At 44.1% G+C, this 72,089-nt stretch overlaps 1 protein-coding gene across 1 annotated transcript; it reads left to right on the top strand.

Moving 5' to 3' along the window:
- The first annotated feature begins 29,505 nt into the window (after window positions 1-29,505).
- Window positions 29,506-46,841, top strand: SIAH2 (siah E3 ubiquitin protein ligase 2). The gene is made up of 2 exons (XM_082459672.1): window positions 29,506-30,422; window positions 45,267-46,841. The coding sequence occupies exons 1-2, from the start codon at window positions 30,009-30,011 to the stop codon at window positions 45,822-45,824; spliced, it is 972 nt and encodes a 323-aa protein (XP_082315798.1). The 5' UTR covers window positions 29,506-30,008; the 3' UTR covers window positions 45,825-46,841.
- Window positions 46,842-72,089: the final 25,248 nt, after the last annotated feature.

Below are 72,089 nucleotides of genomic sequence, written 5' to 3'. Positions count from 1 at the left end.
TCTGATGGGTTCTTACGGTATGAGGCACAGTTTCAGCGATGAATCACCTATACGGGCAAAACAAGTCGTGTCTGTTATCTGACATCCTATGAGAAACTGAAGTACAGTATGGTCAGAGCTGGCTTGGGGACAGTTCAGCTGGACAACCGCCCAGGACACATCTATGGTGCTAAATATCATGAAGATGCTAAAATGCCACTGGAAATATAACAGGGTGGAAAAAATGGAACTTTCCAGAACTCCTTTTAGGGAGGTCACTGTCCATGGCTGGAAGAAATACAAATACTACTCAGCTCTAAATCTTTCCTAGATACATAGAAACAAAGGAAAGTCACCCCACTGATGGTGGTGTGAGGGCATGTCTAATGAATGCCTAATTGGACTTACACACATGGATTTAGGAACTACCTTTCAAACCTAAACCACTGTAAATAAAGAAGCATCTGCCATGAGATAAGCCACGAGGTTGGAAAGGTGTGGAGCTCCCCCACTCCCTCCCACCCTCAAAATCCACCCCTGATCCCCCATCCCCAGCCAGGCACCAAACTCCAGAGGTGAGCCAGTGAACTGCATCCTCAAGAAGGGTGGGTCCAGTTACCCTGAGGCCTTCAGTTGCACTGAGATGCCTGTGCAGGTTTGGGACTCTGCCCTTCCTGCACACAGAACTCAACCCTTCCTCCAAAAAAACCTGGAATAAATTTCAAACACGTGTAAGTTTGAAGAGTAAACAAATTATTAGCCTGCCAAGGCCTCCGCTAGCCGGATCCAGGGCAGGGAGGGCACCGTATTGAGGGCATAGGGCCCAGGCTTTAAGGATTCTAGGTTTAAATCCTGCCCGGGGCTCTTACAAATTATGGAAGTTTGAGCAGAATCTTGACCTCTGGAGCCCTGGATTTCTCATCTGTAAAATAAGGATAATTTTATGCATTAGATTATTTTCAGTAGTGTTTGTGAAGCACCTGCAATCGTCTGGCTCACCGTGGGGTCTGCATTCCTATTCCCTCCACAGCCTGCGTTACTCAGGGAGAGTGTCCCTACACTCCTCCGCTCTGTGACAGGGTGTCCCCCACCTGCATGCCCCTGCTCTCCGCAGATGGCCTCTCCTTCTCTCACAGAGACAGGAAGTAGCCAGAGAGAGGCAGCTCCCTCGGCCGCAGGTATCCGCACCTGGTCTTCGCCTTCCTTCCTCCTGGACGAGGCCCATCTCTTGACCACTGCAGTGGAGTCCTCAACTCTGACCTGGGAGACTGGGCTCTACTGATTATTCCCTCCCACTTTCTAATCGGCCCCTTTCTAATTGGCTCTTAGGCTTGCTCAAGTATCTCATGTTTTTTGGTTTTGTTTTTTAAAAAAAAAAAAGGATTCTTCATTGACTCCACTCCAGGTTCTGCTTGGGAATATCAGTCTTCCCACCAAGCCAAACTCCTTTTAAGTCATGTCTAGCTCACCATCTTCAGCTTCTCATCTCCTACTCCTCAACCTCCAGAGTCTGCCGTCCTCCCATCACTCCCCTAGAGGGGCCTAGGCACCCCCCTCTCTTCTCTACCCACACACTGTGGGCTACCCCATTCTCTTGGAGCTTCAATTAGTTCAAATGCTGAGGACTTCAAAGCTCTGACTTTAGGCCCTCTCTGCAGACCTTTATATCCAACTATGGGTATCTCCATTTAAAGAGGATTCACTGGAAGGGGAGATAAATTATGAACTTGTCTAAGGCATTGTATTAGTCTGCTCATGGTGTCATAACAAAATTCCACAGACTCGATGGCTTGAACAATGGAAATTTATTTCTCATAGTTCTGGAGGCTGGAAGTCCAAGATCAATGTGTCGGCGGGTTTGGCTTCTTCTGAGGCCTCTCTCTTTGGCTGGCAGACGGTCACCTGCCACTGTGTCCTCACATGGTCTCTCCTGTGTACACACCCCTGGTGTCTCTCCGTGTGTCCAGATTTCCTCTTCTTGTAAGAACACCAGTCTGATTGGATCAGGCCCCACCCCACAACCTCGTTTTAACTTAATCACTGCTTTAAAGGCCCTGTCTTCAAATACAGTAACACCCTGAGGTACTAGAGGTTTAGGGCTTCAACATATGAATTTGAGGAGAATGCAATTCAGCCCCACACAGGCACGTACTTGGTATGTCAACTTAAGTTGCATGAGTGAGTCCAAAAGTCACTTCAGAATCAAAATGTCCACCACTGTCTCTATCTTTACCCCTCAGACCTCATCCTCTGAGCTATGGGCTCTTCCCAGGACATGGCACCCATTTGGCTCACCACCTCCCCTGGTCAACCCATCACAAGCACACCTCTGCAATCTGCTCACTTCTTTCTATCCCCTTAGCAACAAACCTGGTCCAAGCCACCACCCTCTCTCATCTGGGCTATCACAAGGATCTCCTAATTGGTCTCTCACCCACTGGTCTGGCCCATCCACAACCCATTCCCCACGTGGCAGTGAGAATGAGCCTTCTCAAATGCGATTCTGATCACGTTAAAACCTTACTTGGACCTTTCAGCAGATCCCCATTGCCCTCAGAATGAAGTCCGCATTCTTCAGTATGGCCCACAAGGACTTATCTGATCTCGGCCCCTGCTTACCTCCCTCACTCTGAATTTCTTTCAGTTCTTCAAATGCACCACTCTTTTTTGAATGTATTCTTTACTCCTTCTGGGACACCCTCCATGTTTCCTCTAGCAAACTCTTACTTGCTCATCAGTTTTTAGATTAAACATCACTTCCTCCAGAAAGTCCTCCCTGATCTCCCCCACCAAGGGGGTTGGGTACCTCCCTTTGCACTGCATTGCATGGTTAATTAGCTGTCTCCTCTACTAGACATCATAAGAATAGGAAATATGTCTGTGTTGCTCTTCTCCCAATGCCTAGCACCGTGTCTAAAATATAACAGATACTCAATAAATGTTGAATGAAAAATATTAGTGAATGCAAGCATAGAATATGGCAAAAGTAAAGGACACAGTGAGAGAAGACCTGGGTCCTTGTCTCAGCTCTGTCATTAACCAGCTACATCACAGTGTCTGTAGGCCAAATATGATTGGGCTAGAAGCTCATCTCTCAATGTCTCTCTTAATGCTAAACAACTATAATTCTTCATCTCTGATCCCAGGTAGAATAGACTGTGTTGCGTACCCAAGAAAGAGACCTTCTGCCTGCTACTGATTCAGACAGAATGCCAGTAGCTTGATGGAAATATAAGAGGCCCAGGAAAGGCCAGCAGAAGACAGAAGTAATAAAAAAGACTGTTCCCTGACACTGAAAGTCTTCTGAATCAAGATGATTATATAAATCATTCTTGACAACAACCCAAAGAGAAAACAGACACTGAATGCAATGAGTTTTGCCCTCCCCTCCCCATCGTGTTTCTCTCTCTTCCACTGTCACCCTCCCTACACAAACTCACAGATTCTCATTTTTAATAAGATGTGTGTGGGGGGGGGTTGGGGGCTGGCAGTCCTTCAATTAAGATGATTACGGATCAAGTTCCCAAACTTCCTCTTAGCTTGAGGAGATTATTGTCTATTTCCAACAAGGAAAACACAATTTGTTTTAAGTTATAGAGACTCCTTCCTGGTTTGCAAGAACTAGGATTGGGGGAGGCTGGTGAAAAAATTTAATTAAGAAGCCACATCTGGAAGATTTTTAGTCAGTCATGGAAAATAGTGGGTGCATGTGCTGCAGACCTGAAGACAACCTGGCAGCCTGCCTTTCTCTTGTTTTGTTTCTCCTCTTCTATTTGGTTTAGAAGAAGCAACTCCTTCTCCTGTGTGCTTGGTGCCAGCAATACCAAACAATAAATGTGACTAGGGCAGGAATACATGTTCATAACACAAGAAAACTTCAGAGGTCTGACAGTACATTTGCCTTATAGTGAAAACAGGTCTAGCTACAGAGCTGCAAAATTTATGTAGAAATAAAATGAACCCAACATGGAGGAATTCCACTCAACACGAGTGCTGTGATGCAATTTGCCAGAGTGCTGTGGAGACAAAGGTGAATAAAATAGAGCCTTGTCCTTGAGGAGGTCAGTCTATCACGAGGGTCCTCAACCTTGGTTGTCCACTGAAATCACTAAGGAGCTTTAAAAAACACTGATGCACTGTTGATGGGAATGTAAAATGGTGCAACCACTGTGGAAAACCATATGGTGGTTCCTCAAAAAATAAAAAATAGAATTACCATGATCCAGCCATTTCATTTCTGGATATATACCTAAAAGAACTGAAGGCAGGGTCACCCATGTTCATAGTAGCATTATTCACAAAGCCAAAAGGTGGAAGTAAACCAAGTGTCCATCAACAATGAATGGATAAACAAAATGTGGTGTAAAAATACAAGGGGATATTATTTGGTCTGAAAAAGGAAGGAAATTTTGACACATGGTATAACAAGGATGAACCTTGAGGACATTATCCTAAGTCAAATAAGCTAGTCACAAAAAAGACAAACACTATAACTCTAATTATATGAGGTACATAAAGTAGTCAAATTCATAAAGAAAGAAAGTAGAATGACGGTTGCCAGGGGCTGGGGGCAGGAGGTAATGGGGAGTTATTGTTTAATTGGTACAGAATTTCGATTTTGCAAGATGAAAAGTTCTGTGGATGGAACTTCCCTGGCAGTTCAGTGGTTAAGACTCTTAGCTTCCACTGCAGGGGGGCACGGGTTCCATCCCTGGTTGGGGAAATAAGATCCGGGATGCCGCTAGGCGTGGCCAAGAGAAAACATTGTCTAAAAAAAAAAAAAAAAGAAAGAAAAAAAAGAAAAGTTCTGTGGCTATGTAGTGGCGATGGGCGATGGTAGCACAGTAAAGTCAATGTATTTTATGCCACTGAACGTTAGACTTAAAAATGGCCAAGAGGGTGAAGTTTATATTACTGGTATTTTACCACAATTTTAAAATAATTAGTTAATTAATTGATTTAAAAAAATAAAAATAAAAACACTGATGCCAGGGTCCCACCACCAGAGAGCCTGATTTAATTGGTCTGGAGTACAGCCTGGACATGGGGATTTTTTAAAACCTCCCAGGAGATTCTAATGTGCAGCTTCATTTGAGAAGCACTGCTGTGGACCGTAAAAACCACTGTTCTACAGAGAAAGAACTAAACCTGGTGTTAGAACACCTGGGTTCTTCATCATTTGAAGCCACATGAGTGCTTGAAACTTTGCTGAACCTCAGTTTCCCTCTTTATGTGTAAATTTACATGATAACCCACCCCATGGTGGTGTTGTGAGGATTCATTTCAGTTAGACTAGGTGAAAAGATTTTATACTTTAACAATCATAAGACATAACTAAATAAAAGACAAATAAGCACAAACGGAGATAATTTGCTTTTCTCCCTGACATCTAAATGCCTTTATTCAGCCCCCAAAGTGAAATGGATCTCTCCTTCCCTCCTTCAAAAGTCCCAAAAAACCTTGCTAGCATCTTTATTGTAGTAGCAACCCTGCATCCAAGTGACCTAGGTATATGTCTGCTACCCCACAGGTCTTGGTTCCAGAAAGGCAGGCCATGACTGATGCACGGCCACAGGCCTCACCGTGCCCAGCACATAGCAGGCATTCAATAAATATTTGCTAAATCGGGTTGAACTGCATTATTTAACATCATGTAAACCTGAGGTATTCAGTGCATTTCAAGCAATATGTCCCTGTCACCAGCAGATTCATTACTCCAAGGACAAGCTTTACTTCCATAAATAATAAGACACATATGCACAGAGCAGGAATGGTGGTCCAAAAAGCAAAGAGATGTTGTGATACATAGATGGGATCACGAGCCAAACAAAGGTTCTACTATCCCTGACACCCAAGCCACCCAACCATAGTCTTCTACTTTGGTACAAATATTGGTGCTATTATTACAAACTTGAAGGGTTAGCCAATATGAGCCCAAGATGATAACACATTTTTTATAAAATGTAATGGTATTTTTCCTTGAGTCCTTAGAAGATATTAAAGCAGTGAGCTGGGTCAACCCTCCCAACACACAACACCATCCACTGCTGAAATGTAAGGAGAAAGAGACAAAATTTACTGCTCCTACCTATTATTTAGTCATCCCTCTCTTAATCAGGGTATTGGTTCAAAACTATAAGTCGCTCAGAAAGGGCTAATTTGGACATATAATATACAAAGGTATTATGTCATCTCATTTGGCCTTCCATAGACTCTAACTGCGAAAACTAATTTGGGAAGAGATGGGGGGAAAGAAAATTACTATTTTTTGTACATTTGTTATATGCTAGGCCCTTTATTTTCTCACTATATTCTCACAACAACTCTATCAGATAGTAATGTGTTCAGCTGCAAATAACAGAAACACTGATCTAAAGTGACTTAAGCAAATAGGATTTATTTTTCTCACATATAAAAGTTTGGAGATAGGAACTACTGTCACTGGCTCTAGGACTCTCTTGGCCTTTCCTTTATGTCTATTTCCTCTTGGCCACAAAATGGGAGCTCTAGCTCCAGACGTCACAGCCATGTTCAGGGTGAGAAGTGGGAGAGGCCATGCCCACTGCATTTGTTTCTCTTTCTCTTTTTTTAATCTAGAAAGCAAATGCACTCCCACTGACTTCTCCTCATGTCCGTCTTACGCTGGGTTCTCTAAAATTCTTGTGCAAGTGACATATTGAGGGAGTGTTTTCAGAGAAGCTCTTAAGGGAGTAAAGAGAGCAGGCAAAGACGTGGGTTCAGCAGAAATCTCACCTCAGCCTGATCCCACCACAGAGCCATCTCATATTGAGGCTAGGGGTTCTGGCTTTCAAATCCCCGTGTCAGTCAGCCATTAGCTGCAGGCTGCCAAGGGTGTACGGTATAATCCCCTAGTCATTTCCAAGCAAGGACGCTTCCTTTGGCTGAGGGCAATTCACAGCAGGGGGCGACGGGTACATTGTCCCAGTAAAGGAGAGTTGAACAGGCCGCCAAAGCATCTTCTACAATCTTATGGTCTAAAACTAGGTCACATGGCTGCCTCTGAGTACAATGGATATTTGGAAAGTAAATATCTAGTTTTTCAGCCTCTACTGTGAGATATGAATGACTCAGTGGCCAATCAACAATGTCTTCGAAAACATCTCCTGACATAGGACCCTTACTTGTTAAAGAGAGAAATTTTTTTTCCTACTCCTGATATCTCCTTCCATGTGACATGAATTCCACTAAAACAGTTATCTCAAACTTTCTGGCCTCAGGACCCCTTTAAATTCTTAAAAATTATTGAGGATTTTTAAAAGCTTTTATTAATCTAGGTTATATCTATGGTAATTTACCACATTAGAATTTAAAACTGATAAAATTTTAAATATTTATGGGAATTCCCTGGTGGTCCAGTGGTTAGGACTTGGTGCTTTCACTTCCAGGGGCCCGGGTTCTCCAGGAACTAAGATCCTGCAAGCCATGTGGCATGGCCAAAAAAGAAAAAGAAAAATTTTAAATATTTATGTATTAATTCATTTTTAAACAATAATAAATCCATTATTATCATAATAACATTATCAAAAATAATTATATTTTCCAGAAAAAAATTTTTAATTAAGACTATAATCGTTACATATTTTTACGACCTTAATGTCTGGCTTAATAGAAGACAGTTGAATTCTCACAGCAGTTTCTACATTGAGTTTATTTTGCAATATGTTTCGTTTGAAGTACATCAAGAAAATCCAGCCTCACAAGGATTTAGAATTGGAAAAGGGAAGAGTAGTTTAATATTTTCAGATAATTATGGATATTCTGCTTTGATACTACACCAAAACTCAGTAAGTGGTAGTTTCTCAAAGGTTAATTGCAACGTGGAATATAAAACTAAATCAATGTACTTTACAAACCCTGATACGTTAAAATTCTCTGACCTATCTTGCAGTTTGAATGGATGTTTGTAACATTATGCATTGAAAATTTTTAAAGTTTTGTTTCACTGAGTCAATCTGATCTTCCAAATGTTGCCTCATTTCATTATATGGTATCCAAAACCACATTAATTAATATCATCACCAATAACATCAGAAAAGTCTTTATTATTTTTTTGAATTTTATTTTATTTATTGTTTTATACAGCAGGTTCTTATTAGTTATCCATTTTATACACATCAGTGTACACATGTCAATCCCAATCGCCCAATTCATCACACCACCACCACCACACACCCGCCACTTTCCCCCCTTGGTGTCCATTCGTTTGTTCTCTACATCTGTGTCTCAATTTCTGCCCTGCAAATCGGTTCATCTGTACCGTTTTTCCAGGTTCCACATATATGCGTTAATATACGGTATTTGTTTTTCTCTTTCTGACGTACTTCACTCTGTATGACAGTCTCTAGATTCATCCACGTCTCTACAAATGACCCAATTTCGTTCCTTTCTATAGCTGAGTAATATTCCACTGCATATATGTACCACATCTTCTTTATCTTTTCGTCTGTCGATGGGCATTTAGATTGCTTCCATGACCTGGCTATTGTAAATAGTGCTGCAATGAACATTGGGGTGCATGTGCCTTTTTGAATTATGGTTTTCTCTGGGTATATGCCCAGTAGCGGGATTGCTGGGTCATATGATAATTCTATTTTTAGTTTTTTAAGGAACCTCCATACTGTTCTCCATAGTGGCAGTATCAATTTACATTCCCACCAACAGGGCAAGAGGGTTCCCTTTTCTCCACACCCTCTCCAGCATTTGTTGTTTGTAGATTTTCTGATGATGCCCATTCTAACTGGTGTGAGGTGACACCTCATGGTAGTTTTGATGTGTATTTCTCTAACAATTAGTGATGCTGAGCAGCTTTTCATGTGTTTCTTGGCCATCTGTATGTCTTCGTTGGAGAAATGTCTATTTAGGTCTTCTGCCCATTTTTGGATTGGGTTGGTTGTTTTTTTAATATTGAGCTGCATGAGCTGTTTATATATTTTGGAGATTAATCCTTTCTCTGTTGATTCATCTGCAAATATTTTTTCCCATTCTGAGGGTTGTCTTTTCGTCTTGTTTGTAGTTTCCTTTGCTTTGCAAAAGCTTTTAAGTTTCATTAGGTCCCGTTTGTTTACTTTTGTTTTTATTTACATTACTCTAGGAGGTGGATCAAAAAAGATCTTGCTGTGATTTATGTCAAAGAGTGTTCTTCCTATGTTTTCCTCTAAGAGTTTTATAGTGTCTGGTCTTACATTTAGGTCTGTAATCCATTTTGAGTTTATTTTTGTGTATGGTGTTAGGGAGTGTTCTAATTTCATTCTTTTACATGTAGCTGTCCAGTTTTCCCAGCACCACTTACTGAAGAGACTGTCTTTTCTCCATTGTATACCCTTGCCTCCTTTGTCATAGATTAGTTGACCATAGGTGCATGGGTTTATCTCTGGGCTTTCTATCCTGTTCCATTGATCTATATTTCTGTTTTTGTGCCAGTACCATATTGTCGTGATTACTGTAGCTTTGTAGTATACTCTGAAGTCAGGAAGTCTGATTCCTCCAGCTCCGTTTTTTTCCCTCAAGACTGCTTTGGCTATTCAGGGTCTTTTGTGTCTCCATACAAATTTTAAGATTTTATTTTCTAGTTCTGTAAAAAATGCCATTGGTAATTTGATAGGGATTGCATTGAATGTGTAGATTGCTTTGGGTAGTATAGTCATTTTCACAATATTGATTCTTCCAATCCAAAAACATGGTATATCTCTCCATCTGTTGGTATCATCTTTCATTTCTTTCAACAGTGTCTTATATTTTTCTGCATACAGGTCTTTTGTCTCCCTAGGTAGGTTTATTCCTAGGTATTTTATTCTTTCTGTTGCAGTGGTAAATGGGAGTGTTTCCTTCATTTCTCTTTCAGATTTTTCATCATTAGTGTATAGGAATGCAAGAGATTTCTGTGCATTAATTTTGTATCCTGCAACTTTCCCAAATGTATTGATTAGCTCTAGTAGTTTTCTGGTGGCATCTTTAGGATTCTCTATGTATAGTATCATGTCATCTGCAAACAGTGGCAGTTTTACTTCTTCTTTTCCAATTTGTACTCCTTTTATTTCTTTTTCTTCTCTGATTGCCATGGCTAGGACTTCCAAAACTACGTTGAATAATAGTGGTGAGAGTGGACATCCTTGTCTTGTTCCTGATCCTAGAGGAAATGCTTTCAGTTTTTCACCATTGAGAATGATGTTTGCTGTGGGTTTGTCATATATGGCCTTTATTATGTTGAGGTAGGTTTCCTCTATGCCCACTTTCTGGAGAGTTTTTATCATAAATGGGTGTTGAATTTTGTCAAAAGCTTTTTCTGCATCTATTGAGATGATCATATGGTTTTTATTCTTCAATTTGTTAATATGGTGTATCACATTGATTGATTTGCGTATATTGAAAATCCTTGCATCCCTGGGATAAATCCCACTTGATCATGGTGTATGATCCTTTTAATGTGTTCTTGGATTCTGTTTGCTAGTATTTTGTTGAGGATTTTTGCATCTATATTCATCAGTGATATTGGTCTGTAATTTTCTTTTTTTATAGTATCTTTGTCTGGTTTTGGTATCAGGGTGATGGTGGCCTCATAGAACGAGTTTGGGAGTGTTCCTTCCTCTGCAATTTTTTGGAAGAGTTTGAGAAGGATGGGTGTTAGCTCTTCTCTAAATGTTTGATAGAAGTCACCTGTGAAGCCGTCTGGTCCTGGACTTTTGTTTGTTGGAAGATTTTTAATCACAGTTTCAATTTCATTACTTGTGATTGGTCTGTTCATATTTTCTATTTCTTCCTGGTTCAGTCTTGGAAGTTTATACCTTTCTAAGAATCTGTCCATTTCTTCCAGGTTGTCCATTTTATTGGCATAGAGTTGCTTGTAGTAGTCTCTTAGGATGCTTTGTTATTTCTACGGTGTCTGTTGTAACTGCTCCCTTTTCATTTCTAATTTTATTGATTTGAGTCCTCTCTCTCTTTTGCTTGGTGAGTCTGGCTAATGGTTTATCAATTTTGTTTATCTTCTCAAAGAACCAGCTTTTAGTTTTATTGATCTTTGCTACTGTTTTTTTGTTTCTATTTCATTTATTTCTGCTCTGATCTTTATGATTTCTTTCCTTCTGCTAACTTTGGGTTTTGTTTATTCTTCTTTCTCTAGTTCCTTTAGGTGTAAGGTTAGATTGTTTATTTGAGGTTTTTCTTGTTTCTTGAGGTAGGCTTGTATAGCTATAAACTTCCCTCTTAGAACTGCCTTTGCTGCATCTCATAGGTAGAAAAGTCTTTAAGTATTAGAAAGCTGTCAAGCCTATGGTGGCAGATACAAGTTTCCTAAAATTCTAATTTTTGCTTGTAAACACAGTTTTATCATTAGCAACAAATACTGTCAGTTACCTTGAAGTGACTGTCACTTCATAAGAGAAAATGTTTGCCAAATGCCCAAGTCTGAATAATCATAGTTTGTTTGTCAGTAAGGAGTGGCAAGTAAAATGATGTTCTGGAGGGAAAATCTAGTTCAGCTCACAATGCAAACAACAGCACAAATGCTTTTCCTCTAGACAACCATTGTGTTCCCGGATGCAGCAAAAGTACACTCAACCATCGGTGTGAGAAAATTAACAATGTTCATCAAAGTCATTCTTAAATGAAACCCTTTGGGTTTTTTTTTTTTTCTTTTTTTCTGGGCGTGTGGCAGGAAAGAACATAATGACTACTAGGACAGTTTGGTGTCTCTGCCCTGATTCATGCTAAGGCACAAGCAGTTTCACCCACCTTTGTGTTTGCACCATCAGTGCAAATGTCAACACAGTGAAAACGGCAAATAACATCTTAGCACTGTTATGAAAATACATCTGATCTTGCTGACTCCCTGAGAGGGTCTTGGGGACTCCTAGTGTTCTGAGGACTGTACTTTAAGAACCTCTGCACTAGAAAGCAATGCCAGATTCACCTTGGCTTCCTGTCTGCCAACTGGCTTCCAGAGAGAAAGAGGAGGCTGAATTCTGCATCCCCAGCCCCTTCTCAATCTCAACAATCAGAACTCATTTTTCCTCCCCTCCAGGGGAGTGAATTAGAGTTCCTGCCATTACTGAAAATCCTCTCAGTTAATTACCATTTACAAAATCTTGCTCAATGCTTTTAATCACTCAGTTTACCTCTTAAGGTAACAAGCTGCTTACAGCAGAGTCCCTGAACCAAGAGGGGGCATCTGACCCAATCTTAGACAGTTCGATGCTCTTTCCTGGGAATTTGACCCAGGTCTGCTTGAATCCCATCCCCTAAACAGTAGGTATTTGTCTTAGTCATTTAACCAATAGGTCTGGGGAAGTAGTCCCTCCTGGAACAAAGGGAAGATGGCTTCTTGGCATTGTGCCCTCATCTTCTGGAATCAGCATCAGAATTTGATTCTGACTATGCAACCCCATGGCAGGCAGTCACCGAGAGACTGCCAATCAAAGTGCACTTCCTCCCAGGCATGAGTGAGAGACCCGTTAGAAAACCAAACATTCTTCCCTTGAATCCGAACGTTGAGCTGAGTGACTCTGAGGCTGAAGATGAATGATCATTCACCCTAAAAGCAGTCCCAAAGAGACTGTCTGGTAGCTCTTGCCCCCTGTTTCCTAGTTCTATCAAAGACCACAGACCACGCATTTTTATTCCTGCTCTCTAAGCTAACCCATAGCCTCCCAATAAAACCCCTTTTGCTACATCAGCCAAAGTCTGTTTCTGTTGCTTGCACCAAATGACTCTAATTGATTCAGCCCCAAAGACAAACTGCAAACTCTGCCCTAGGAAACATAAACTACTTACAACTCCCCAAACCACAATTTTCCAGGCTTGAAAATGTTAAGATCCACCAGGCGCCCATTATATTTCACTGAGGCCCAGGAGCCGGGACTTGTGCATATTTTCACGGCCGCTGCATTCATTTCCATACCACCTACTGTCAAGCCACATTGGGAAGTCTTTCCACAGCCATTTCCTGGGGAAGCCATGATATTTCCCAAACCCCTGAAACAGAACCTTTTAATTATTATTTGATAGAGGAAACACTATTTGCTGGATTTTTATACCATGCTTTTAGCACGGAATATGCTAGGGAAATAAGCATTTATGCTTTGGTGCCATGGCTGAAACTGAAGCCATATAAAACCACGAGGTTGAGTTTACTATGATCCTGATTGCACTGGCCAGTCTCTGGACAGGTGATGATGTCTCTATTGATTCTCCACAGTCAGTGTTATCAAGCGTCTTATCACTGAACAGTCTGATGCAGAAGGGATTGGAAATATGGCAGTCAGAGTCACTATATGACATTCAGGGTCAGGTGAATATCCTATATGCTGGGGTCACAAACTGAGATGGCTAAGGGATCAGGCATGTACGAAACTGAAAATAGCAGACCGGTGGGAGCAAGGACCAACTGAAGAACTCATGCCTCATGGCAAGGGAGGAGGCTGACATTCCACTCCAGACAGGTGGAGTCTTCCCTAAAAAGAGATTTGTGAGCTGTGTAACCACAGGCAAGCCTAGTTTCTTCACTGCATTTCGCTTTTCACATCATGAAGTGGGGATGGAAATAGGTTGCTTTGAAGTTCCAATGAGATAGGAATATTGAAACGTACTTGTAAAACTTTGAAAAGGATGGGTTACTATAATCTGTCTAGTATTGTGTTTAACAGCAAAGTTTACATGATCTCAATGTCATTATTTAGTAATGTGGAGATGAAAGTTGCCATGGGATTCTGCTCTTTAAACAGAAGACACTCTGACTTTGATGCAACAAAGAATTGAGAAAGTAAAAAGTATTAGCAGTTCCACATGCAGGCACAGAGACAGAGGGCAAAGTCTTCAACATATTGACATCAGGATTAAAAAAATGACCCAATGGCAATGCCTGTCTTTTAGGTGTATCATAGTAGCTGCTTGCAGTTTCGCTAAGTAATCTATTATTATTATTTCACTCAAATGCTACACTACTGGCTAGAGTTAAAATGAATTGATGGGCTTCCCTGGTGGCGCAGTGGTTAAGAATCCGCCTGCCAATGCAGGGGACATGGGTTTGAGCCCTGGCCCGGGAAGATCCCACACGCCGGGGAGCAACTAAGCCCGTGCACCACAACTACTGAGCCTGCGCTCTAGAGCCCGCAAGCCACAACTACTGAGCCCACGTGCCACAACTACGGAAGCCCGCGCGCCTAGAGCCCGTGCTCCGCAACAAGAGAAGCCACGACAATGAGAAGCCTGTACACCGCAACAAAGAGTAGCCCCCGCTTGCCACAACTAGAGAAAGCCCACGCACAGCAACGAAGACCCAACACAGCCAAAAATTAATTAATTAATTAATTATTTTAAAAAAACAACAGTGAATTGACAACCTGAATTGACATGATCACGCCAGATCATGGTGAGCAAAGAAGACTGAAGTCCCTCTGGGCAAACGACTCTGTTTATGCTCAGTCTTGAGAGTAAGCAGAATGGTGGAGGGCATGCTGAACCCCAGGAGAAAAAAAATCACACAAAAAAATTCGTTCAAATATTTGTGTCTTAAAATTTCTCATCGCAAGAAAAATACAAATCTGTAACTACGTGTGGTAATAGATGTTAACTAGGGTTACTGTGGTGATCAGTTCACAAAACATACAAATACCAAATCGTTAGGTTGTATGCCTAAAACTAATACAATGCTATATGTTAATTATATATTAATATTTTAAAAAAGGATTTGTGGGCTGGATTTGACCTATGAGCACCCAGTTTATATCCATTGACCTAAAGGGTGTCTGAAAAGAACAAACACAATCAACTCCTTTATTGAATTAAATGCCAGGTGTATTTGCATTCCTTGTCAAATACCTTCTCTCATTCAACATTCACAATAACCCTACTAAATAGGTAAAGGATCCCTCATCTGTACTTATCAGAAGAATAAGTTTCGTATATCTTAAATACCTACCCTATGTTACGTAGCCAATAAGTGATTTTGCTGAACTTTTTTCCCGGGTGTGTCTAAAACCCTTATTTTTTCCAGGAAAAACCAATGGCTTAAATGTCCGCATTGCACAGATGAATGTTTTGTTCAGCCTATGAAGCTTTAAAAATGTTGAGTTCATTACAAACATTCAACAATCAAGAATTGTCACATAAAAATCTGGATTTCCAGCTTTAGGGAAAGACAAAATATTGTGCCTTCTGGCAACTCTGGACATGCTGGAACATCTGGCAGCCTTGGATGGACAGTTGCCATTGGCACTGCCCACAGGGGCTGGTTGGTAGCCTTACCCCTTTGATGGGGCCAGGTCTGCCCCTTTTTATCCCACTGACTCATATCACCTGGCTACATTTGCTGACTTTAGTTGCCTGGCCTTTTGTGGACACTGCCGTTTGTCCCATCCCCCCTTCTGTTCAGCATGTGTTTTCATCCCAGACAAAGGGAAGCAGCTACCCCCTCCATTACCCTCCCTGGGCAGGAGGTCTGGTAATCGCGATGAAGCACACTCCATCCAATGAAGTACAGCTAATTTGCCTGTGGGCTTCATTTGAATTACCTGCCTATGGCAATGTTTAGGATTTGAATGCTTTAATCAAGGTATTTTCATATGAAATCAGTATGCTCTTCCTTTTCTTACTGACCAGAAAGGAATGTGCATCTTTGTTTAGACTTTAATCGTGTAAATAGCCATTTTACTCCAAGTGGCACTAGAGAAGGTACAGAGCTTAACTGGGAGGACACATGACTTTTTTGAGTTGAAGCCGGCATGCAGATCTGCATGAAAACACTTGTCAACTTCAAGTAAGCAAAAGCAACACTCTGCTTCCTCACCAAGCACAAATTCTAAAAGCTAACAAAGTCACCTTAAATGATATCTAATATCCCAAGTCTGAGTTGTAGAGTACCAAGAATCATTTTGACCTACACAGGTCAATGGGCTTATTATAGGTAAAAAAGAAAAGAAAAGAAAAGAAAAGAAAAGAAAAGAAAAGAAAAGAAAAGAAAAGAAAGAAAGAAAGATAGAAAGAAAGAAAGAAAGAAAGGAAGGAAGGAAGGAAGGAAGGAAGGAAGGAAGGAAGGAAGGGAGGGAGGGAGAGAGAGAGAGAAAGGAAAGAAAGAAAGAAAGAAAGAAAGAAAGAAAGAAAGAAAGAAAGAAAGAAAGAAAGAAAGAAAGAAAGAAAGAAAGAAAGAAAGAAAGAAAGAAAGAAAGAAAGAAAGAAAGAAAGAAAGAAAGAGAAAGAAAGAAAGAAAGAAAGACACACACACGCACACACACTGTCAAATGAAATAATTCACTAGTAACTGGTTTTGCCTTACTTCCCCAAAAAGTCTTCCTTGACTAATCCAATCTCACCTTTATACAATTTCCCCGAGCAGTCGTGTATTCAGTCTACATTATATTATTTTATATTTATTGAATTATTAGTTCTTGGAACTGAAATGTCTAATTTAAGTGCCGAAGGGAACTTAAAGGATCATTTAATCCAGGCCTTTCATTTTATAGATGAAGAGAACTGAAACCCAGCAAATTTAAATGATTCGCTCAAGGTCACAAATATTACTGATCAAGGGCACACTTGACCGAGTTCCATGGTCTTTATACTCCAAGGTGCATTCATTTATTATGCACCTTCCCAAGCACCTTCTGAAAATGGTGTGGCCAGGTTATGATGTCTGTAATTTACCTTAAACACTTCAGCTCAGACTGTGTTTGCTAGTCTCCATGTACACTCTTAGGACAGTTGGTTGCCCTAATCAAGAATTCACAGCCGGCATTCAATCAAAATGCCACACACCAAAGAGGAGTATCACAAGGCTTCAGCTACCTTCAATCAACACCAGAGACGCTGCTGAGCTTAATAAATGTTATTAATAGGCTTTCACTGGTGAAATTAGTGACTCGTTTAGTAACATAATGGATACTATAAATGAACTGCCATTGGTAAAATCGTTGCTGCTCAAGAGAAAATGTCTTAGAGACACTCCTCACCTTTCCACAAGCAAGGTCAACCCCTCACCTTTGCCCATAAGGATGGCGCTCAGAGCTAGAATAAGAAACGGTCCTACATCCAGCTCTGATTTCAGAGGATTCTGGTTGGCTGCTTCCACTATAAGGTTAACTGAATCCTGCCTCTAGCTGGGGCATCTGTCTCAGACGAATCCTTCAAACAAGATGTGGCTAGAGGTCCAAAAAAGAAGAGAACTGGGACTTCCTGAGATTACAGAACAGGTTGTGTGAACTGTTTCTCCTTATTGATACACGGTTTTTTTTTTGTTGTTGTTGTTTTTGTTTTTTTTTTTTTAAATAAATTTATTTATTTATTTATTTATTTTTGGCTGTGTTGGGTCTTCGTTTCTGCACGAGGGCTTTCTCTAGTTGCGGCGAGCGGGGGCCACCCTTCATCACGGTGCACGGGCCTCTATCGCAGCCTCTCTTGTTGCGGAGCACAGGCTCCAGACGCGCAGGCTCAGTAGTTGTGGCTCACGGGCCCAGTTGCTCCGCGGCATGTGGGATCCTCCCAGACCAGGGCCCGAACCCGTGTCCCCTGCATTGGCAGGCGGATTCCCAACCACTGCGCCACCAGGGAAGCCCCCAATACACGTTTTTTAAATAAATGTCCATATGTGTGCAGAATCAGGCTAAAGACTCACTTTGGATATAAACAAGTTATAGTGAGATTGTCAAGAAGCATCCACTGTTTCTGACCTCTAAGATTGGCGGCTACCAGTACCCACCAGAAAGAATTTGATAGTTGTGAATGATTATTATGAGTTGAACTGTATCCTTGAAAAATGCATATGTTGAAGTCCTAACCCTCAGTACCTCAGAATGTGACCTTATTTGGAGACAGGATCTTCACAAAGGTAATCAAGTTAAAATGAAGTCATCAGGATGGGCTCTAATCCAGTATAACTGGTGTCCTTATAAAAAGGGGAGATTTGGAGGTAGATACAGACAACAGAAAGAACCCGTGTGTAATGAAGGCAAAGATCAGGGTAATGTGTCTAAAAGTAAGCAACACAAAGATGGCCATCAAACCACCAGAAGCTAGGGGAGAGGCATGGAACAGATCTGTCTCATAGCCCCCAGAAGGAACCAACCCTGTCAATACCTTGATCTTGGACTTCTACCCTCCAGAACTGCAAGACAATGAGACTGTTATTTAAGCCACCCAGAGTATGGTCCTTTTTTACAGCGGCCCCACCAAACTAACACAATGAGCAGATAGGCTTAGGGCTGTTTGTAAAAAGGCTTCAAAAATTGTTTGGACTGATAAGTCCAGTTTCACAAGGGTTACCAATAGCTACTAACTGTGTAATTCCCAAAACATCTAATCGCATTAAGTTGTACCCCTGCTTAAAAATCTCGTGAACAACCTTAATAATGATAGAAATAATAATGGAAGGATGAGGTTGACACATACCTAAACCCACTGTCGATGCTCTCTAGCCAAAGTCTATTGGAAACACCCCTGCATTCAAACAAAGTTGTGTTTATTGTCTCGTTGTAACAAGGGAGAACACACACCAAAGGGAGCCATGGAGGTCTTAATAAAAGGGTGTCAGAAAGGACTGATAAGATGTGGACTTGATAACTATTTGGGGGATAGTTCAAGGAGACAGGGCTTTGCTCTTAATTGGATGCTGTCAGGAACAGGGTGATTCTGTTATTGGGTATTTTAAATAATTCTCATATAAAAGGCAGAAGGAACAAAGTGAAGCTAAAACCGTAACTGGTAAAGAAGCAGCAGCCACTCCTATGAGCCCAGAGGGGAGGGAGTTTTGTGGTTTGGACAATGCTCTTCTTGTTATACGTGCTCACACATGATGAAGGAGTCCTCGTAGTTTTCTCTCGTTCCATTACCGTCACAGAGTGATCCTGCATGACGTTTGGGTTCTGTGAAATTTTTGATGCTCAACAAAACACCCAAGTTTTAGCCATGAACGCCAGGTCCACTCCTGTCAGGACCTGCTTCTCTCTTTCTCACCACTGATCAATCTTAACATCATTAAAAGTAGGATAGCTGGATAATATGTATCTCCAGGTGTGATGCAAGAAGAAGTATACCACATCACCTCAGAAGTACTCTTGTCAAAAAAGAAAAATAAAAAAGAATCTGAATCTAATTAAGCCTCTAGACCAGCAGTGCCCAATGGAAAGAAAGTACAAGCGACATATGTGATTGAAAATTTTCTAGTAGCCACATTTTAAAACAACAACAATAAAGATGGGAAATTAATTTTTAAGTGTATTTTATTTAGCTAATATATCCTAAATATTATCATTATTTTAATATGTAATCAACATAAAAATATTAATAAATTGTTCTACATTCTTTTTCATAGTCTGTGAAATCTGGTGTGTATTTTACGCTTACAGCACGTTTCAATTCAGATTAACCATAATGAATACGCTTAATAACCACACATGGCTAGTGGTTACCATATGGACAGTGCAGCTCTAGACCCAACTCCCAGTTTAGTGGAAATATGAGAAATAGAGGAATACCTCTCTCCATCGAAGGAAGAATACAATTAACCTAATCTAATTTGTGAAATTCTATGTGAAGGATTCAGTTCCTGCAACAAAAAAATGGTAAGGGAAAATAAAGGTGAGGAGAGATGTTTATAGATTAAAGGATTCTCAAGGGACATATTATCTGTGTAAATGCAATCTGCGGACCCTGTTTGAATTTTGATTTCAAAAATCAAACCATATAAAGATGTTTTTGTAGTCATTTGGGGAAACTGAATACCAGAGATTGTCTTTTGGACGGTATTTAAAACATATTGTTAAGGGACTTCCCTGGTGGCTCAGTGGTTAAGAATCCGCCTGCCGATGCAGGGGACACAGGTTCGATCCCTGGTCCGGGAAGATCCCACAGGCCGTGGAGCAACTAAGCCCGTGCGCCACAACTACTGAGCCTGCGCTCTAGAGCTCGTGCACTGCAACTACTGAGCCCACGTGCTGCAACTACTGAAGCCCGTGCGCCTAGAGCCCGTGATCCGCAACAAGAGAAGCCACCGCAAGAAGCCCGCACACCGCAATGAAGAGTAGCCCCCCCCTTGCCGCAACTAGAGAAAGCCTGCACACAGCAACAAAGACCCAACACAGCCAAAAATAAATAAATAAATACATTTATTTAAAAAGCTATATATTGTTAATTTTGTTGGCTGTGATAATGCTATTGTGGTTATATTAAAGAAAAATGTTATCTGTTAAAGCTATAGGCTGAACTATTTGTGTGTAAAATAGTATCATATGTGGAATTTGTTTGAAAATATTCCAGCAACATTTTTAAAAGTAGGAGGGAGGTAAATGAAACAAAAGTGGCAGAAGGTTGATATGATGTGTGTTAGGTACCTGGGAGTTTATTATACTGTTTTCTCTACTGTTATGTATGTTTTAATATTTCCATAGTAAAAGTGTTAAGAATAAGTGCGATAAGAGGAAAAATCATCTATCTTTAGGTTGCGGTGAAGTTTCCCTGGTGCATACCTAGGTCAAAACGTATCGAATTGTACACTTTAAATATGTGTGGCTTATTGTATGTCAATTAAACTTCAATAAAGTTGTTTAGTAAAACAATCTATCATAGGACTACACATACCTGGGAGCCCAGTATAAATGAAATCTCAATTGAAGTGGGAGACAATTTGTTAGAACTTTTTGTTGCAAGTGACAAAAATCTCCATTTTTTTCTGCCTTAAAAACAAAAATAAGGAGAGGTTTATTGTCAGGTCTAGTATTTAATTTTACCCTACTTACAAGCGAATAAGTTAGAGTGTTACTACTCCAGAGATGCTGGCAGAAGACACAAGACTCCTGGATCAGAGACAAAGGACCTGACTACTCGTGGCACAGCAAGCAGCATGGGCATGAGCATTATTTACTCTGGTTCCCTTGACCCCTGAGTCCTTGGGGGTGACACGATATGGCTCCGATGGGTGCTCTGCGCACAGGAGGTTTGCACCACAGCTGAGGAATACTACGCTTGGGGAATCCATCACTTTTCTAGCAGGCAATAAGAAAGCCTCCTGTTTGTCCCGGAGGCAGACATCACCTCATCCTTCACGGTTATTCGCTGCAAACATAACCGTGAAGAATGGCCCTTGGGTTCTTGGCACACTCAGCCATATATATATATATATAGGAGCGTGAGGGATCCATGGAGAACCATCTCTCTCAACAATTTTTAGATAATGTGACTGATAAATTCTAGTAGTAACTCTATAGCTTCAGGCATAGCTGGATCAAGGAGCACACATGATACATTTATGTCTCTCTCTGTCGCTCAGCTCTTTTCTCTGCTGTGTTGGCATTACTCCCAGGCAGACTCTTTATGTGATACAATTACCTCCCATTGGTTGGGCTTGGGTCACTCCCTTTTCCCTGATCTGTGGCCAGGGGATAGACTGTTTTAGCTGGTCAGGATCAGAGCAACTTTGTGCAGTTAGTCAGGTTATGTAGTACATAAAGCACCACATATAGGTGGCACCATTCATACCAGATATCATAGATCTGTAGTATACGAATTACAATAATTTCCAAAAGATGGAAGTATAGGTGCTACATGGGTAGCCCTGGCCAGAATCATCATCTGTTCATCCCCAAGACGGGAGGTGGGGTCAATCCTATCCAAACCACAGAGTGGTTCCCCGAAGTGACACCAAGGAGCATTTATCAGCAGTGGGAATGGATGCTGGACATACAAAAATAACAGATTCCCACTACAGGCTGGTACAATTATCCCTATTTTCTAGATGAGGATACTGAGATTCTATAGTAAGGAATCTGCCCAAATCACATAAACTACAAGATGAGACAGACTCAAATGCAGAGGTGTCTGATTCCAGAACACACTCAGTTTCCATTTAACCACCCCAATTCACTGTCCTTAATGGGGTAAGTCTGAGCTTATTTATTTGGTGTTCAAAGCCTTCCAGTGAATGTTCCCACCTTACCCACCTAATCTCAACCCTCACCATTCAAAACTGAATCTGCCCTAGGAAGGAGTCTTTACCACCCTCACTCATTCTTGTTAGGAACCCATGATCCTTCTATTCTTCTCATTTGAAATAACCATTCTTTCCAAAACTCAAAGACTTGTACTTCCTTGAAGTCAGCACTTCCACCATAATCTCCAAGTTCTTTCATAAAATCAAATATTCCACATTTGTTTGAAGTAACCCCAACTCACTACTCAATTCCCCCAATGGAGCGTAAGTGCTGAGAAGCTAGAGGTCATGTCCTTCCTTACAGACAATAGACAACTTAACAGACAACTTTAGGAGTATCTAGCCAGTCCCAAACTCCCCTTCTCAGAATTCTTTCCACCCGGACAAAGGTGGACAACCAGTGGCCAAGTTCGCATTGAGCAAGGCCGCCAACCTGGCCTTAGCGATTGGACAGGGAATGGTCAGCTGCCCGACGCTGAGCCAATCAGATTCTCTCCTGAGACCTGGGCTTGAAACTGAGATCTCGCAGTGACTCATCTTCCAGGGGACCATAAACTCCAAATGTGCAGGCTGGCTACATTTGACCCTGTGCTCTGGGAAGCAGTGAGAGCCATTCTGCAGAAAGAGGAAGAAAAACAAACGCTAGACTATGGGGAAAAATTGGAGAGCACAAGTTGCCTCTTCCAGGAGGCTTTCGAGTTTCTGATTCCAATGTCAAGGCCTGCTAGCACTGTCTACCTTTGTTTTCCACGTGAGACCCCTGGATTAGTCTGAAATAAGTTCCATGCAATCGAAAGAGCCCAGGCAGACTTAACCCAAGACAGGGCACACCCCAAGCACTTACTTTTATCCTTGGTGAATACAATGATAAGGTAAATGATTTACATGTTATTACATGGTATCCAGCCATTCATTTACCAGGGTTATTTCTATCTGTGCTTTAGAGGCGGCAAAGAGGTGCTGGAGGAGGGAAGCCAGTGACAGAGCAGCAGGGCGCAGAGTCCCCAGCTGCCTTGTGCAGGGCTGCAGGGATGGCGTGGAGGGCAGACTGTGGGATGCTGAGCAGAGAACCAGGCTGAGCTGGTAGGAGGGAGAAGTGAGGACAACTCGGCGAGTCCCAGGCAGGCAAATAGACGCAATAATGGGGCAGCGCACCAAGTCCAAGAAAACAGAAGCGGAAGGACGGTGTGTCGGGGGGAAGTCAGGAGAACTGGGGAGAAAGATACATGCACAGGCTTTTCTGCCTTTTCTGAATTTGTATAGCACAGACGGCTGGAGAAACTAATTTTAAAAATCACCTGCTTTCCATTACGGAATCAGATTCTCCTTTTCATTACCATCTCTTTTCTCAGACTCAGTGACAGCCTGTTATTGGATTTTTAATCTGATGAAATTGATGTTGAAGGAGAGGAATGTATTATTTGAGGACTCAAGGTTATGTCAATTTTGCTGGTTCTCAATGATTCATGTTCTGTGTTGGGCCCTACATGGAAGAGCCTCTCCGGGGAATCCTAGATCAAGCCTAGGGATGCAGGGAGAAGGCGGGCAGTACTGGGGACCCTTTCCGCTCTGCCTTTCTTCACTTCTAAGGACTAAATGTTGTTTGTCTCATGAAGGGAGAGACCTAGGAGTAAACAGTCCTGGGAGAGCTGCCTGGTGTGTAACCTGCCTCATCAGCTAGTTCAGAAAAAGGAGGAAAGCAGGGGTCTGATTAGGGTGTACACAAAGGAGAGCGGACAGGAGACTCCCAGGGAAAGTAAAAGTTTTAAGAGCTCCACACCTTCATGTATACTGTTCCTTCTCTATGGGCTGCATTCTTTACCGCCTTCTTTGCTTGTCACGCTCTTACTTCAAGACCCAAACGATGTCCTTTCTTCTTAATATCGTCTTCATACTTGTCCAGGAAGCACCAGTTTCACCCTCCTCTCTTTTCCCAACTCTATTATGGCATTTACCACACTGTACTAGAGTTTCCAAAGAATTTCTGGAAGGATAGCCGAGTAGTTCAGAGCACAGATACTGGAGTTACAACCACCTGCCAAATCCAGGTTCTGCCACATACCAGCTGTATGACTAAGACAAAATATTAAACCTCCGAGATCCTTACTGTCTTCATCTATGAAATAGGATCATAGCACATGCCTCATAGGGTTCTTATGAGGATTAAACATTATGTGCTTAAAAGGGTGTCAGATGTATAGCGGCACTGTGTAAGAGTGAGCTCTCACTAATATTATTCCCCTCTGGGCTACTAACTCCCCAAGCAGTCAAGCCTGGGTTTGATTTTATCCTTGGCCTCCAAACGTGACACTATCGACTTAAATAAATCTTTGCACTTGGTCAGCTGACCGATGGCCACAACTGCTTGGCTTACAGCTCCACCCTCACCTCTGCCCAGGACTGAATTTCTGCTTGTCCCAGGAAGCCTCCCTTGGAGCACCAGGGCCCCCAGCCTGTCTATTTCTTCCTCTCCCGGGTCTCCAAGTTCTATGCACACACTGCCTTTGAGTTCCTCTTATTAAAACACCAAAATTTCAGCAAGTCATCTCCCAGACCCAAAGCCCTGAGCAAAGCTCCTGGTCCTTCCCATGGCAGCACAGGGACCACCTCTTCTGGCTGGCTGACTGATCTTTTATGTATCACTCATTTTGGCACCAACCCTACAGCTAAATAAATTCTACACTAAAATAACCTTAGAAGGCAAAGACAACACCTTTTTTTTTTTTAATTACACATGAAACTCATGAATAAATCCTCATTGCAAAAAAAAAGGGGGGGAAGAATAGAGAAAGATAAAAAAGATGAAAAGAAAAAAAGAAACTACAGAAATATAGAAAATACAAAGCAAAGCTCCTCCACATCCATTCACACTCTTTCCCCAGAACCCATCACTGTCGTCAGTTCACTGTCTCCTTCCAAACCTTTCTATGCCCTTTTGCACATGTAAAGAAACAGTAGCTTTGTTTTGCTTGGTTCTATTCACATAAATGGGATCATCTGGGGGCTTCTTGGCTGCAGCTTGCTTTTTTCATATAGAAATCTCCCTTAGAGATCTTTTCCAAATTTCAGAGGATTCTGTAGGATGTCTTTACACAGGCTATTCTCCTGTTGATGGGTACTGAAGTTGTTCCAAACTAAATGACTTCATTTTAGCACATCTTCCATCACATGAAGTTATCATTTTAAAAATATAAATTTAAATCAAAATAAAAACGACTTCTAGATTTTTTTAGTATTCCATTTTTTAAATTTCTATAGCTGTATATAAAAATAATCATAAAAATCTTATTCCTAGGTTTGTTTCTATATACCTAAGTAGCATTATGATAAAGACAATGTAAGACAAAGTAGAGGATCTATACCTTGCATTTCTTTTGACACACAAGCTTTTGACGTTGGACAAGAGGATTAGTTATATATTGCTGATGTATAACAAACTGCCCCAAACTCAGTGACTTAAAACAACAGGCATTTATTGTCTCACAGTTTCTGTGCATTAGCTCAGCTGGATCCTCTGGTTCAGGCTCTCACAAGTGCAATCAAACTGTCAGCCAGGCCTGGAGTCTTTGCTGGCTGTTGCCCAGAGACATCAGTTCCTTGTGGTGTGAGGCTTTTCATAGGGCTGCTCGTATGTGGCAGCTGGCTTCACCCACAGAGAGGGCTCGGAGGGAGAAAGACAGAGAGAGAGAGCGCTAAACAGAAATCTTAGTCTTTTGTAACCTAATCTCAGAAGTGCCATTCTATCACGTTGGCCATATCTATTCATTTAAAGGGTGGGTGGGGGGAATAAATTAGGAGATTGAGATTAACAGATACACATTACTATATATAAAACAGATAAACAACAAGGTCCTATTGTATAGCACAGGGAACTATAGTCAACACCTTGTAATAACCAATAATGGAAAAGAACCTGAAAAAGAATATATATATATATATATATATATATACACACACACATACGTATGTACAACTGAATTACTTTGCTGTACACCTGAAACTAACAGAACATTGTAAATCAACTATATTTCAATTAAAAATAAATAAATAAAGTGAGTCAGCGCCTCTGGCTCTCACTTGAAGGGAGGGGATGACACCGAGGGCAGACACCAGGAAGAGGGATCATTGGAACCATCTTAAAGGCTACTTACTACAAGTAACTTGGCTTCTCTGTACTTCAGTTTTGTCCTCTGTAAACATCTACCTTATAGGAGACATTATGAGAATTAAGAGAATTAAAACATGTAAAGTGCTGAGAACAGTACCCGGCACACGATGAACACCAGAGAAATATTAGCTAAGTATGGATACAGAAATAATGCAAATGCATATACCTGCTTTGTACAATGCACAGTACTAAGTCCACGGTGGTTGTTCAAGAAACACTTGCCTTAAAAGACCCCTAATTACTCAAAAGAAGTTTGAGCACATGGAAATTTCCCCAGAAACAAAAGTACTTTCTAAAGGTAAAAGTACATACCATAATTACCAGGGGGGCCTCATAGTCACCTCCAAATTTCCCACAAGCTCTCCCCTTATCGGAATTTCCACCCAGCAAGCTCCAATGCACTCCTGAGTCACCCCCACATCTAAACAGAAAAAGCCACACTTCACTCTGAAAATGCACACCAGTTGCCTGACTGCAGAAGCTGCCTAATTTGCAAAACCACACAATTTGTAAGTTACAGAAAGAAGATCTGAGAGCTTGTCTGCCTAGCTGGAGCATTTCTCACCGCGCTCAGCAGTTTAGGTGAGACTAGGGGTCACCTGTGAGTTTTTACGAACAAGACTCACCCTGATATTGTTACTTATTATACCCCTAGTCTTTAAAGGGTAGTACAGAGGGGGAGATGGGTTAAGGAGCAGTGTCCTACTTCACATGTGTCCCTTTTGTGCCATCCAGGACTCAGTGGGTGGGGGAAGGAAGCCAACCTGTCTTCCAGCAGACGTGGTAAATGGGTCAGGAATTAGGCGACAACAAAAGGCTGGACCTTTCCCCCTGCCCTCCCCAGGCCACAAGTCACCCAGCAAGAGCAGCAACTCCCAAGGGCAAATAAACACAACTCAGCACATGTGCCCTCCTGATAGAGGGCTCTAGCTCACAGCGCCCAGTGTGCAAAGCCACTTTTTTTCTGATTCAAAAGCCCCAAGGAAGCAGGAAGACGGAAGAAGGACTAGAAAGGCCAGCCTGGCAGCCTGGAGAAGTCACTGATGTGGGATAGCAGCCTGTCCGTGCTCATCCCACTCACCCTGAGCAACTGCCCAGAGATTTTTATTTTTTTAATTACCCAGGTCAACGTAATCAGAAGTGCAATGACGTGAAGGAGGAAGCAAGAAGAAATGTCTCCATATCACAGGAGGCATCTGCCAGGGTAAGAGTGGATGGATTCGTTGTATTTTTGGAAAAGTAAACCAAATTCTCCCTGCAGAGAATCGCTTTTCCTGTCCTTTGTTTCAACACCTCTAAAACCAAATTGCTTTTAGAACAACCAGGGCCTGGCTGGCTGGAATACTGAAATCTCATATCAACATGACAAGGGTAGGGACCCACTTCTCTAGAGAGTGCTAGTAGGATCTGAGAATGGTGGCCACCTGCACTGAGAGGCCAGAGCTGGAGAGAAAGAAAACAAATTCTGGTAATAAATTCCACTTGCTTGGGTTTTAAATGAAAAGTGGAAAATATTATATCTTCTCCAAGAAAAGTGAAACTGGGTGATTTATTTTTTCTGTTTTTGTCACTATTGTGTTCTTTATGCTATAAAAAGGTAAAAATGGAACAAACAGAATATGATTAAATTTTTTCCTCTCATGGCCAGCTAAGGAAAGAATTTATGTAAAGTGTACCCACAAAATTCAGTGCTTTATTACAGCTGTGTAACTGTTTTGTGTTGAGCGTGCGAACCTTGACTCCTTAACCAGACTATAAGTAGTTGTCGGGTATAACTGAAAGGGATGTAGACTAGTAGTTAAGAAGGAGGGCTCTGAAGCTTTTCCAATATGATCACCTGTGTGATCTTGTGCAAATTAATCTCCCTGTGTCTCGACTGTAAAATGGACATGATAACAATAATATCCATCATGTAAGATTATCGCAAAGTCCTTAGAACTATCCATGCCTGGCACATAGTGGACACTCAATAAATATGTTATTTTTTTGTATTCCCCAAAGTACCCTTCCAAAAATTCAGATTCGGTCATGTTACTGTGCCTTTCAAAACCTACAGTGGCTACCCCTTGACATTGACATAAAGGTCTTATCAGGCCAATTGAGGCTCCCATGCTCTACCTCCCCACTCCCAAGTCCCAATGCATTCTCTCACTGTGCTTTAGCTGCTGCTACAGTATCTTCACCCCCGCCTATTCATCTGAAAACCTCTTCCATGAGTGTTTGGTTACTGGCATTGCTCCCTTACTATAACGGAGACTAAACTGGAACCATTCTCAGAGCCCAAACAGTGGCTGGTACATAATAAATGCTCAGGAAACATTTACTGAATGACTGAATGACATCACATCTATTATTTTTCAAGATTTAGATCAAATTCCACCAATTCCATGCATGTAGTCTTTCTAGATGCCCTGTATAAGATTAAGCTTTCTTTCTTCTGGCCTCTAACAGTATATTTCTTGGACAGATTTTATTCACTGATACTCATTAATATTATTAAACATTCACTAATAGTATTTTTTGTAAATAACAGCTAATGTTAAGCAGTGCTTATGATGGGCCAAGTTCTTGGCATATATCAAACTCACTTAATCCTCACTATCCCACCTATAAAATAGGTGCTGTTTTTATTCCACTTTCTCAAATGAGGAAATTGAGGCACAGAGAAATTAAAGAACTTGTCCAAAGTCACACAGATGGTAAGCGGAGGCCACCGTTCTTCACCCAGCCCTTACCATCGTCTCTCCTACACCTTGCACCAAAGTCTTGGACTTTCGAGGGATCTCAAAGACGAGGATGCGTTGTATTGGAGGATCACCCACTGTCTTCCGGGGGCTTCAGGACCCAAGGCACATTTCTGACATTCTTAGATTCTGGAGATCTCGAACTCTCCTTTTAGCCAACTCTGTCCATGAACTCCCTCCCCGGCCTGCTAGCAAGTCAGAGGCGCTCGATTCAACGAAGGCTTCGGCAGGTCCGATGAGAAAGGAGTAGTTTACCTCCTCTCCATCTTGGGGAGCAGGACAAAGGAGGGACCCAAACACACCCCTAACAGCCCAGCACTAGGTCCCGCGCCCGCTGCAGACCCAACCCCAGCCCCTTGCCCTGCTCTTGCCCAAAGCTCCGGGTCCTGACCCCGCGCTCCAGACTAAGAGCTGGGCTGGCCGCGCAGCAAGCCTCCCCCGCGCGCTGCTGACTCAACCCGGGGAAGAGAAACCTCCCGGTTTTTTCCGACCTGTCGTCGGGCGCCCGCGTCCTGCCCCGCCCACCATCCAAGCCCCCGCCCCGCCTAAAGTTGCCCCGGTTTGCGCCCGCGGGACGCGTCGGCGTGACTCCCCGGGGTGTGGCCAGAGGACTTGGGCAACGCCTTCCCGAAAAGCGGCCCCCTCCGCAGCCCGGAAAATCAAGACCCCGCGCGGCGGCGACCGGACATGCTCACTGGCGCGGGTCGGGCCCTCAGCCCCGGCAGGAAGCGCCCGCGCTAGGCGGTCCCCCGTGCTGCCAGCTGGAGTCGGGCGGAGCCGGCGCTCCAGCGCAGGGTGGCTCTGCCAGTCCCCGCGCGCCTGGGCGGCCGCACACGTATCCAAGCGTCACGTCCGCGCGCGCCCCCGGGGCTTGCGTCAGCTGCCGCTCCAGGAGCGAGTGGGCCGTGGTTCTGCGCACCGCTCGGCTTCGGGTCCGCGACGCCTCCGGGAGGAGGAGTCTGGGGGCGCGGAGGGGTGTTCGGAGCGCCGGGGACCGCGGAGATCGTCAGCGCGGTTCGGCCCCCCCCCCCCCACGCCTGCCCGGCGCCGACCGCCTCCGCTGCTCGGTCCCGGGCTGGGCGCGGTGGCGTTGCCCAGGAGCCCGCCGCCCGCGGGGCGCGCACCGCCTTGACCCCGGCGGCCCCGCGGCAGGCAGGCGCCCGCAGTTCCATGGTTGGTTCGGAGCGCGATGAGCCGCCCGTCCTCCACCGGCCCCAGCGCTAACAAACCCTGCAGCAAGCAGCCGCCGCCGCAGCCCCAGCACGCTCAGTCCCCGACTGCGCCCCCGGCCGCCGCCACCATCTCGGCTGCGGGCCCCGGCTCGTCCGCGGTCCCCGCCGCGGCGGCGGTGATCTCGGGCCCCGGCGGCGGCGGGGCTGGCCCGGTGTCCCCGCAGCACCACGAGCTGACCTCGCTCTTCGAGTGCCCGGTCTGCTTTGACTATGTCCTGCCCCCCATCCTGCAGTGCCAGGCCGGGCACTTGGTGTGTAACCAATGCCGCCAGAAGTTGAGCTGCTGCCCGACGTGCAGGGGCGCCCTGACGCCCAGCATCAGGAACCTGGCTATGGAGAAGGTGGCCTCGGCAGTCCTGTTTCCCTGCAAGGTAAGCCCAGGTGCCAGCCGCGCACCTCCGCCCGGCGACCTCCCGGAACTCCTGTGTCCTCCAGCCCACTCGCAGGCGCTGAGAGGCAGGTGGCATCTCTCTCATTAAAAAAAAAAAAAAAATGTTTACACTTTGTCCACGCTCCCGCATGCCCACCTGTCCACTTTGGGAGTAGCTCTGGGCTGACAGCTGCCCGATCACTGACCCACACATAACTGGCACGCGATCGTTGTTAGAACACTCCACGCTCTCCCCACCCGGAGCTTGCGTACTCTGCAGACGTGTACTCAGGCTGGGTAGAGCTGGGCCGCCCAAGTAAAACTTGGACCGGGAAGCTGACTGTGTTTGGGGGATTGAGGAGGGGGGGCGGAAAGGGCGAACCAAACGCACCCTTTACCAGCGCTGGGCTTGGAAGAATTGCTACTGGATTCCTCCTGCACCCCGCGCCTGCTTTCAGCGCACCCCTGACACGTGGGAGCCCTCGGGAGGGTAGCTAAAAAAAGGGTGCCTACAGCCTGTTTTCCTCCAGCAACAAGAGAACCCTGTAAGCCACGCCTTTCCCTCTCCCAGGCTTCCAAGGACTGGGGAGTTGTGTTTTTTCACTAAGTGAGGTGAAAGGAAGAGTTGATGGGAATTTAAACAGGAAGGGCACGCAGGGGCTGTTGTTACAGTTCTTTAAAGCCCATCACTTTATTTTTTATTTAGTTAAAAACTTATCGATGATCTTGCAAAAAAAAAAGAAAAAAAGCACATCACTGAGACAAGAAGTCAAGTGAAAGAGCAAGATGTCGCACCTCCTTTCCCACCAGTGTTAGGTTTAGTGTGCATCTGCATAGGGTTTTTTCTAACCATATATAAAAATACTCTTCCGCAGCTGAATATAGAATCGTAGATGTCAGTGTCAGAAAGGTTTATATATGCACACATAAGTTTTTCTCCAAAAATGGCTTCTGCAACTTGCTGTCTTAAATTCGTTTCAGCACACGTATTTTTCTATGTCTGCAACCTAGCTCTACCTCACTGTATTTTAAATCACTGCATAATATTGCATTGTGTGGTCATATTGTAGCATCTGTTTACCTACAAATGTCATTTAAAAATCTTCAGGAGCAGTTTCAGAGACATACCTATCTATGTTACCTTATTATAACCTAGAATTTTACCATAAAGTTCACTCTCTGAACTTAGAAATAATGTCATTAATACCTCTGTGTTTTTTTGTAAAAGTAACTACTGTCTCTTGGGCCATTTAGGCTGTCTTGCATTTTTTCTTGCTGCTGCTTACTTTTATAGGGCAAGACTTATTTTTAAATTAAAAATAATCCACCAGAGAATTGAAGCTTGGGACTCAAGTCAGTAAAATGAGTGATTTAATTTGGTCTGTGCCCTACCACAAATCAAGTTTAAAATAGCATATTCAAATAAGGGTTTGAATCCAAGTCTGAGCTATGGGTTTTCAGTCAACCCTAATAAATTACTCTGCTTTCAACTACTCCTCATGTAATGCTTACTAATTCACCCAGCCCAGTAGTAGGTTGTTATAAAATTTAGACAAAATAGTTCCAAAATTTTCTTAAGGTCATGAAGAAGGTGGCAGCCTAGTGATCAAGAGAAGATTTGGCGATAAGTGACATAAGAGTGGATATTTGAGGTTTGAGATATTTTGTGGGGCCTGGGTGAGGAGCTGGCAGATGCCCCACAGGGTTTCTGGGGAGCCATCTTCTCAGCCTTTCACTTTCCCCCAAACCTTCAGTGGCTGATAAAAGAAATTATTTTAGATGAAGTACAGGTCGCAAATGAGCATTGGATATCAGTCAGCTATCCCTAATTTACTTTTAAAAAGCATTATGTTGCTCCGTAGAGAAAGGGAAAGGGACAGTTACAACATGCTGTCTGAAGTATGAAGTTTCACTTTCAGGATCCAGAATTCTGGTTCCTATTGAAGCACGTGTTCTTTCCTAATGTGAAGTCTCTCTTGAAGAAGAGTCCTCTTGGGAATCGAGGGTATCCAGCGTTTCTGTACACGTCAGTGATTTTTAAAGTTCCCATTCTGTAAGACTGCAGTTGGACAAAGCCATCACTTTGCAAGCTGAAATTAGACAGGGTCAACCATCCCCCTGCAGACCAGGAACCAAGCTTAGAAAGTGACCTGGGGGCTCACTTTTGTGCGAATGCATATGTGTGAGATTTATAGAGCTGGAGTATGCATGCCTCGACTCTGGTTGATCAGTAATCCAGACTATTGACAGGGCAGCTCAGCCAGTTAGTTTGGATAAACCAAACTTGGCTGGATACAGAGGCTCAGCAAGCAACTGAGATAATGTTTGTTGGGGAGGCTGAGAGCAATAGGGAGTGGTGAGGTCTGTGGCAAACTTCAGCAAACTAGGTCTGCCTAGCAAGCCCTATGCCTCGCACTTGCCCCTGGAAATCATAGGGACTGCCTTGTCACTGTCCCTGCCTGCTCTGAGTCTCTCTCATGGGCTGGCTCATGGGAGAAAACCAGTGTTGGGTAAAATACCAGAAGCCAGGTCTCAGGAGTTGCCTAGCACTGCCATTGTTTGCCTGAGAGACCACCTCTGGGGGCCTTGATGTCCTCATCTGTGATGAGGAGATTGGACTGTTCAACTTCTAAGGACCTGTAGCTTCTAGAATTCCATGAAAAGAAGGGAGGCTCTGTGGAATGCTTGTTGGATGCCCTCTGCGTGCCAGCTCCTTTGCGTGGGTCATCTTTCATGAGTTTGCTTTTCTTTTTCGCAGGTGAGGAAACAAGCGCCTATAGAGAGGTTAAGTGTTAAGTGACTTGTCAAGATTACACAGTGGACCAGCCCATAAACCTGCATTCCGAAGGCACACATCCTTTGTACTACTCACTATGTAGGGATTTGGAATCTGAGCTTATACTCCAAGGCTCCAAATCATAACTTGAGGTTGACACCAGTAACAAAATCATCCGACTGGATGAGTTTACCGGATGGACACATCCCAATGAGACAACATAGATGCTGACTATAAAATTCATTGGCAGGAATGTTGTAGGGCTTGTGGGGTGGGAAGGGTGGCGGGGAGAGGAGGGAGGGAATAGCTGACAAACCTAATATTTGGGGGGATTTCAACCCAGCTCTGAACTGCTTGTGCTTCAGTTGCCCCCAAAATGGATGCGTTGCCAAATAGCTTCCTTATGTAGGTGTGGGGTCACATAATTAAAGGCTAGAGTCCTGCCAGCACCTTTGATAGAGGGCACCATATGCGCTATTAGCTCAGGTCTCCTTTTAAAAAAAGGATCTCTATCAGAGTATGGCTGTCTGCCACCTGTGGTATTTTTAGTCCATTCTATGGCCTGTGCCACGCCTGAGAAGTTTAGGCATCCTATCCCCTTATCTCAAACCCACCGCCACCTCCGGGGAACGTGGCTGTAGGGGGAGAAGTGAAGGTTGACACATTGGTGCCCCCCACTCAACAGTGTATTTTAATATTAGCCAAGTATTTCTCTCCACAACCGTGGGAAATGCTAAACCATCCCAGCCCACTTACACTGTGAGACATCTTCTTTCCACTTTTTTTTGGCTCCTCTAAAAGTTTCTAGCAGCATTATCACCAAATAATTATGGAACTGGAAAGCCTCTGTCAGATTAAGGCTTCCCTGCAGTTGGATTGTGACAGTGTTGTTTGTGTCCCTCAAAAAAAAAAAAAAAGTCAAATTAGATAATCCAACTGAAAGTTAAAAGCTCCTCAGTGTAGACTCATCTAGTCAGGTAGGGACAAATTGTAAATACCAGCAGGGACCGGTAATGCGAGGGACAGAGGCATCTGACACGTGACCTCAGGTTCGGGTGACGTCAGGGGCAGTGGGGGTGATTGGGGGTGGGACCACACATGCCACCTTCAAAGAGGGCAACTTTTGCCTGACTCTGGCTGGTTGGCAGGGATGGGAATGTGGATGCAGCCATGCCAGACCTTTGGATTTTTTCAAGAAAAGCCAGAAATCTGGATTTTTTTGAATGTTAAATATCTCAATTTGGGCTTCCCTGGTGGCACAGTGGTTAAGAATCTGCCTGCCAATGCAGGGGAGACGGGTTTGATCCCTGGTCCAGAAGATCCCACATGCCGCGGAGCAGCTCAGCCTGTGCACCACAACTACTGAGTCTGCGCTCTAGAGCCCGCGAGCCACCACTACTGAGCCCACGTGCCACAACTACTGAAGCCCGTGTGCCTAGAGCCCGCGCTCTGCAACAAGAGAAGCCACCGCAATGAGAAGCCCGCACACCACAATGAAGAGTAGCCCCCTCTCGCCGCAACTAGAGAAAGCCCGCGTGCAGCAACGAAGACCCAACGCAGCCATAAATAAATAAATTTTTTTTAAAAATCTCTTTTTTTTTTTAACGTTGGCCAAACTCAAATGTAAAGCCAGTACTTGCAGGCCCAACCAACCATGTCTGCAGACCAAATTCCAGCTGCCAGTGTGCAACCTCTGACCTGGTTCTCTTCTAGAAAGCATCCATTGAGCCTGGAAGTTCTCATTTAACTCTGAGCATGTATGAACTTTGGAACTCTGATAGGCCCCAACTGTTACAGCTTATTGCCTTTTCATCTTCGTTTTGCCCGGAGAGAATGCCAACCTCCTGGCCTTTGGGTGACCTGAACTGTTGTCCTATTGACTAGATGTTTGACTTTGTAAAAGGCACCTGAGTGCCTTTAAGAGAAAGAGTTGGACTAAATGGTTATACCAAGGATCTTTTTTTGCCCTAAAATTTTGGAATCTAGCAAGCTGTCCAAGGGAAAAGGGCACTACGCAGGAGACAGGACAGGGTTCTCATCCTGGCTTTCTGTGACCTCAGTCCAGTCACTACTTCCTCGGACCGTTTTGTATATCAGTTAAAAAGAACGGAGATAACCCCGAGCTGGTGGGCACTCTCAGATCAGAAGTGCTGGAGAGGGCTTCTGCTTCACCAAATCAGATGGAAGATGGGTGGGATCACAGTGGTTGCTAGGTGATGGGTGATCAATCACCTAAAATCCTGAGGGGATAAGCTCATTTGCCAAAACAATTTCAAAGATCTCTTCTGAGCCTCAATAATTCCCCTAAGACAAAATCCTTTACTTTGGAAATCGTCCTTGCCGTCCTCACTCCTGGCTGAAGTTGACCAGGTTGGCTCCTAAAAGCCTGTGCTGGCAGGCACCGGGGTCCACGTGCATTTCTGGTGAGGCTCAAGATTTTCACGAACAAAGGTGACAGCTTTTGAGTATAAAATCAAGAACAGAAGCACCAACTAGGAAAGAGTACCAAAGTTTAATGCTGATTCTACACAGAATTGGTCAAAGATTTTTCACAGGTCGCCACCGCCTGGAACTAGACTAAATCATTGTTACTTAAAGGTGATCTTTAGTACAAGCAGAACCAAAAGGTACAGCAGGTCTGACCTATGAAGTCCCCAGCCTAGGAATGGATTAGAGTCGCCCTTTTTTTTTGACGCCCCATATAAAGTGCTGTATACAAATGACTACAGTAAGACCTCAGTGTAAAATGTCTTAAGAGCCAGACTTGTACATCTGACGAAATTTGTTAACTGTGACATTTCTCATTCCCGTCCGTAAGGTCCTCCTCACTCCTTGAAAGGAGCACATAGTCGGTACACATTTGCCAGAGTGAACACCAGCCTTCAGAGCCATTGTGTGTTGCTGGTGAGTCACACAGAAAGGCTTCCTGAGCAAATGTGTTTTTATATTAAACCTGAGTGTACTTTGTGACGCTTGTGAGAGATACAGAAAATTCCCTAGCAGAATTTCATCAACTTTGCCCCATGCGTGCATCTTTCTCCATTCGTTTCTTAAAAACTGGGAAGCTGTCACTCTCATTTCCAGTTGGGTAAAGACTTTATTGGAATGATTTTTACACTGTACAGTATCTGTGAGATAAAAGGTTACCCCCTTCCCAGTTTTCAGCCACAGACGCTGTCGAGATGGATGGAAGGTAACCTGTGTTAAATGTGTGGGCCTGGGCCCTATTTTATAACTTTGAATCAATGAAGGTAGTGTCTTTGGCTCACTCCTTCTCCCCCAGGCTACCTCTTACTCTGGTAGTTTTGAGAGCAGCCCTACTCGAGCCTCCTGGTCCAGATCCCACTGCATCCCCACTGTGACTACTTGGTGACCTCTCCAAGCCCCAGAGGTTCATAGGTAAAATGGGCTGATGATTGGGTTGTTGTGAGGATCAAATGTAATAACTCATGCAAAGTGCCCAGCACATAGTAAACACTAAATAAATGCACAGTTGGAAACTACAGAAAGCAAACAGTCAGAGTCTGAGGTCGGGTCCAGGATACACTTTAAAAGAAAAAAAGGAATCTTATTTTCTCCCATCAATTTCTCCCACCGAGCTTCTCTTCCGTACTCCTAATCTTGTAGGGTTTTCATAAAGCTGGATAAATTGGCCCTGGCATTGGTTTTTCAGTGGTGAGACTTTTTAAAAATCTCTTTAATGCTTTTAGAAGGGAAAGCCTGATTAGATTAGGCAACACTTTTTATGCGTGTATTTTATGTTTTTAAAAGTTTTGATCATTATTTTTAATGTAGAACATATAGGAGATTTTAATTTGATATTATTTTCTATAATCTCCACCACCTAGAATAGCCACTACACCATTTTTGTATATGTCCTTGCAAACTTACCGCTACATCAAAATATACAAACAAACAAAAAACAACGAAAAGTAAGATGGGAAATCCACATACTATTTCATAACCTGTTTTTTCATCTAACACATTGTGACTGCTTTTCCACACTGATAAATATTCCTTAAGATCCTGTTTAATGGCTGCATAATATTGCAGTTCCATAACTCTGGAATGTTACGGAATGCAACGTTGATTATGAATGTATCAGTTATTTAATCAAACTCCAGTTTGTGGTCATTTAAATCATTCTGTTTTCTTACTGTGTTTAAAAGAAAAAAGAAAAGTACTGCTATAACTGAATCCCTGTGTATAAGAAAATAATTATTTCCTAATGATAAATTCCTAAATGTTGAATGATAGGACCAAAGGGTATGTGCAGAAATCAGAAGCTATTGCTAATACAGCCAAATTGCCTTCTCATGTAGAATCATTTACAATCAAGTGCCCATTTCTCTCCAGCGTCACCAGCTATGGGTGTTATCCTTTTGCTTTTCTTAATGCTGCTGCCTGCTTTTTCTCCCTCATGTAACATCAGGCGACAGTTGGCCCCTCCTGATGACCCACTAACTTTTCATCAGACCCACCCCTGCCTTGGAATCCCCTGCAGCCCCAAGCCCTCTCTTCCCACAAACCATCTGCCTAGCCAGCCATCGCCCCACCCCTCCCGCCCCATCCTTCTGAAACTCTGAGTCTAACTCTGGAGATAGATGTACCAACAGAGCCCTTCTGAAGTAGTAGGAGCAGAGGAGTCTGGAGGCCTCCCTCAGTGGTGGTGTTGGAGCTGCATTAAAAAGGATGAGCAGGACTTCCCTGGTGGTGCAGTGGTTAAGAATCCGCCTGCCAATGCAGGGGACATGGGTTTGATCCCTGCTCCAGGAAGATCCCACATGCCGGGGAGCAACTAAGCCTGTGCGCCACAACTACTGAGCCTGCGCTCTAGAGCCCGTGAGCCGCAACTACTGAGCCCGGGCGCCACAACTACTGAAGCCCGCGCACCTAGAGCCCATGCTCCGCAACAAGAGAAGCCACCGCAATGAAGAGTAGCCCCCGCTCGCCGCAACTAGAGAAAGCCCGCGCGCAGCAGTGAAGACCCAACGCAGCCAAAAATAAATAAAAATTTTTTTAAAAATTAAAAAGGATGAGCAGCAGCATGCCCACGGAGAAGGAAGGGAAGGAAGATCCTGATGGGGCTGTACGGAAGGCCAGTGCTTGTAGAAAATGTTGTTTACCTGGCCCGAGCTGGGTGCGTTATCTCGTGTTATCCTCCGAATTACTTTGTAAAGGAGGTAGGACACGGTTAGCTTCCCCCCTAAGAGATTTGCCCAAAGTTTGTAAGTTTGGGGAGCAGGAACTCCAGAATGTGCCTTATAATTACACATACAATGTCTCAACCTCCTGCCCTTCCTGCTACCAACTCCACCAGCTGAGGAACAGGGATCCCAGCCTCACGTAGTGGCTTTTGGAGGGATGGCAGTAGTGGTACCAGAAGGGGCCTTTTATTTAACTGGGCATACAGGATGCCCAGTTAAATTTGAGTTTCAAATAAACAAATAATTTTTTGATATAAGTATAACCCAAATATTGTCTGGAACATACTGAGCTGCGTGTATCTTTATTTGCTACATCTGGCAACCCTACCACTTCAGCCTTCTTGTGAATTCAGTTTGCATTCACTGAGAAATAAAACGTCCAGAGGGATTGTAGCGCCGTTTGAAGGGTGGGCAGGGCAGTGAACGTGATCATGCAGGTGGGAGCTTGGCGGGAAGGGTGTATTGAGAAAGGCTGCACAAGGCCCATAACGCCTCTCCCTCCAGCTCCTACTTTACGGTGCTTTTGTTCGCTTGAACAGAGACTCTGAAGGGACCTTACGAAACTGGTTCTCCAAGCCATGGTGGGGTTGCCTGCTAGCTCGAGCTATGGTCAGATGAGAGGTATATTTGGTCAAAAGTCAACTTTTGTTTAACATTTCCAAGATTAAAAAGAGCCCCCTGCCAGCCCAAGGAGTCTTTGTAAGGCCAAACGCACACACAGCCCTCCCCAAGAGTAGGATGTTCTCGGATGACTGCAATAATAAGATGCCAGACTCTTCCACCAAGTCACCTGCAGTAAGAAAGCTCTGCCACATGGGGCTCGGCGACTTTTTCTTAGGCGAAAAGGAGGAATTTTTGAGCCCAAGGTGTGAATTAGCATTGCCTTCTCCAGAAGAAAATTTTATGAAGTTAAATGTCAGTATTTTCTTAGCCTCACCACTGTTTGACTGTTCAAGTACTGAGTGACACGGTCTTCTCTGGGAAACTGTTACTGCACTATGGGTAGATAATTATGTCTTTGCACTACCTCATAGCAGAGGTGAGGAATATACCGTTTGAGTTAAGTGAAAATCCGCTGAAGTTCTTAGAGGAAGGACAGATGCAGGGCGAGTATGATTATTATAATAAAGAAGAGATGTCACTTTCTTCTGTTGCCCACGTCTGAAATTCTCCACTGGTAATAGCAGCCAAGGGCTGAGTAGTAGGTAGTTTTATGGACCCACTCAGAGGTGACTTGGTAGGTAGGTGGGCTCAATCCAAGGTTACACAGGACACTGGGTACTTGAGTTCTAATCACAGCCACTCTACCAGTGGTTGTAAACACATTTTAAGCAAGAGGGACGTATAGCCATCAAAATGACGAAAGCATCATGTTTCCCCATCTATGTAAGGTTTCAGAAAAGCTATTAACACCCCCGCACAAATAGTTTATGTAAATAAGGTGATAATGTGATATGCAGTAGATACTCTTATCTAATCCATAGTTCATATTTCAAATTTCAGTGGTTGCCCCAGTAACGCCCTTTGTAGCAATTTTGGTTTCCCAGTCCAGGGTCAGACATTGCATTTGGCTGTCAGTGTGCATTCTGTGATGATTACAGCTTATTTAGATGGAAAGAAAGTGCACTTTGCTTTTGCTTACTCCAAGACAAGGTCATTTCTTGGATTTAATTCAAAAGTTTCTAAGCATCAACAGCGTAATCTATATTGTACTTTGTTTTTCTTGAGCCATTCTCGTTTGAGGTGCTGGCAGATAATTTGCTAATACATTTCACTGTTTCCTAGGAGGTAAGCAGGGGGAGGCAAGGCGGTTACCTCACAGTCCCCAAGAGGGACCTGCTTATGTGCACGGCGCCTCCAGTGTCACAGACCCTTGATTGCTGGAGTCCAGCAAATCGTTCTTGAATCGCATGGATTCAGATTTGATTAAATAAGTGAAAAGACTTATTCTAAACCAGTCACAGGATCCATGACCTTAACTAGCATGCAGGCTAATAATTCTGTTTATATACCCATTCCATAAACAAATATAATACGCCTGTGTTTCTTAGGTAAATAACAGGTGTCTAGTGTTTGACTACGTTTCTGACATACCTCGTCACGTGTATTTGAGTGTCAAGGTGTCTCTATGCCAAAAAGGGAAAAACCTTGTCTAAATTCCAGCTTAAGTAAAACAACCTTCAAACCCCACGTCCAGAAAACAATTGGCACTATTTACTGCTTTCTGCAAAGACATCAGAATGAGGCACCGGGTCACATGTTGCCCTTTTCATGGCAGAACGTGTTTGCACAAGACTTTTGAGCCATCGCAACGTGAAAAGTTTCTAAAAGAGAAGTCAGAAATGTTATTTCAACATCGCTTTGTTTCTCACTCTTCTGGACCATCTCCCCCATGCCACACACATTCTTCTTTAGCTTTGGGCTCCTGTGTGTGGTCGTGTCTCCCCTAACCTCCCGTTAAAGAGGTTTACTTAAAGCAGATCCCACTCGGCCCCGGAAGAGACGAGCAGATATTTGCCGGTGGAGAAATCTCATTTATAACCATGGATGTGTCCCAGGCTGCAGACAGCCCTCTGCGAAGCAGCCCAGGTGCTTTATCTCAGGAGCAAGAGTGTGCAGTGAAGAAGCGGGCGTCTCAAGGAAAGCGGGCATCCTTTGAACCCTCCCCTTGGGTGGGCAGGCCCCAGCCAGACTGAGAGAAGGGAAGCCTCAGGACTTTCTTGCCAGAGGCCAGGGAGGGCTGGGAGGGCCTGATTACTGGTTACTTGTTTGTGAGGTGCTGCCACCTCATTCCTTAGGGAGGGCTGCTTTCAGGGCTGTTTTTTCTCCTTGCCACCCAAGGAAGAAGTTCATATTCGAACCCGCTTCCAGAAGCAGTGTATCTGTGGACCCTGGGCGTTGTGTGTGTGTTCGGTGGAGGGTACGGGGCATCGAGGCAGATGGAAATGGTCTCTTTTTCTCGAGATTGGTTCTTAGCCTGTCTGACTGCTAAGCTGTTGTGTGCCGAGAAAGAGCGGCAGAGGACCCGGAAACACAGGGCTCTGACCCTGGTGCGGCCACCAATGACGACGTGGCCAGGATGAGTCAGTCAGTCTGTGAAGCGGGTGGAACCAGCGCCCCGGGCTCCCTCCTCGCTGCACAGCCATCAAGGTCTAGTCGTGCGTCCGGGCTGGCGTTCCTGAGCTGCCCTGGGTAGCGCCCGCTGGCTGGGCCGGTGACCAGCCCGACCCGCTTCCTCGTGTGGCCCCTCCTCGCGGCTGCGAGTGTGGCCGCCCCGCCGGGCTTTGTCACTCACTGAAGATCAGTGGCTGTCAGCTGGGGTGATTTTGCCGCCCAGGAGACACTTGGCCAGGCCTGGTGACATTTCTGGTCGTCAAAACGTGGTGGGTGGGGAGATGCTCTGGCATCTAGCGGGCAGAGGCCAGGGTGCTGCTAAACATCCCCCAATGCACAGCCCCCCAAACCCAGACTTATCTGCTCTCTGTCAATAGCGCTGCTGTAGAGAAACCCGGAAAATACACTAAACTGTCAGTGACGTCCCTGGCGGAACCTGGACCCTCCTGCTCATTTAGGTTTTATCCCCACTGTTTGCTCCACTGACCCTGTGCTAGAACTGGGTGGACCTACTCCATCCACAACCCGCTTCATCCACAGTGAAGCTTCCCTTCCCCCCTCTTCCTCAACCTCTCCCCACTTTGAAATCACCTGTCACCGCCCCCCACCCCATCTTCCTTTGCATAGTTACCTGTTTTTCTGATGTATCTGAGCTGTTTATTGTTGCATGATGTGGCCCCTCTGACAGCAAACACCACAGGGGCGGGATCTGCGCCACAGAGGTTGGCAGCCCTTAGAAATCCGGGGCGCTTATGGAGGAAACACAAGCCCAGGGACCAGTGCAGTTTGGGTTTGCTCCTCAGTGGCACCTAGAGCATTTTATAGACAGTCTCGGGGAATTCACAGACCCTGAAGCCCGCCCTCTGATCCCTGGAGGAGTGCCCCTAATGTAGGTGACAAGAACATCCTTCCAGAACAATGGCGAAACTGTCACAAGTATGAAGTGTGGCACGAGAGTGCATGTGTATGTGTGCGCGTGAGTGCACACACGTTTAAAGTTTAGATCTTTCCTTTTTAGAGATCATCTCTCATCTAGTCGTCCTAACAGTGGTCATGAAGACACGCCCTCATCCATGATGGAAAAGAGAAGGAATAGATTGGCATTAAAGTTCAGCTTGTTTAGAAAAAGCAGAGTAAGCACATAACACTTTAAAATTACATTTATTTCAGTTAATAGAGGCTGTAGCAAGATCTTTTCTCATAAGGTCACTGTCACACAGATGCTAAGTAAAGCCTGGTCTATTCGTGTAATTTGGGGAGGTCCCCTGTTCTCTGTATTTGGGTCGAAGGAAGAGCATGTGACTTGTAAGGCAAACCAATAATTCAGACTATAAATATTGCTACTTGAGTTACGCAGGAAAAAGTTCTAAAATGCTTGCTAGGTGATAAATATTTGTTGTACATTTGACTTCGTGAACCTGGAGTGGTTTGGGGCTTCGGGCTGGGGAAGAGGGGCAGGTGGTACTTTTCTGTACACTCTGTGCCAGAGTTCATCTCATTCCTGGAATTATTCCTGGGCAGCTGTGGTAAACAGCCAATGGTGAAAGGTCTTCAGATCCAAATATTGAGGGCTTGTTTCAGCCAGGGAATCTGCCAGGCTCTGGGCCAATTCTTGCTATTTTTATTGTGTGGATGTGTGTTTTTAAACACCCGGCAGAAGCGCCTCACCCATCACTCACAGAAGACCATCAGAAGGTTCTGTATTCCGAGCCTCACCCTAGATTTAAAACACAGTTAATAGAGGTTTGTTTTTTAGGGCCTTACACTGTTAGGAACACGAACTATAAATATATATGGATAAATAAATTTGTTTCTCCTTCTGATTAAGTTTCTTATACCTGTGCTTTTAAAGTTAGTCCGTGGTTTTAAAAGATGAATACACAATTCCTACGGGCAAAGTAAGTAACTGTCGACTATTTCTGCCAATTTCTGCTGAAGACCGTTATAATTCACTTTAGGTACAGAGGAGGAAGGAGCTGCATTTCTCTCTTTAAGCCACCGTCTTCTTCCGTATTAGGGGAGACTCATCTCCCTAAGGGTGGTAGCTGCCTTCTCTGCTCTGTATCCACTCAGTGACTACAGCTTAGGGTCTTGTAAGGAGAAGATGCTCAGTGTCTGCTTATTGCTAGGGATGAATTCAGCTGTAAAGGTTAGAATGTGACCTATTTAAAGTTTATAAGGGGTTTATTCCCTAAGGCAGGGTAGGGAGAAGCAAAACCAGCTGTGGGGTTTGGTTTTGTTTTTTTAGCATTGGACATAGCATCTTAGAAAAATGACATGGGGGACTTCCCTGGCGGTCCAGTGGTTAGGACCTGGCGCTTTCACTGCTGTGGTCCTGGGGTCAGTCCCTGGTTGGGGAACTAAGATCCTGCAAGCTGCCTGGCACGGCCAAAAAAAAAGAAAAAGAAGAAAAGAAAAATGACGTGGCCCTTCCCTCATTTGGTGTCTTCATGTCTCAACAAGGGGCGAGGGGATCCAAGTGAGGGAACCCAGATGGCATACCTGCCACCCTGGGCTCGAGGGGGATGAAGCTAACTTCTGGTTTCACCCGAAAAGTTCATTCAGGTTTCCTTATCCTTGACAAAACAACAGCATAGTACTTTGGGCAAGTGTCTACTTGTGAGCTGATTCTCCATCTGGTATCTGGGAATTAACATGGTCATTCTTACGAAGGTTGAGTATAGAAATCTAATTCCTTTTGGCGTGGTCTTGTCTCATGATAGATGTGATTTATCCATCAGGAATGTCATCCCGAGTGCAGGGAGAAAAAGGTTTTGTTTCCACCCTATTAAGGCAGCGTTGAAGGGAGAGACTGTCAGAAAACTCATCTAGAACAAGCGGCCGCTCCAGGACCCACTTCAGTTCCCCTTCTTCCCGGGCCTGTCATGAGGACCTGACCCACCGGGTCATGAAGAGATGTGCACATGGACTTGAGGAAGGGGTCTGGGGAAAGCCCAGCGGGCTTTGAGAAGAGGGTGAGGCCCTTCTCAATTTAACCTCCACTGGCTGGAACCAAACTGACCAGCAGTCTCCCGAGTTAGTTAAGTAGCTCTTGGATGTGATTTCCTTTCCCACAAAAAGTATGTCCAAAGCCCACCCTGAGGGGAAGGTAAAAGGTGAAGAAGGTGAGGTCATACTTCTAGCAACGTGAGGGGTCTCCAGCCCTCTTCTGCCCTGGGCTGGTCACTCCAGCAGCAAGAGCAGGGAACCACAGGGCAGCCTTCCCACAGGCTGCCTGCTGGTCACAATTTGAGCCAGGAAGAAGCGGACGGGGACAACGGAGGGGAATTATACTATCTGCAAAATTGTCTGTAGGGGAAAACTAGTCTGGTGATAACATGTATTCCTTATCCTACCCCTAAGCAGTTCTAAATTCTTTTAAAAAATTCTTTAAATTCACAGAAAATAAGGAAAAGGCCAGATTTTCTAGGGCTGGCTTCACAATTTCGTTTGAGACATTTATAGTAAGAGCGCTTGAGTTCTCGTTTTTAAGCGTTGGAACAGGGGCAGGAATGCAGTTCATTCCTGGTGCGGGATGTGCCCCTGATTTTATGCACGGCAGTGCTGAGGATGAAAAGGCACTGAGACTTTGAAGTCTTCAATATTTAACTCCTCTCAAGCAAAAGTAGTTGAAATAAGAATGCAGTTTAAGTCTTGGAAAGCTGAGCGGGTGAATCCTCTTAGAGGTTTGCACCCACAGAGGTTGAGGAGGCCCGATGTGTCACTCTGATTCTTTCTGTCCCCGCAGTACGCCACCACGGGCTGTTCCCTGACCCTGCACCACACGGAAAAGCCGGAGCACGAAGACATCTGTGAATACCGCCCCTACTCTTGCCCTTGTCCCGGTGCTTCCTGCAAGTGGCAGGGGTCCCTGGAAGCCGTGATGTCCCATCTCATGCACGCCCACAAGAGCATCACCACCCTTCAGGGAGAAGACATCGTCTTCCTGGCCACAGACATTAACCTGCCGGGGGCCGTGGACTGGGTAATGATGCAGTCGTGTTTCGGCCATCACTTCATGCTGGTGCTGGAGAAGCAAGAGAAGTACGAGGGCCACCAGCAGTTCTTCGCCATCGTTCTGCTCATCGGCACCCGCAAGCAGGCGGAGAACTTCGCTTACAGACTGGAATTGAACGGGAACCGGAGGAGACTGACCTGGGAGGCCACGCCCCGGTCCATCCACGACGGCGTGTCCTCGGCCATCATGAACAGCGACTGCCTGGTGTTCGACACAGCCATAGCGCATCTCTTTGCAGATAATGGGAACCTCGGAATCAATGTGACTATTTCTACGTGTTGTCCGTGATGCACCGAAATGATTTGGGCATAGCGCTCTATGGTTAATAAAGGTTTTTATAGATGTTTTATTCACTATGTCTTCACAAGTCAGGACCCACAGTTACCCCGTGTTCTGTGTGAACGGCAGCTTCCCATCTGGCCTTGGCTCGACAAAGTTCATTAAACTGGGACGGAGGAGGTTGGCCTGTTAGTCATTTGGAGGCCGCTCTGTGACCTAAAATCAACTTTATGAGTCAATTTTATTCACGTCCTGAACAGCACCTGACAGGTTGTTCAGGCTCCTCTAGACCAGTACGTTAGGAATCGGAGGCTCTTTCCTGCCTGCCTCCCTGTACTGGTCCCTGCAAGTTGACAAAAGCACAGTGACCGTCAGCAGATTCCTTAAGTTGACTTTCATCTTGTGTCTAAGGGGGTAGGAATTGTTTTAATGCAATTTAAACAGGGTTTCTCAAACCAGATGGCTAACCAATGTGCATAGACTCACCTGGAGTGCTCACCTGAAACAGGCAGTCTGGGGAGGCTGCGAATTTAACAATCCCATCAGGGGATTCTTTCCAACAGTAAAGTTTGAGAATTAATGGGTTAAATTGTGGGAAAGGGTCCAGATTTTCAAGGTGCTTTAAGATTGCCCTCTGCTGATACTGTTTGTCTTTCTACTATTTCATCCACACACACCCCCCACCCACCCCCAAATTAAAACTAGAACCACAGATCCCCACGAACATATTCCTGAGATCTGGTCACTGTCTCGTGTTTGGGGTGGATCGCCTAGGAAAGCAAGTCAGATGGCTCTTGATGGCTCTCACGTAGTTTTTGCTCATCACTAGTACAGAAGACCTGTTTACATGTGGCTTCCCTCAGTGGCCCTCCTTGACTTAGATGGTGGGAAAGACTAGATGAGTAGAGTTGGAAACGCCTTCTAACCAGTGTCATCTGCTTGCTGTTTAAAGGTATGTGTTGGGTTTGTTTGTTTGTTTTTGCCACGTTCACTTTAGTTTTTTAATAAATATTTTTCAAAAATGAATATCCTGCTTCATCTTCTGAGTGGAATAATGCATATTTATTGGGTACCTACTAGGTGCAGGTGCCGTGAAGCTTCACCCCTACCCTGGGCTTGGAGCTCTCACTGTTTCCACGTGAAGAAACCATCATTCGTCCAAGATCATGGCACGGATTGGTGGCACCACTGGGGTCCAAACTCACTTCTCTGAACCACAGAGTGTCATTGGTGCGGCAGGTCTTCTCCTTGGAGCGGTTCTTTCTGCCTCACAGTGCCAGAGCTTGTGGGAGGAGAGTATTTCTCCTGCTTTACAGAATCAGAAGCAAGAGGCTTGGCTAGAGCTGATGTCCAGAGTACTGGGTTTGAAGGCAGGGTGACCCACTCCCTATGTCCCAACCCTAAACCCTCAGAGGAATTCACAATATTAGCCCTGAATGCCTGGTGAGGATTGACTGCTTACCTTAGTGGCCCGATGGCATTAGAGAAGCACCAGGTGGGAATGATGGCTTTAGAGTTGTTTTGTTTTTTAGATGAGACTGAGTTTTTAGCCAGGAAAAGAGTTTTGGCAGTTAAGCAATGGCTAAAGCAACTTATCGCCAAGGCTATTCTTCATATAAAGGTGAAAAACAGTGCCATGAATAAAAGAACGTGCTTATCACATGTTTAGTAAATGAATGAAAACCACAGTCCTTGTCACCAAGAAAGTCACATTTCAAGCCGGTACATAGAGGGATGCCTGGAGGTGAAACTAGGATCCAGAAGCAGGTGGACTTTGACCCTCAGGGGGCAGAGCTGGTCCAGAGGTGGCAGTCTAGTGCACGTATGACACCCAGGCAATGTGTTTTGTACATAAACTAGCCTAGCTTATCATCATCCTGTGGTGTCCATAGCTCACCCTTCTTGTTATATGTGATGGAGGAAATCAGGACCAATTAGTCAATGAGGTACCAAAGGGTAAAACTATAATCAAAGACTGTAATGGAGCAGACAGTGGAATCAAGCTATTCCAAAAGCATAAAATGTTAGACTATCAGCCTCAAGAGGTAAAGGGATGGGCCAGCAGGTCATACAGTGCATTAGTGGCAGCGCAGATTCTAGAATTCAGACTTCCTGACTCCCCATTCAAACACGTTTCTAGAACTTAACAAATGAAAATACAGTTGTAGGCAACAAAACTGAACTTTCACTTTCCATAGTTTTCTAGCTCTCTTTAATCTGTCACTGGAAATCTGTAAACTTAACTTTTACTCTCTGACTTTTTTTTAAACTTAAGCATTTTCTGCCAGAAAACAAACAAAAATCCCCAGGTTATTCCCTGTTTTAAGTGGAAATGAAAACAGAAAAAACGATTATGTAAATTTAAATCTCTTTTTTTGTCGTTCCAATTGCAAAATGCAATTTAAAACACAGTGATAGGCATTTGTCAAAACTCATCACATTGTACACTTATGTACCATATAAAAAAAAAATTTCTTTCTCTTTCCCGTCCTAGTTCTATATTCTAATTTGATAGAAATCTGGCTGATCAAGCAAGATGGTAGATTCAGCCTGTATCTTACATGCCTGAGCCATTCTAAAGAAAAAAAGATTCTCAAAATACCTTGAAGAAAATGTTAATAGTCATTAATTCTGGGTTGCAGGAACCCGATGTATGTTATATTAGTATTTACATTATTCTCTACTTTTTTAAAAATTGTTTTAAGCTAACCAACCTTGAGATCAGGGGTTCCCAACTTTTCCAAGAGGAGGAACTGGCCTTGGTTTCCCTAGATCCTTAGGATTTAGAGGATTAAGAGGATGGAGTCCTCACAGTGAACCGTCCAGTGAAAATTATGGGAAACTTCAGAGAAGAGGCCATGGGGGCATCAACCATGGTGGAACGCACCTGAGTAGAATCTGAAACTCCACCCTCAGATTCAAACAAATGGCTGAGTATCTCTGTCTTAGCAGCAGAATCCTGCAACTCCCATACAAAACCATCCCAAAGAAATTCTCCTTGTCCCTAACTTCAGGCTCTTGGGGCTGGCCAAATAGCCAGCGGTGTGACCTTAGGTCCATGAGGTGACCTCTCTGGTCCCGAATGTCCTGACCTGCAACATTTGAAGTTCTATTTTCTAAATGTTTTTACTCTAATACTAATTTCGTGAGACAACTGAGCTATTTAAATTTCAGGTGTGTAAGTCATTCCAGCAGGCTCTGAGCAAGGCGGTTCAGGGATAATTGTGACCCAGCGTGTGTCACTCAGAGTTAGGTGAGTCACTCTCCAGCTGCCTCTCAATTCCCACGGTTTCGAGCCGGGGATGGTGCCTGGGCACTGAAATCAATTTTGCTTTGTAGTTCTGGCTTGAGGGGACTGCGGCCTTGACCTTTCCTGACTCATGCATCCTGTGCTTGAAGTATGATTATAATTTCACTGACCTGTGCTGGCCCAGAAGAAAGGGAGTCAAGAGTTCTTAAAGAATAGGAAATCTCGTACTCAGTATTAAACTTTCTGCTTTTGCTCCTCATCTGAAGCTTAAAGTTTTTTATTTGTGAATACGTTTAATTTGTCTTGGAGTCCCCAAAAGACAGGGCAAGAAAGAACATTAGACCCTGTTGATACGAACACCTGCTACCACTACCACTATTTTAGAGAATGAATGAATGGATGGATGGATGGATGGATGGATGGAGACATACAGAGGGGAAACCACTGGCCTAAAAACCACACAACTAGTGAGAATTTCCTGTGGTGATGACATGGTGTCTTCTGTATTGAATAAAAGGGGGAAAATTATAAAACTATTCAAACTACAAGCTGACATTTTATGATAATTAAGACAAATGAAGGGAATTCGCCCCAGTCTTGATTCCACCAAATTCTCCCCACTCCATTGCCACCACCATCTGGGCTTGGACTACTGTCAGAGCTCCTAACTGCCTGTCCCCCTCCCTCTCGCCCTGCTCCAGCCCAGTCTACACATAGGAAATCACAAGGCTTTTTTTAAGTGAAAACTGATGGCGCTACAACTCTTCAGTATTTTCTTTCAGGAAGCCTTGTTCTTTCCCTTCACAGCACCTTCCACAATGGCAACTGTACATTTTATTTGTTCAACATCTGCCCAAACCCCCTCGACAAACTCCAGGGTGAGAGAGATTGTGAAGTTTTTGTTTGTCCTTGTATCCCTGGCACCTGGGCAACCAATTAATACTGATTGAATAAATTACTACTAACGATTAGTCTGAGCGCAGCACTGAACCAATACGTTAAGGGCTAACGTTCTCTGTTTTTATACCAAAAATCACCAGGGAATTTCCACAGGTAGGCAAGGAACAGTAATCTAAGAAGCCAGAGAAGGAAGGAAACAAAAGGTTTCTCTGCTGTGTCATTCTCTAGGCAAGGACGCTGGCCCAAAGGTCCTGTGCCTTGAGATGTCATGTCATAGTGTCACCTGACATTCAGATCAAAGGCAGACTCTGCTTTGTGCAGAGGACACAGATCAAGGTTCCTCTGACTTGCAGGGAGCTCTATCTATCACAAGATTAGATCAACTTGGAAAGTCCACCAAGATAACAGCCGTTGCCATTTGATGGGCACCTATTGGTACAAAGTGCTTTGTCTATATTAACCCATTTAATCCTCCCCATATCCCAATGCAATAAGGGTTTATTATCCTGAATTTGGAGTTGAGGAAATTAAGACTCAGAGAGATTAACTTGCCTGAACTCACACAGCTGGTAAACAAGAGAACTGGGATATGAACCCACGCACAGTCCATTCTCCTTCATTATGTCCCATTGTCCTTCAGTGTTGGTGTTTGGCTTTCACATATTTTGACCACCAACAGAAATACTGCTCATTTGTAACAGGTAAGGATGACAGGATACAGAGGTGCAGGAAGCTTGGTGGATACAGAACACCTGTGCTTTAGAACTGCTTTCTCCACTGTCACAGCATATTAGAAGGGGACAGAAACCTAGGATCATTAAGACCCTCACTATTCAAAGAGTGGTCCATGTACTGGCAGCACCAGTATCACCTGGGAGCTGGTTAGAGATGCAGCATCTCAGGACACACCAAGGCCTGCTGGATCAGAATCTGCATTTTAACACAAATCCAAATGGACTGGATGCAGTTCAAGTTTGAGAAGCACTGGTGTAGACCAGGAGTTCTCAACCCACTTGCCCTTTAGAATCACGTGGGGAATTTAAAGCATACCAGGACCTGAGCTGGAATCCCTGGCAGTAGGGCAGGGATTCTGTGCCCTTTTTCATGCTTCCCAGAAGAGTCCAATAGGCAGCCAGAGTTGGGAAACACCAATCTAGCTCAACTCCACTGCCTTCTTTTCTTTTCTTTTCCCCTTGTTTTTATATTACAGTTAAAACAAGTGAAGTGACCCACCAAGCATGATGAAAAGAGCGTGGACTTGAGAGGTTAAACAGAGCAAGATTTGCATCCTGATTCTGCCACTTATTACCAGTGAGGCTTTAGGCAAAACACTAGTCTCCCTGGATCTCAGTTTCCACATTTATAAAATGCAAATAATAATGCCCACCTTAGAGGGTCACTGTGAGAAATACAGGCAAAGCGCAAAGGATGGAACGTTTGCGCTTGCGCGTAGTAGGACCCTGATAACTGGCAGGTACTCTGACCACCCAAGTCAGATCAACCCAGGCAGCAGCAGATGGCTGTCTGAGGAGTTAAAAGCCGAAACATTGCAATTCTTTCCCCCAGCATATTCTCCAAGCGTGGAGCCAAACTTTCATAAGCAAGTGATGATGAAAAGATGCAGAGGAAGTGGTTGAAAGTGAGGTCCATAGGAAAGGAAGTCAAAGGCGGTCTCCTTTTCCACATGCCTCCACTGTCCCCGTGCCCCGCCCCAGCCCCTGCATCTAGTCCCACTCTGTCGCTTCCTGCCCCAGCTTGCTACCCTGACTGGAGAACCAGCTTGTACCAGTGGTCAAAGATATATAATCACTGAGGGTTTTTTTTAAATATGCAAACAAAAAACCATTTTTCATACTGCATGTTGATCTATATTTACTGGAACGGTTGAATTAACACAGGTAGAAATAGCTCCTTTGACTGAAACTCTATAAGAAAACACAAAATGTGGCTTTGCATCTTCACCTGAGAAAAGTCCAGGGCTCAAAGGGTGTGAGAAAGAAAAGAGGTGTTCTCAATCTTCTTTTAGCAGTTTTTTTTTTAAAACGTTTTTTGGGGTGGTACAATTAGTTAACATAAAATTACCATTCCAACCATTTTGAAGTGCACAATTCAGTGGTATTAAGTACACTCGCATAGTTATGAATCCTTTAACAGTTTTATTCTTATACTTCCTTCCTCTTTTTCCTGCACACACCTACACACATGCATACACAGTATCTGCATAATTTTGTGGCTCTGAAACCTTTCACATGTAAAATTAGAAATGATCTGCAAAGGGATTTCAGGGCAACATGCATTTTCTTCTCCTTGGGAGGAAATTGATTTAGTGAGTGACAACCATGTGTCAGGTGCTTTCACATACTTTATTCATAACAACCCCATAAGGGAGGGAGGGGGTGTTACCCCTGTTCTTTACAGATGAGGAAATGGGGAAACTGAGGCTCAAGGAGGTAAACTAGTGTGTGCACAGCCAGAGAGAGAGAAAGGACTACAGCCAGCCTTCACACCCATGTCTGTGGAATTCCAGAGGCTATGCTCTTTTTCCCTTTTTCTTAAGAAAACTGTTTTCTTCTTATAGAAGTAATATATGAGTTATTATTTTAAGAAAACAGAAAAATGTAAAGAAAAAATAAAAATCACTAACAAATAGTCACTGATGCATATTGAGGTCTTCTTGTCCAATTCTTTCCATATTCCAGGTCATTTACTTCCATGATGTCCCATTTAAAGTGGGACAGGAGAGGGGGGTGGCACAGGGATATGACAGAGAACTTTCATGTGTTTTGTCTCTATAGATGTAGGTGCTGCTTGGATCTTTTACAACAAAATGTATTCACATATTAGTTACATAGTAAAAGAATAGAAAATAATTGGAAGTAAAATCCAGAGAAAGAAAAAGAATGTGTTGATCAAAAAGGGAGCATTGTCAACCCTAGAAATATTTAAAAAGGAGAGTCCAAGAGGCAACAATTGGCTCATAATAAGAACAATAAGGCTTAAGCTGGCAGGAATGTTTCTAATATGAAGACAGATACAACAGGCTTTCAAAGCAGGATGCCATCAACCTCCCCTGTCACCCGGCCAGCTCCTCGTAGTTTGGGGTCTAATTCTGTGCCTGCCAGACCACTTTCTGAATAGAATTTAACTTCCCATGTAGCTTGCTTACGGGGTAAGAATGTTCTGGGTAGACTACTGTCAATATTCCAACTATCTGACAGGCCTTTCTGCTAATTAAATTCATCGGTTTTCAAATATTTCTTCATTCAGATATTTCTTCATGGTCAGTCAGCATCACTAAATTATGTCAAATCAGGAAACTGCCTGGGTTCCAAGTTCCAAAATTTAGAAATTTGATATATCTGAATCCATAAGTCTGGACTCTGGATCACAGGAAAGGACAATGTAATGCCATTTCATGGAGGACTTTCTAGGGTGAGGAGCAAGGGAACTACAGCAGCCGTCCCTGCTCTTACACGCCCAGCATGTATGTCCCAGAGAATGCCACGACGGCACCGTTGTTAACATGCCTCGTGCCACGTGTTGGGGTAGGGCCAATCTTGCGACATTTAACGGCAGTGCGATGTGGCGGTGGGATGGGGAGACCCTGAGGAGACAGTCAGCCACAGACACTAGGGGGAACCCCCATCCAGCAAGCAAAAGGTCGTATCTGGCTCAGGCGGTAGCAGAAGACGCTGCCAGTCTCAGCAAACAGTCGGCCACAGTGAACGCGGGCAGGAGCGAGGCGTGGTGAGGGCTGAGAAGAGCGGTGGTAGAAGGCTCCCTGCCTCTCACTGTTCAGAGTAAGGGATCCAGGCAGGTAGTGACTTCAGGTGAGTCCGTCTGCAGGCATCAACTCCTGGTACCTAGTCACTAGGCTAGGTTTCTTTCACTCATTCATTCAACAAATGTTTACCACATTCCTCCATGGGACTCACGCGCCTATACACCTAGCTGTGTGCGCCAAGGATACACGGACTGACTGCTCTTTACTTGGCCCATTTCTCGGGGTTGTGTCGTCAGCAAGAAACCTTGAGAGATGAGGTCATGTTTCCCTTGGGACACAGAACAGCCTTGCATACTGCTGACTATCAAAGTCATGAATTTCCCAAGCTTCGTGTCCTTCACCCAGAGCACAGCTCTCTGTGCACGTCCACTCCATCTGGCCCAGGTCGTGTCTCCCCCTTGAGAGCAGGGGGCAAGGGCAACCTGGTGCAAACACGCTGCTTGCTGCCCTGGGAGGAATAAAGTCCTTTGTTTCCGACCTTGGTGTCTCAGGTCTCCCGCCAGCACCCATGGAAGAGTAAAAGGCTAACTTGCTAGCTTGTAAGCAGGGTAGAATCAAATTCCAGACCTGACAGCACCTAGGGTGTGCTGGGCCCCATGCTGGGCCTTGAGGGCAAAGCAGTGCACAAAACCAGCCTGGCGCTTGTTGTCATGGAATGTACGTGCAACGGGGGGTGGGGGGGGGACGAACAACAGATGAGAAACCAAACAAGAAAATATGAGAAGCATTCGGCGGAGAACAGGAATGGGATAATGTGCTAAACGTGACCAAATGGCTGCTTTAGATCAAATGGCCAAGGAATGCAAATGAATGCAAAACCACCTGGAGGGAAGTATCACAGCAAGAAGAGAAGAGCAGGTGCAGACGGCCTGCCTGAGGCAGAACCAGCTAGTGAGGCCGGAGCAAGGTGGATGCGGGGAGATGGTTTGAGGGGAGGTCAGTGGGGAGCTAGATTCTTGCCCCATGAGGCCAAAGCTAGGGGTTGAATTTCCTTCCAGGTGCAAGAGGAAACCACTGGAGAATTTTAAGAAGGATTTAGATTTTTAAAACTAGCTCTAGCTACTTAGTGAAGAAACATGAGTGTAGTGGGCAGGTACGGAAGCATTTAGGAAGCTATTGCATTAGTCCAGGGGCAACATGATTTTGGCTTGGACAAGGATGGGAGAGCGAAAGAGAAGTGGGCACATGAGGGGCCATGTTTTAAAGGTAGAGTTGACAGAAGTTGCTAAATGACTGGATGCAGAGACGGGGTGGGAAGGCGGTTATAGGAATAAGAAAACGGGAAGAGCCGAGATGGTCACTTCTAGGTTTTTACCCTCAGTAGCTAGGGAAGTTCCACTTATTGAGATGAAAGAGATGGAGGAAAGAGCCAGTTCAGGGGAGAAATCCAGAAAGAGAGTATGGCTGAAGGCAGCAAGCAGACAGTTGTTTATCTGAATCTGGAGTTGTGAGGGAGGCCAGGCTGGAGGTACCATTTGGGGCCATCCCCATCTCTAGGGTATCTGAGCTGCAGGGCAGGGTGAGAAGACCTGGGGGATAATATGGAGAGAAAAGAGAGACAGACTCAGGCCCCTATCCCAGGACTGCCAACCTCATAAGAGGTGACATGAGGAACCAGAGCATGGAAATGAGACTTCTAGGAGTGGCTGTCAAAGTGAGGGGAAATCCTAGAGAATGTGGTGTCACAAACCCCCCAGGAGAATACCGGGTTCAGGTAGAACACAGGGGTCGGCTGTGGAACGCTGCTGAGAAGACCGTGCGACTGCCTTTCCCTGAGAGCCAAGCCCTACGTCCTGCTCTAGTTACTGGCGACTCGGGTCCTGGGACAGTGATATCAAGTAAGGGGCACAGTGCAGCTCAGAAGGCAGAGTTTCCATTACACCAGACAAGGGCGTGGCTTCTGCCGCCAACAGGAAGAGTTGTCCCGTCCACAGTGTGACACGCTGGCCGTCCCTCCACCTAGCCAACCCACCCTCTCACCTGTCCCCTGAGGGCCTGGAGGGAGGGCGTGCCACTAGATATGCACTTTTCTTTCCCTTACCTTTCTCATCTTTCCAGCTATGCTAATGCCTCTCACCCTTGGAGGCCTAACTTATTTCTCCTCGTTCAATACACATCCATAAATTGCTCTGTGATCCGTCCTGTGCTTTTACATCCTTGATAGAATTTAATCCTCACAAAACACTTTTAGGTGAGTATTATCATCCTCATTAATAAATAAAGAGATGCTCAGAGAGGCTAAGTAACTTGTTCAAAGTCACAAGCTTGCAAGTGGTGAAAATGAGATTCAAACCCAGGACTCTAGCCCTTCCAACAGCCTGGCCAGCCTGCAGATGAGGCTAAGATAGGGACTCTGCAGTCTAGCAGAAATCTGAAAGCAAAAGACGAAGAGGCAAATTACAGTAACACAAAATATGCAACTACAACTACATAAACTATATCATTACAATGCAAATTAAGGTAAGAGGACATACGGAATTGCTATGGAGTTCAAAGGGGGATCAGAAACTGCTTCTTGGGGAGGAGGTAGTGTGTGCAATGGGCCTTGAGAGTTGGACAGGACTTTGCAGGGCTGAGGCTATCTGGAGGATGTGAAAGGAGAAAGGGGCAGTCTCTCCCTGACCAAGCCCAATCAACTCAGTGCCTGGGTCCAGCCTTGCCCACCTCACCATCCCCTTTGCACGGTTTTCCATCTCTTACATTTCCTTTCTCCCTACATCCCCAGCACCTAACCCAAGGCCACATACGTAGAAGGTGCCTAGTGAATATTTGTTGAGTTCAACAGTATCCTGTCTGGTCTCCTAATTCTAGTCTCTCCTTTCTCCAATACATCCCCATACTTGCTAAATTCCATGGCCAACCCACAGTTAAACCTACTCCTTCTAGATAATTTCCTGGCCCATAGTTCCTGGAAATCTCCATTCGAATCCCCAATAATTCACACACACACAAACTAACAAAAGGGGCCACAGCTGACATGACCCAATCCAAGGCATGCCGTTCACTGGCTGAGTTCAATCAGCTAGATTCTCTTGATAGAATGGAAGGCAGTCAGTGGTGGGCCCTGGAACCACACGGCCCTGGGATCCCAGTCGGGGCTCCACCAGGTTGAGGGAACAGGCACCAGCAAGGAAAGCACAAACGTGGGAACAAGAGGTCCTGAGACGTGGAGGGAGGCAGGTTATTTTCAAAATCTTTTATTATGTAAATTTTCAAAAGAAGGAAGGGTGAATAATGACCCATCACCAACTTCAACAATTATCAACTCTTGGTCAATAATGCTTCATCTATACCCTCACCTACATCCACATGTGTATTTTTCAAATCAAATCCCAGGCATTATGTCATTTCATCTCTCTATGTATATTTCACTATAGAATAACTAAAGATTAGGACTTTAAAGTATATGACAATGGCTTTAAACTATATGACAATACTGATATCGCACCTATAAAAAGTAGTAATAAGTCCTTAATATAATCAAATGCCCAATTAATGTTTATATTTCTCTGATTGATGTATACTCTGAATTGGGATCCTTTGTTTGCATTGGGATCCATGTAAGATCCTTACATTGCTACTGATGAAAGGTTACATCACTTTTAATCTATAGATTCTCCTTCCATCTCTCCTTTCCATGAAATTATTTATTCAAGAACCCAGGTTTCCATAAACAAGAGGAAAAGACAACCCTCAGAATGGGAGAAAATATTTGCAAACGAAGCAACAGACAAAGGATTAATCTCCAAAACATACAAGCAGTTCATGCAGCTCAATATCAAAAAAACAAACAACCCAATCCAAAAATGGGCAGAAGACCTAAATAGACATTTCTCCAAAGAAGATACACAGATTGCCAACAAACACATGAAAGGATGCTCAACATCACTAATCATTAGAGAAATGCAAATCAAAACTACAATGAGGTATCATCTCACACCAGTCAGAATGGCCATCATCAAAAAATCTACAAACAATAAATGCTGGAGAGGGTGTGGAGAAAAAGGAACCCTCTTGCACTGTTGGTGGGAATGTAAATTGATACAGCCACTGTATCAGAGAACAGTATGGAGGTTCCTCAGAAAACTAAAAATAGAACTACCACATGACCCAGCAATCCCACTACCGGGCATATACCCAGAGAAAACCATAATTCAAAAAGAGTCATGTACCACAATGTTCATTGCAGCTCTATTTACAATAGCCAGGACATGAAAGCAACCTAAGTGTCCATCGACAGATGAATGGATAAAGAAGATATGGCACATATATACAATGGAATATTACTCAGCCATGAAAAGAAACGAAATTGAGTTATTTGTAGTGAGGTGGATGGACCTAGAGTCTGTCATACAGAGTGAAGTAAGTCAGAAAGAGAAAAACAAATACCGTATGCTTACACATATATATGGAATCTAAAAAAAAAAAAAATGGTTCTGATGAACCTAGGGGCAGGACAGGAATAAAGATGCTGACGTAGACAATGGACTTGAGGACACGGGGAGGGGGCAGGGTAAGCTGGGATAAAGTGAGAGAGTAGCATTGACATATACACACACATATTTGCGTGTTTTACACAAATGTAAAATAGATAGCTAGTGGGAAGCAGCTGCATAGCACAGGGAGATCAGCTTGGTGCTTTGTGACCACCTAGAGGGGTGGAATAGGGAGGGGGGGGAGGGAGATGCAAGAGGGAGGGGATATGGGGATATATGTATGCATATAGCTGATTCACCTTGTTATACAGCAGAAACTAACACAACATTGTAAAGCAATTATACTCCAAGAAAGATGTTAAAAAAAAAACGAAAAACCCAGGTTTCCTACAACAGAGTTTCCTATAGTTTCATTACATCCCCAGAATATCATTTAACATATTCCTCTGTCCTCTGTATTTCCTTTCAATGACTAGTTAAGACAAGAGTCTTGATGAGATTCATATTTGATTTCTTTTCTATTTTTCAACAAGCCTGCTTCATAGGTGGTGGGGGTATTGTGTACTTCCATAACAGGAAGGACAAAATAACCTGTCTTCCTCCTTCTCTCTCCCTCTCCCTCTCTCCCTCCCAGTTTCTCTCTCTCTATTTAGGTGATGTTATCAGCCACTGATGGCCCGTATTCATTTATTAGGGAATTACAGAATGATAATCCAAATCTATTATTCCTTCTTTATTGACTGGAAAACTTCTATAATAAGAAACTTCCCTCTTTTCAACTATTTGGTTACCCTAAGGTACACTTTACAAGGGAAAGGAAAGATAAATGCTTGATTATTTTCCTTCATCAATTTCCAAAATAATGAGGTAATTTCTTAGCATCCTCCAAAAGTAACCAGTGAAGAAATAGTTTTTTAAAACATCATTATGAATCATGGATTTAAACATTTTTTTAATGTATTTCAGTCCATTGTAGTTATTATCTTTATTGATAATCATATCATTCTATCTTGGCCTAGTGAATGTTTATGCAGCTTGGTTTCTGGGTCCTTTTGATATGACCATAGATAGCAGTCTTTGATGTTCCAGGCTTTTCCTGTCCTCAACCTAGAATCAACTATGTCTCCAAGGAAACTTGGTTTCTTTTAGTGGAAAATAATAATTCAAGATCACAGTCTAATGTTTATTGCAGTATTATTTACAATAGCCAAAACATGGAAATAACCTAAATGTCCATCGATGGATGAACGGATAAAGAAGATGTGGTATATATACACAATGGAATATTATTCAGCCATGAAAAAGAGTGAAAATTTTGCCATTTGTGACAACGTGGATAGACCTAGAGGGTATTATGCTAAGTAAAATAAGTCAGACAGAGAAAGACAAATACTATATGATCTCACTTATGATGTGGAATCTAAAAAAGAAAACAAAAATTTAAAAACTAAGCTCAAAGATACAGAGAACAGATTTGTGGTTGCCAGACGCAGGGGTTGGGGGTGGGCAAAATGGGTGAAGGGGGTCAAAAGTCACAAAATAAATAAGTCATGGGAAGTAATCTACAGCACAGTGACTATAGTTAATAATACTGTATTACGTATTTGAAAGTTACTAAGAGAGTAAATCTTAAAAGTTCTTATCACAAGAAAAAAAATTTTTATAACTGTGGTGACGAATGTCAGAGTTATTGCAGTGATCATTTTGCAATATCAAAACATTACTTTGTATACCTAAAACTAATATAATGTATGTAATTATACCTCAATTTCCCAAAAAAAGCTAAAACATTTTGAAAACAATCACAGTCTAGGCATTAGGAGCATTCCCTTTATTCTTGAACCAGTTTGAAAGGATTTCCTGCCTTATACCTAAATAGACTTTAACTAGACTTCTCAATGCTTCCACCAAAGTAAATCACAAAGAAGCAAATCTAATCACAAAAGTCTGATTTAAAATCTCCCCTTGTTTTAGACAAGTGTGCCAAAACAATTCAATGGGGGAAAATAGCTTTTTCAACAAATGGTGCTGGGATCATTGGATATGTACATGCAAAATAATTAAGTTGGATCCCTACCTCACACCATGCATTACAGTTCACTCAAGATGGATCAAAGACCTAAATGTAAGAGTGAAAATTATAAAACTCTTAGAAGAAAACCTAGGTGTAAATCCTTATAACCTTGGGTTAGGCGACTGTTTCTTAGCTATGACAGCAAAAGCACAAGCCACAAAAGAAAACTGAGGTAAACTGGACACCATCAAAATTTAAAACATTTGTGGGACTTCCCTGGTGGTCCAGTGGTAAACAGTCCGCCTTCCAATGCAGGGGACATGGGTTTGACCCCTAGTAATGGAACTAAGATCCCACATGCCACAGGGCAACTAAGCCCATGTGCCACGACTAGAGAGAGAAAACCTCATGCCACAACTGGAGAGACGCCCACGCACTTCAACAAAGAGCCCGCATGAGGCAACAACAGCAACAAAAGATCCCGCATGCCACAACAAAGACCCGACACAGCCAAAATAATAATAATAATAATAATTAAAAAAATTTTTTTAAGTTAAAACATTTGTGCTTCAAAGAACACCATCAAGAAGAGAGTGAAAGACAGCCCACAAGTTTTTGTAAATCATATATCTAATAAGCGTCTAGTATTCAAAATATATAAAGAATTCTTACAACTCAACAAAAAGACAACCCAAATTTAAAAATTGACAAAGTCATTTCTCCAAAGAAGATAGACAAACAGTCTATAAGCACATGAAAAGATGCTCAGCATCATTAGCCATCAAAGAAATGTAAACCAGCACTATTTATAATAGCCAAGACACAGACGCAACCTAAATGTCCATCATATATATATATACATATATATGTATATATATATGTATATATATATAATGGAATATTACTCAGCCGTAAAAAAGAATGAAATATTGCCATATGCATCAACATGGATGGACCTAGAGAATATCAAACTAAGTGAAGTAAGTCAGACAGAGAAAGACAAATATTATATATCATTTATATGTGGAATCTAAAAATTAATACAAATGAATTTATTTACAAAACAGAAACAGACTCACAGACATAGAAAACAAACTTATGGTTACCGAAGGGGGAAGGGGAGAAGGGTTAAATTAGGAGTATAGGATTAAAGATATACACTACTATATATAAAATAGATAAACAGCAAGGATTTACTGTATAGCACAGGGAACTATATTCAATATCTTGTAACAACCTATAATAGAAAAGAATCTGGCATTATATATGTATATATATATAACTGAATCACTTTGCTGTACATCTGAAACTAACACAAAATTGTAAATCAACTATACTTCAATTAAAAAAAAGAAAGGAATGCAAACCAAATTCACAAATCATTTCACACCTCCTAAGATGGCTATAATAAAAATGACAGATACTAACAAGTATTGATGAGGATGTGAAGAAATTGGAAATCTCATATACTGATGATAGGCAGTTCTCCAAAATAAACATAGTGTCACATGACCCAGCAATTCTATTCCTAGGTATATATCCAAGAGAAATGAAAACATATATCCACACAAAAACTTGTACATGAATGTTCATAGTAGCATTATCCATTATAGTGAAAAAATGGAACAAACCTAAACATACATCAACTGATGAATGAATAAATAAAATTTGGTATATCCCTATAGTGGACTATTATTCATCAATATAAAGAAGTAAAGTACTAATACAAGCCATAACATAGATGAACCTTGAAAACACTATGCCACGTGAAAGAAGCCAGATATAAAAGGTCACATATTGTACAATTCCATAGATATATATATATACAGAATAGGCAAATCTACAGACGCAGAAATAAATTAACGGTTGCTTAGGTCTGGGGGGATTCAGAGGCAATAGACAGTGACTGCTAATGGGCATGAGGTTCTTTCTGGAGTGATGTAAATGTTCTAAAATTGATATTAGTGATGATCTCAAAACTCTGAATACATCAAAAACCATTGAATTGTATACATCAAGTGGGTGAACCATATGGAATATGAATTATATCTCAATAAAGCTGGTATATATATAGTTTTAAAATCTCTTCCTGATAATCTGATGCCTCCAGAACTTGAGGCAACATTCATTCATTCATTTATCTGTTTATTCAATACATATTTATTGGGCTTCTACTATTCAATCATTTATTTACTCAACAAATATGTATTGACCACATACGCTGTGCTAGGCACTGTTCTATACACGGAGGATCCCACAAAGCATATTAAAAGAGTTGCTTACATTCTTGCGGATGAAAACAGGCCATAAACAAAATAGGAGGAGCTTATACAGTGTAAACCATTGAAAGTAATTGATGCCAGGGAGAAAAATAAAGCCAGGAAGAGGGATGGTCAGCAGGGGAATAGAGAGGAGGGGTTGCAGTTATAAGCAAGGTGGGCAGGGAGAACCTCACTGAGAAGGTGACATTTGAGCAAAGATCTGAAGGAGGGAAGGGAGTGAACCATGCAGATAGTTGGAGGAAGAACATTCTAGGCAGGGAAAATAGCAAGTGCCGAGGCCCTGAGGTGGACATGCCTGGTGCGTTTGAGGAATATCTAGGGAGCAGAGTCAGTAAGAAGGAAAGTAGAGGATTCGAAGTTAGAGAAGTAAGGGGAGAGACAAACTCCGTTATTCTGTTGAGGTTGGGCATAGTGGAGTGTGCACATCCGAAAACAGCAGAAATTATTCTGGCCACTGGCTCCAAGCTCCATGCACATACGATATGCCTAGTTTCAAGATAAGGCTGCGATCACTGGTGTACTGGAGCTGACACACACCAGTGGTGACAGAATTTTTGAGGAATCTGGAGATTCAGTTGATAAACACAGCTCTTATTAAAAATTAAGTTATAGCAATTTATAATTAAATAAATTATACTAAAAACAAAAGTATTAAATACTGGCAACTTCCAAATTATTTTGCTACATCTAACTACTATCTAGGCTGTTACGGGTATTTATGTCTTTTGTATCTGTACAGTGGAAATGCTATAAAAGGTGAGCTCTGCCCTTCTATTCCCAAATCTGCATCACGCTAAGTGGTGTCACATTGGTAAGTTGAAACGGGCCATGGTAGGAGTAGTTACACCACAGAAATCGGCAAATGCTACAAATTGGGGCTTGATTTATTGTCTTATTATCTAGACATAAGGAAGTGAAGGAAAAAGCGTTAATAGTTCAGCTTTCACTTAAAAGTTTGTCACATTTAGGAATCCATTACATTGCAAACAGAACAAAAAAAGTGAGGAAATATTTTCCCAGGATTCAAAAGCTCTTACCCAATTCAGCAAAGAAGTCACTCATATCATTGATGACAATGAATGAACTAAGTGAAATTCTGACAAATGTCTTTGTTGCTTCACTTTAACCTTGACGATATCAACCAACATCCATGTCTTAACACACTCATTCGTCAATTTCAACCACAGGTTGGCCACAGATGGAAGAGTTCAGCAAAAAGCAATGAAAGCATTCTGAAGGAATCAAATGGCTATACAGAATTTACAATAGAGAGTTCTGTGTCTTTTTTTAATTTGTAAATTGTGCGCTATACAGGTCATTGACATCAGTAAGATTTATACTATGTGTGCATAATACATTCATTTTTGGAAAGCCGGTTATTAAACATTTACTGGCTACTAGCACACAATCCAGTTTCTTTTTTTTTTTTGGCTGCGTCGGGTCTTCGTTGCTGCGCATGGGCTTTCTCTAGTTGTGGCGAGCGGGGGCTATTCTTCGTTGCTTTGCACGGGCTTCTCATCATGGTGGCTTCTCTTGTTGTGGAGCACGGACTCTAGGCACGTGGGCTTCAGTAGTTGTGGCTCGCGGGCTCTAGAGCGCAGGCTTGGTAATTGTGGCTCACGGGCTTAGTTGCTCTGCGGCATGTGGGATCTTCCCGGACCAGGAATCGAACCCATGTCCCCTGCGCTGGCAGGCAGACTCTTAACCACTGCACCACCAGGGAAGTCCCACACTATCCAATTTCGAATCAGCTTTTACAGATCTTAGGGACCAGACAGAGGGGAGAGAGGCTGCTCAGCCAACCCTCAGAAAGGGATGGAGTTAATTCAAAATCATTCTGCTCTAGAATTCAGAGTCAGCCAGGCTGGAAACCAGGAATTCCTTTCGATTTATATGGATGATCAACTTATTTTTATTTATTTATTTATTTATTTATAAATTTATTTGTTTTATTTATTTATTTTTGGCTGCGTTGGGTCTTCATTGCTGCGCGCGGGCTTTCTCTACTTGCAGCGAGCGGGGGCTACCCTTCGTTGCGGCGCGCGGGCTTCTCATCGCGGTGGCTTCTCTTGTTGCGGAGCACAGGCTCTAGGGGCGTGGGCTTCAGTAGTTGTGGTGCACGGGCTCTAGAGCGCAGGCTCAGTAGTTGTGGCGCACGGGCTTAGTTGCTCCGCGGCATGTGGGATCTTCCCGGGCCAGGGCTCGAACCCGTGTCCCCTGCATTGGCAGGCAGATTCTTAACCACTGCGCCACCAGGGAAGCCCGGTCACCTTATTTAAGGTAGGTGAGTCTAGCTCTCCGTTCATGGTAGTGATCCAGCTTCCTTTTCAAACAAAATTGCTTACTGTACCAAAAAACGTCATTTTCAAAAAAATATTAAGTAAATGATAATACAGGTAACACACAGAAAGGGCAAAAATTCGGCCTGAATGACTGAGAACCCAGCCTCTGGAGGTGCACACGTGGGCTCAAATACAGACATCCCTAGTGACCGATGGGTTCGTCCTCGTCTGGCCAACGGGGGCGACACCTACTCCACAGGGATGTTGTGGCAGTCAGTGAGCTCACGGAAGCCCAGGGGCTGGCACAACCTGGCTGAGTAAAGATGGGCCCCAGGGAGGAGCCCGGTCTGGGCCTGGCCTCCTCCCTGATCCAAAGTAGGCACCGCCTTCAACTCACCCCCGCCCTCCTCCACCTCCCCCTGCTCCCCCCTCAATATGTGTCAAATGTAAACGTTCACACACACGCAGCATTTTTCCTTCTGTAATCACCTCCCCACAGCAGCCAGCACCCGCTCTCCATGACTCAGCATTCTGAGCCTAAAGTTGCTTTTTGCTCCTGTCCCTGGAGTTTCAGCTGGTTCCTGCAGCAGACCAGCTGCCCTGAGAGAGTGGAATAAAAACCCACCAGCACAGTTCATATATGAGTTTTGCTTTTTTACCTTTTTTTTAAACTCCCGGGGCGGGGGGCGGCCTCAAAGGTTTTTGAATTGGTAAAATAAACTTTAATAGATAAATACAGTGAAGCGTTGGTTGTGAGACTTTTCATCCCTAAGTATAGCTTCAGGGTGCATCAAACAGCTCGCGATGTAAATAAAAAGGCCTGATGCTTCTCCTGGGCGCGCAGGATAGAAAGCAGGGGCAGCCTCTGTCCTCCCGGCACCAACGGTTGCCCAGCGAGTGAGGGAGACCAGCTGTCACAGCGCAGCACACGGCGTGCTCTGTGGCTCTCCTTGCAAGGAATGAAGATTTGTCAAGTCTTCAAGTGACAGGCATTCACTGTCACAACAGTCACAGCCACCCTAGCCGGCACTGGTGCTGGACAGACTCCAAGGGCTGCCCTCCACTCCCCACCCTTCCGCAACTGCCCTGGGCCCTGGCAGGCTGACCTCTGGGTTTTGCATCCTCCTAACTGCCTTGCCCTTTGTCCTCCAGTTGGATTGGCCTTTGCGGGGCAGGGGCAGGAGATCAGAGCGGGGGAGGAGAGGGGTTCGGGGGTACGTATCCCCTCCACTCCTGCCCTGCAGGGCGGGCTGGCCCAGCCGCACTCCCGGCCAGAGCCCACAGTTGCCGTCCTGCCACCCTCGCCTGAGACTGCCAGCTGGCCCGCCCCATCAGGCCCAGGAATGGAACCGGCTTCCTGCAGGTACCATTCTGTCAGCGTCCCTGCCTCTGAACCACACCTGTGTCAATGGTCCCTTACACCCACCTCAGTTACCCAGCTGAGTGTCCCGCCCAGACCCGGACCGCCACCTGGTTACAGAGCGCTTCACACGTGCCAGGCTCTTCTCTGCATATTATATCCATTCACTCACCCAGTCCTCACAACAGCCCTCTGAGGCAGACACCAGTATTAGCCCTTTTTACAAAGGTGGAAGCTAAGGCACAGAGAGGTCAATTACTTGCCCAGCTTCACACAGTAGTAAGCAACAAGGCAGCATTCAGACCCAGGCAGGGCAGCGCCTGACGCTACTCTGTGTTAGGATGGGTAAGGGACCAGGGAAGTGGGTGTGTCTATTTTTGCTCCAGGGAGCACAGGTCCAGCCCTACGAAGTTTCTGGAGTCTGGGGTGTAGTTCAGAAACAAAAAGACCCTCCAGGCCCCTCCGGGGATCCCTCACTACCTCACAGCTCCTGGTATGGCCACATCATCAGGACTCAGGCACGACCTCTCTGCTCGTCCTGCCACCAGCAGCCCTGCTTCTCTCTGCTCACCTGCTCTCGTCCTCATTGCTTCTGTCTGCTGCCTTCCCTGTGTGTCCTTTAAAGTCCCCAAGAGAGGGTCTGATTGATGGGGAAGCCACCAGTGAGCCTGCCCCACTATAAAAGTCACCAGCCCGTCCCTGAGTCGGGAGCTGCATGTTTACCACAGCAGGATGGGCTCAGGGGAAAGACCTCCACAGCCCCAGGGCAGGATTGTTTCATGGCAGAGAAAACAGAGCCACACACAAGCAGGAGATCACACAGCCTGCTCCAGGGTGTTTCTGTGGCGGGTGAAGGACGTTCCCTCCCGGGCCTCCCAGCTATTCCAGAGCCTCTCCCCGGGGCAGGACACAGGGGCAGGATGGCCTGGGTGAGGGGACACTCAGCTTCCCGGGGCCCCCGCAGAGGCTCAGGCTCAGGGCCATGCCAAGTCCATCCCTGCAGGCGCCCACCCCTGCTCAGCAGCCAGAGCCAGGGTGGGACCACCTAGAACAGAAGGACAGAACCAGGCCAGGGACATGTAAGGAGCCGCTCAGGGCCCTCTCTGCCCTCGTGGGGCGTGGCAGATCCCTCGGTGCACACTCCTTGGGTGCCCTCCACTCCAGTCTCCCTCAGCTTCCCGGTCCCCAAACACACCCTGTTCACCACCCTCCATCTCCGCCCAAACCATTCCCGCCGCCCAGAAAGCCTTCCTCCACTGTCTCCCAGCAAACTCATTCCCACTCAACCTTTAAAAGACATTCTGGAGGGGCTTCCCTGGTGGCGCAGTGGTTGAGAATCTGCCTGCCAATGCAGGGGACACGGGTTCGAGCCCTGGTCTGGGAAGATCCCACATGCCGCGGAGCAACTAGGCCCGCGAGCCACAACTACTGAGCCTGCGCGTCTGGAGCCTGTGCTCTGCAACAAGAGAGGCCGCGATAGTGAGAGGCCTGCGCACCGCGATGAAGAGTGGCCCCCGCTTGCCGCAACTGGAGAAAGCCCTCGCACAGAAACGAAGACCCAACACAGCCAAAAATAAATAAATAAATAAATAAATAAATAAACCAAAAAAAAAAAAAAAAAGATATTCTGGAGAAAACCTCCCCAGATACCCCAAACTATATCAGATGTCCTATTGCCTCAAGAGCAAGGCCTGGGTCTGATTTCTTTTTGTATTTGGGGCCCTTCCCCAGATGAGGAACATTCTAGACGTTCCCTGCATGAGTATTAAAGAAATGAAGAGACAAGAGCAAAGGACATGATCAGAAAATAGGACGGGGACTGTTGTCCGCGCCCCTCCCCAGCAAGCAGAGCATGAGAAGAGGCTTCAGTGCCATGTATTTGGGGAAGTGATCCCAGGGGACAGGGCTGAGGTGCTGGGAGAGGGGAACAAGCGAGGAGGGAAGGCCAGCACGCGGGTGGAGGGCGGGCTAGCAGCTGGTCACCACTGTGGGCGTCTGGGGCACAGCGCCATGGGCACTTCTGAGGAGCTGTGTGGAGGGACCTCAGAACCGCCCAGCTGACAGATGGGGCCGGCGGGGGGCGGGGGGGTCCTCACCCTCCAGCTCCCATCCCCCAGGCATCGGAGGCTGCCCCACAGCAGGGTCAGTCCCTCGCACGTCCAGAAGGCAACCAGGAGACCAGCGTGTCCACACTGCAGAGTCAGGGAGATGTCAGGCAGAAAATGAAAGAGTCTCTGTGCAGCTAAAGTGAGAGCTGTCGGGCCACAGGTGCACAAAGCTGGCTGCCACAGCAGCGGCGATTGAAAGGAGCTGGGCCCAAAGATGTAGAGCATCCACACAGGTCTGTACAAGGAGTAGGGGATGTTAAGGCTGGAGAAAGAAGGTGAAGGTTATGTTACAGACGGCCTTGAACATCAGCCCAAGCATTACAGCTTTATTTGGTAGGCTACCAAGAGCCACTGAGGATTTCTTTGCGATACGGCAATAACATGGCCGCACCAATGGGTGGCTTGAGTTCGTTTCAGCCCCCTTCCTCCATAAAATAATAGCTCTTCACCAAGACCTCACCAAATAAACATATAATCATAGTAAAAACCAGTGCAGGTCCTCTACCCTACTGCCATCAATCAAGAGCCACTCCTAATCCCCTCCATATAGAAACACTAAGCCCCAGTTGGGTGCTGCTGTCTCTCTCTATCCGTCCATGAAGAAATCCCTATAAATACATTGTGAAACGTTTAGTTCTTTTTATTTAGGTATATCTTTCAGATCTAAAGAAAGGGAAGCTTGGGAACATTTAAGGAAGAAACCAGTTAAGAGAGCCTTCCTTGTTGCAACCCATAGGGGTCTTCAGATGATGGGGAACCAGCCAATTCCATCCAAATATTAAAAAAAAAAAAAAAAAGCAACTTAGAAAAATGATAGGAGAAAAAAAAAAAAAAAAACCTTCAAATTGGAAAAGCATCAAGAGGGTTGCACCTGGAGAGTGCATGAGGTGCCATGACATGGCTTTTTAAATAATTCTATCAGGACACATACACTGAAAGCGGGCCTCTGCGGCCCCCTGACACATGCTCTGATGTGCTCCCTGCTCCACCGTAGGAAGCATTTCTTTATCTTACCTCCTGACTCTGGTGGCACATGTATGTGAATATGCTCCAGGGTTGCTTTCTTTGTCTTTTTGTGGTAAATTAGATTTTCCTGAGTAGTCCAAGATCAAAGGTAAGATGAGGGATTAAGATTTATTTTCTTGTGTGAGTCATAGCCTGGATCACCAAACACAGAGTTCACTAAATGTTTTGAGTGGCGATGACACCTACTGAGACAAGATTATAGAGTTCTGTGTGATGTTTAATTAAAACTTTTCATCTGATCAAGGGCACTGTCACTGTCAGTGACAATGTAAATTACCCATCACCCAGCAATTCTGCTTCTGGGAATTTATCCTAAGGAACTAATAAAAAATGTGGGATAATATTTTGCTACAAGGTTATTCACCAGGCTGCTCTTCAAAAGACCAAAAATTTGGAAATAGCCTGAATTCCCAAAGGGGGGGTGGGATTAGTTAAATAAAGATAATACCATCATGTAATGGAATACTGTGTTCCATGCTGCCATAAATATAAACACTATTTATATGTATACACACACACACACACACACACACACATATTTATATTTTATGCTTTGACGTAAGGTGAAAGGAATCTGTGGTATCCCCAGGTTTGGGTGGATAGGATTATGAGTAATTTGTGTTCTTTTTGCTTGCTTTTTCCTTACGAGCATGAACTGCTTTTTGTTTTGTTTTGTAGCCGCACCACGTGGCATGTGGGACCCTAGTTCCTCGACAAGGGATCAAACCCGCACCCCCTGCATTGGAAGTTCGGAGTCTTAACCACTGGACATCCAGGGACGTCCGAGCACGAACTGCTTTTATAGCATAGAAAAAATAATCAAAGAAACTTCACTGGAGGGAGTCCCATTGCTCATGCACAAGGTGGTCCTAATTTCCCTCTTTTTCCAGCTTCAGCTCATGGAGCAGTTTGGTCCAGTAGACACTTACCCAGCTTCAGTGGGACATGCCAAGCACTGCAGACTTCTGAGGACACAAAGATGAAGAGGGGATATGGTCCCTGCCCTTGCGGGACTCATTTCAAGTGGGGTTACATACACCTCAACAGAAACTCATCAGCAATCTCAGTAAAGCCTAGGATTTGAAGCACAACTGGGCCTCCCAGAGACCAGATATTATGTTAAAGTGCTTTGAAAGGCAGCACTATAGTAATGTGGGCTCTCAAACACTTCCCATAAGCAGGACCAACTCACAAGAGAAGCTAAGTGTCCTCAAGAAAACTGGTACACAGAGCGTGTAGCATGTGAGGATATGGTTATATGCCCTCTTTATGCAGGCACACATAGGTAGAATCTGAGTAATGCTGCAGCCATCCTTCTGGAAGCAACACCCCCTCTGATATAATAATAATAATCTTTTCCTCCTATAGAAGAATACCATAAGATACTATATTAAAGGAAGACATTTCACTTTCCTTTGACACTAGACAGCTTATGTCTTTTTATGGTCTGAGTTTCAAGTGTGATTTTTAACTGCAATTGCATGTCTCCCCCTAGTGTTCATCTACATTATTGCACCCTGTTGTAATAGGGTGAGGAAAAGGTGAGGATAGGGTGGAGGTAGGTCTGGGTACCTCAACTTCCCAGAAGGAAAAAATAAGTGTATCGGACGTGTGATAGAACCGTCAAAAGCACTCAAATAACCGTCAATTCAATTGCAAAACATAAGCCATGGCTCTATATTTTCTGTAACCACATAAAATTTGCTAGTTTTTGGTTGGGATAATAATAACAAATAATATTTATTGTACACTTCCCATGTGCCAGGCACAATGCTAAGTGCATTGCATATATCAACCCATTTAGTCCTCATAATAATCCTAAGGGCGAGAACAATATGTCGCTCTGAGCTCGTGCAGTGTCTTGAATTCAAGGGAGGGGATGGACATAAAATGTCCCATCAAAACAAAGCAAAGGGGCACATGATATACAGAGTAAGGACACTGGAGTGAAAAACCACATGCAGAAGGCAGGGTCAGTGCTCCATACTGTTGTTTAATTGTTAATAATATCTGGGTGGTGTGCTTTCAGTTTACCCTCAAAAGTAAACCATCTTTTTTTCTCTTAGCAGCTTTATTGAGATATAATTCACATCTCATATAATTCTCCCACTTAAAGGTACAATTCAATGGTTTTTAGTAAGTTCACAGAGACGTGCAACACCATAATTAATTTTAGATCATTTCTATCACTCCTTAAAGAAACCACTTACCCACGGGCAGTCACTGCCCATTTCCCCAAACCCTACTGATCCTAGACGACCACTAATCTACTAACGATCTCTATACATTTGTCTATTTAGCCTATCCTACATTTCATAAAGATGGAATCACACAACACGTGGTCCTTTGTGACTGGCTTCTTTCACTGGGCATATGTTTTCAAGGTTCATCCATGTTGTAGCATGTATAAGTACCGTATTTCTTTTTATTGCTGAATGATATTCCATTGTATAGATATGCCACATTTTAATTACCCATTTATCAGTTTATGAACACTGAGGTTGTTTCCCCTTTTTGACTATTATGAATAGTCAAAAATATATTATGAATAATGCTGATATGAACGTTCATGTACAAGTTTTTATGTGAACATGTGTTTTCACTTCTCTTGGGCATATACCTAGGAGTGGAATTTCTGGGTCATATGGTGACTCCGCGTTTAACACATCAAGGAACTGCCAGACTGTTTTCCAAAGTGGCTGCACTGTTTTGCATTCCCATAGTGCATATGAGAGTTCAATTTCTCCATATTCTTCCCAACACATGTCTTTTTTTTTTTTAATTTTTATTTATTTTTATTTTTTTAAATTTATTTATTTATTTATTTATGGC

Source organism: Balaenoptera physalus, assembly GCF_965194825.1.
Source record: "Balaenoptera physalus genome assembly, chromosome: 4".
NCBI classification, from domain to species: Eukaryota; Metazoa; Chordata; class Mammalia; order Artiodactyla; family Balaenopteridae; genus Balaenoptera; species Balaenoptera physalus.
This window is presented reverse-complemented; position numbering and strand designations above follow the sequence as displayed.

What these genes read in the sequence shown, in the direction of transcription:
- SIAH2 (XM_082459672.1), top strand. Translation starts at nt 30,009, where the DNA reads ATGAGCCGCCCGTCCTCCACCGGCCCCAGCGCTAACAAACCCTGCAGC. An exon ending in CAGTCCTGTTTCCCTGCAAG is followed by an intron (nt 30,423 to 45,266) that starts GTAAGCCCAGGT and finishes CTGTCCCCGCAG; the next exon opens with TACGCCACCACGGGCTGTTC.